General features: G+C 44.1%; 1 protein-coding gene across 1 annotated transcript; it reads right to left on the bottom strand.

Moving 5' to 3' along the window:
• Positions 1 to 12,896: 12,896 nt before the first annotated feature.
• Positions 12,897 to 55,524, bottom strand: LOC147620015 (GPI transamidase component Gpi16 subunit family protein). Its single transcript, XM_086772145.1, has 5 exons — positions 54,788 to 55,524; positions 52,979 to 54,472; positions 16,462 to 16,629; positions 13,738 to 13,918; positions 12,897 to 13,389 (listed from the first exon to the last, which is right to left on the bottom strand). Exons 1-5 carry the CDS (start codon positions 55,049 to 55,051, stop codon positions 13,238 to 13,240), a joined length of 2,259 nt encoding a protein of 752 aa, XP_086628271.1. The 5' UTR covers positions 55,052 to 55,524; the 3' UTR covers positions 12,897 to 13,237.
• Between the last annotated feature and the right edge of the window lie 5,424 nt (positions 55,525 to 60,948).

The following is a 60,948-nucleotide window of genomic DNA, read 5'->3' as shown; positions in this document are numbered from 1 at the left end:
AGTTTGGACCACAAGTAGAAGAGAAGGATAAGCTTGAGCTTAGTGAATAATTAGATGATTAATGAAGTAATTAGACTAGTGTGAGCTAAGGCTAAGCTAATGGAGAGCTTAAACCAAGCTTCGATACCATAATGAAATTCATGGATCAAGCTCCCTAATGACAATCAACTATCTAATTAGATCTTAATCCTAATCTAATCCTACACTAATGATAACACTAATCTAAAGTGAATAAAAATGAACAATACTCATGGTGATGAGTGTCTGCTAAGTAAGTTTAGACTCAAGTTCAGTCAGGTTACAAGATGGAAACTTGTACTCATAAAAAGACTTGAGATGTTGTGCTTGTATTCCAATGCTTCAAATGTCCTCCTTTTATATGAGAAAAGTACAACAAATCTATGATAGCTCATGTGGGATAACTTGGCTAGGTGACTTGGCACTCTAGCATCACTCATTTCAATACCCCCGCTTGATGCTAGATTGGGTACAATTTTTAGGCTTTCACTCTTCCTCTCTCTCCCCTTGTGCTAGGCTACTTTGGCCTTTATGCTGCTTTGGCATTATAGCTACTTTGGCTATGAATTTTAGCTTGAGTGCATCATATGGCCTAAGAGGCTAATTACATCACGCTTTTTGTAGAGACAAGAGGGGTGAAAAGTATAATGGTTCTTTCTCTAGAAGAGCATGTCTTAAGCTGGGACAGCTTTGGCCTCGATGATGTAGTTTGCCTGCTTCTTTTTTTTTTATAGCAATCTTCTTCTAGGTGACCAATTTTTCCACAATAGTCACAAACAAGCTTTGGTTTATCTTTATTGCGACATTCATTCTTGGTATGACCAAGTTATCCACAGTGATAGCATCTAGGAAGTTGAGATGTTGATTGATTTGTCCTTTGAAATCTGCCACCCTTTGTATACAGTGCTTGCTCACTTGAATGTGATTTGAATGACTCTTTATCTTTGAATTTGGATTCTTGTTCAAGTAGAGACGATTCTACATCTTTGAATTTGGATTCTTGTTCAAGTAGAGACGATTCTACAAGTGTTGGGCACACTTTTAAGTGTAGCAACAATTGATTCATAAGGTTCTTTGTCAACACATTTTAGCAATACAGCAATAGATTCATCTTCCTCAATGACTTTCTTTAATGCACTAAGTTGTTTGATACCTTTGAATTTACTGATGTGTTGTGCCCATGGTCTCTGTATCTTTCTTGTCGAGCTTGTAGAACTGCATGAGATCACATGTCGAAGGAACTAAGGTTCCAAAGAAGTTTCATACATTGATTTGTGGCCTAAAAGGATTTTCCATATAGACATTCACAAGTTGAAAGACATGCAGAGGGAATTGTCAAAAAATTTGCCTGAGTTCAATGATGATGGGTTATCACACACATGTTTAGCTTGCCATTTAAAAAAGCAAGCTAGCCTCTATCATTAAAAAGCAATGGTCGAGAAAGCAAAGGATTGCTTGATCTTGCACACATCGATGTACATGGACAAAAGAGGACATCTACTATGACTATACAGATACTTTATGACACTTGTTCATGACTACAACAAGAAGACATAGATTCACTTGTTAAAAGCCTTGGAGAAATTCCAAGAATGGAAAACATTTGTGGAAAACCAAACTCACAAATATGTGAGATGCTTGAGGTTTGACAATGGTATCAAGTAAGAGCTATGCTAAACGAAATAATGCTAGACAATCTTCGGGATGAAGCTATGCTTACAATAGTATATTTTCTCAATAAGAGTCCATAAGAGGTGTATATAGGTTTCAAACCATACCTATCTTTCTCGAAGGTATTTGGAAGTATTACCAATGTTCATGTATCAAACGGAGGCACAAGGTCAAAAGACAAAGAGGTGTATATTTATTGGATATGCAACAAATCGAAAAGTATATAGATGTTGGAGCCCACTCATAAAAGAAATTCATGTCATAAGAGAAGTAACATTTGATGAATCAAAAAGTTAGTACATTGGTACATCTCGAGAACATGAAAAATACTCAAAGAATTCAAAGTCTACATCGCTTGGAAAGGAAGACCTAGAGTTCTATCTACATCAAGCACATTCAAAAATGAAACAAGGGTTTAAAGATTGCCAAGAGAGACTAGATCACCAAAGGAGGCTACTACACACAAACATAAGGAGAAATTGGATTTTTCTCAATCATCAAATGATGGATCACAAAGTTTCGATGAAGAACTTAGTTCAAGAATGCTCAAGGTTAAAAGCAAGAAAAACTAAAGACAAAAGCAATGGAAAAGCCAAGAGTCAAAGTGACTCAATCTTCGACACCACAAAGGTGGTTGTTGTGATGACATAGAATTTCCAACAATGGAGTTCACCAATTGACATTGAAGACTTGAAGTGGAGATACCTTGAAGAGTAGCAATATAAGCTATCTGTTTTGAAGATCTTGAGCTTGAAGGGGAGTGTTGAAGAAATAACAAGCTCAAGATAAAGGAGTTCAAGGCGAGTCCCATGGATCAAATGGCATCAAAATTGAAGCACTCTAGCATGTTCTATTGACACGTGCATAAACAATCCTAATTTATTACGTGTGTAAAAGTGGGTCTTTTAGGCTATAGATTTTTCCCACCAAGGTGTTTTTAGCAAAGTGCTTTCTATTGTTTTTAGAGTTTCCGCTTTTCACAAGTTGTTTGGAGCTTCCCCGTGTCTCTTTTTTATAACAAAATTGAAACACTCTAGCATGTTCTATAGGCACGTGCATAAACAATCCTAATTTATTATGTGTGTAAAAGTGGGTTTTTTATGCTATAGATTTTTCCCACAAGGTGTTTTTAGCAAAGTGCTTTCCATTGTTTTTAGAATTTTTGCTTTTCATAACTTGTATATAAAGGTTTGAACCCCCTAATAATAAACATCAAGTTGTTCAGAGCTTCCCCATGTCTCTTTTTTATAACAAATAAGTGGCATAATCTTACCACCCCCACCACTGGGATTGGTGAGATTATGGGTGATATGCTGCTGCGAGTGATTTACAAGGCTATGTGGATAATCATTTTGGTTTACTAGAGCTATAACATAACATGCTCATGTAGTTGGGTTCACACTATGTGGACCAACCTTATATGTTTTAGTAGGAGATTACTTTCCCAAGTATAGTATGTACTCGTATCTTTATGTTATGGTTATAGTTATGGTTGTAAAGAAGAGAAGAGAAGAGAAGAGAAGAAAATTTAGCCATCCATCTACCTTATAGTATGTACTCTTATCTTTATATTATATTTGCTATTATGGTTGTAAAGAAAAGAAGAGAATAGAACAAAATTATGCCAACCATCTACCTTATGTGCTTGTCTGCTCTTATGTGTGTGTGTTTTCTTGCAAAGAGCTTAAGCTCCCCCTCTCCCTTGCATTCTTCTTAAAAATGGGGTTAACGTCTACCCTTGATTCAAATTTTATCTTTAGAATAATCTGGTTATGGCCTGAATGCCTGGTTATCCTCAAAATTTGGTTATAGCATGAATGCTGGTTCATCCTCAAAATTTGGTTATGGCCTGAATGCCAAGTTGTTTTCAAGCATGTAGTGGTAATGGTTTCAACATGATGACTGAGAGCCCTTAAGTGTAGGTCTAAAATATGGGTAAGGTATCTAGAAATGTTATGTCCCATTTTTTCCCTCTCCGAATCTTAACCATTCACAGAAAAAAACACACAAGTGCAACAACAGTCGTGGGGTACTTAACTTGCATCCAAGCTTGGGTCTCTTAAAGCGATCCAAGCCTAGTTGCTAGCTTCTCTCCTTTAAGCTCTCTCTTCACACACCTCTCACTATCTACTCTCTCTCTCTCACATAAAGAATCGATAGGAACATGAGCTAAACAATAACCCTCAACTCTCTCTCTCTCTCTCTCTCTCTCTCTCTCTCTCTCTCTCTCACCCCCCCACTAGCTCAGTACTTTCATAGTTTATTTCATGTTCATTTTGTCCTTTTTTTTCTGGACATCCAAAAGACATTGACAGTTGTACATTGATTTGTCTCATAGGTCGAGTTCGGCCTCTAGTAGACATTAATATAGCTTTCTTTCTTTCTTTCTTTCTTTATTTCTCTCTCTCTCTCTCTCTCTCTCTCTCTCTCTCTCACACACACACACACACACACACACACACATAGAAAAAAGCAAAGAGTAGGTAGAAAACTAGAGAACATATTTAGCATCAAGGGGGATTATGTCCATTCATTATGAGATAATGTAATATACAATTTGCCCTTATTACATTATGAGATAATTTTATATTTACAACTAGCCCTTATTCATACTCGGGCACCAAAACTCCTATTTTAACTAAATGAGATTAGGTGTTAGGTCAGATTTCTCATAAATGTTATAATTTTTATAGTGTCTTTGCATGACACTTATTCTTCACTATCATATAGGGTGGAGAGCGTTTAGTGAGGTTAACATCATCCCTCTCATATAGGGTGGAGAGTGTGTAATGGGGTTAACATCCCCCCTTACTTGATGTAAATTCAATCCTTAAAATCTAGTTTTGGCGTGAATGCCTGGTCACCAAGTTTATAGTGATAATGGTTTTGGTGTGACTGTAGTCCATGTTTGAAATGTGGGTTAACCAATGTCCACATATCTTCAAGTGTTTGGTGCATGTAAGATGGTAGTAGGAATCTAAATTGATGTTAATAATGCATGATGAATTCTTATGTTGGGCTTGTGTTCATGTCAAATCATAGTATTTAGGGATCATACTCTTTGCATCTTACTTTCCCCTTTGGTCGATGAGAACCACGACTAGCTTCATGAATCAACATGATGTTGCAACTACTAGATAAAATCATAGTATTTGGGGATCATACCCTTTTCATCTTACTTTCCCCTTTGGTCAATGAGAACCACAACTAGCTTTATGAATCGGCATCATGCTAGAACTACTAGATCAAGTATTCTCTACCAACTCAAGCTCTAATCCATAACAAAGGCTGCTACCTTTGTTTTTGCAAACTGTTACCTTTGTTTTTGCAAACTGTCAAATATGGTTGGCTGAAAAAAAGGGGAAGTTATAACAAATATATGAATATGTGCCTACTATCTTTGTTTTTGCAAACTATCAAATATGGTTGGCTGAAAAAAGGGGAAGTTAACAAATATATGAATCACGTGACTGGGCATCATGTAAGTGGCATTGTCTTTAGCACTGGTATCTTATGCACATAGATTCTAGCATATTTTTCTATACAAAGGAAATTTTTAGGCCATGTTGTGTGTAAAATATCTAAATTGGTGGAAGATTCACACCATCATAGTCTATGCTGACATACCCACCTCTTATATAGACATGATGTTTTACTTCCATCCCTTATAGCCATGCAAATGCACATATATGACCAAGCATATTTCCAATAAATCTTATAGTTGAGGGTTGGATAACCTTGTATGTTTGGGAACATTATCCCGTAAAGTACATTCTCATGCCCATTGGCATCACCTCCTCCCATTTTGGACATTAAGTTCTCATCAAGTATGGTGTGTGCATACTCATGTATATGACCAAGCATATTTCCAGTAAATCTTGTAATTGAGGGTTGGATAAGCTTATATGTTTGGGCACATTATCCCATAAATTACCTTCTCCTACCATGGACATCAGCTCCTCCCATTTTGGACATTAAGCTCTGATTGGGTATGGTATATCCATGGCTACCTTTTACGGATTATCTCTATAAGCCTCAAGGTATATTGTTGTTCTTGGTTTGAATGGAGTGATTTCCAATAATGATTTACACATCATATTTAGTACCATGGGGGAGGTGGGGGTAATGCATAGTGTTGGTACAACTTTAGAAGTTGATTCTACACACCACGAATGGTGGCACCGACTATGATTATGGACATACGTAATCATCTTTATGGCTATCCCGTATATAGAGACCTATGTAGATACATGACTAGCCCCTTATCCACATAGTTCATCTTTGAGTTTTTCCCTAGCTTCTACTATCACACAACCTCCATTCATCAGTACTAGATCAGGCATCTCAAAGAACCCTTCACAATAGCACACTTGTGTGGGGCTTTGCCATCTATTAAATCACATTAGTATTATTTTCTATCTCTGTTATTGTGTGTGTAATTTGATTTTATAAGCTTTTTATTGTGAAAGATCCTAATTTGTTATCTTCCATACACCACATGATATATCTTCTTGCTATAGCTTAGTACACAACTTCTTTTCTACTTAATATAGTCCTTAAGAGAAATGGCATCATCTGTATATATGGCACCAATTATGCTCCTCTTTGGAAGTTCAAGCTTGAGGCTATCCTATCCTTCTATGAGCTTTGGGACACCATCAATGGTGTTAATGTTTAAGCTTGTCTAAGCTTTAAAAGTAAGATATGTATATGCTCTCTACACCATCATCACTAGCATGGAAGATAGTGTGATGACCATGGTTCTCATCATGTCTCCACATTTATAGAAGCATGGGCCATGTTGTAGAGAGTATTGGAAGGAAAAAAAAGAGAGGCTCTTTAAGCCCCCTTTTTTTTCCAAAATGGCCATGGCTATGGCTACGATGGGGCATGAAGGTTTGAGGCCTCTTAAATGGGCTCAAGGCCATGAAGATGGAAGGGTTCAAGTGTGTTAGAGCCTCCATATAATATGAAACTATCCCTCACCATAGCCATAGACTTGGCCATTTTGGGAGGGGAAAAATGGGGCTTTGAGTCCCCCCCTTTTTTTTTCAAAATGGTCACGGCATGCGACGGCTATGCAAAGTGTATTTATGTGGAAAACAATTCTCAACATTGCCAAAGTGGCAATAAGAAAATGGATTGAAATTTTTAAAATTTACCCCGACTCGTAAAATGCTTGCAACCAGTCAAGGATTATGGATGTTTCTTACAAAGCTATAACAAGCTCAATCTCAAAAAATAGACATTGATGAATTGAGGAAAGACAAGTAATGATTGAATATTGTAAAAAGTATGCAAGGGGTCAAGATGTTATATGGTGGGATGAATTTTTGAAAATCTTCATATGATTCTACAAAATCGTGAAATGAAAGAATGGTCCTTAAGTGTGCCATTTCATTTCCCACCAAATAGGACAACAACCATCTCAAGTCACTATTATGGTACTATCCATCCCAGCTCATTTGGAGTCCATGATCCATATGTGCCAACAAGAGAAATGTATTCAGGGTCAAGAAGATCTCATCAACAAAGGGAATAATTGGTAGATATAAGGAATGCAAGTTTGCATGACATAAAGGCCAAAATGCTAGTTACAACGTTAGCTCTATAGAGAATAGTCTAGCCCATCCATTCGTATCAACACTACTAGAACTAATAAGAGAAAAGAGTGATGAGATTACATCTATTAAGATGCATAAGATGAGAACCACACATCCAAATCCATTGAAAGGTGAGTACTCATTGGAGATGGTGGCAAATGTGGCACATGGGAAAAGAAAGAGGTCAAGAAATGTCCCTAATACAAGTGTGCTTTACAAATTGTGAGGTGTTTTTTTTACCAACAAAATAAAATTAAAATGATTTCAAGAAAACAAGTGTTATTATATGGGCTCCAATTAAATAAGGGACCTTGAAAAAGATAAATAGTGAAAAACTTATGTCAAAAAAAGGAAGATTCCCTATAATCTCAAATGCAAAAAGTATTACCAACTTTACTCGTAATGGTGTTATTAGGTTTGGGATTCAGATGTTCCTAAGAGATAAGCATTATAATGCACAACAACCTCTTCGTTTGAGTAAATTCTTGAAATCAAAAAAGTTATCTCTACCTTCTATGTTGAGAAAGATGTGGGTAGTAGGCAATGCCCCTAGAATGGTTTCCCATTATTACCAGTGGTCCAATATGGTAGACTATCAATTGAGACTGTAATTGTTGTTGAAAGTATTCTTATCAGTATATAGTTGGAAGTATTCTTATCAATATACAATTGCCATGGCGGACCCATGTATCATCTCCACTTACTCTTACCATGCTAGAGGGTATGCTAAGCTCTTCATAGCAGTTATAATTCACTGTTTTGAGTTTCCTTTGAACCTTGTTGTCCATGCACATTTGTTGGAGCCAATACAAATGGAAGAACAAACTTGGAGGAAGATGCAATGTATGAGTCTGTTCATTTAGGAAGGTTGGCTCCATGGGTGGGGTAATCATGAGTTTCTTGACCTCATCATGGTACAAGATTAGAGGGAGAGGAGTTATGGTGGTCGAGACTAGAGGGAGAAGAGTGGTGCCAACCTCTCTCTCTCTCTCTCTCTCTCTCTCTCTCTCTCCCCCCCCCCTCCACCACCCCCATGCCTCTTTCCCTCACTTGCTTTGTCTATGGCCAGGTCTCCCCCTCTCTCTCTCTCTCTCTCTCCCCCCTTCACCCTTGACTAGCTACGTTTCTCTCTCTCTCTCTCTCTCTTTCTCTCTCTCTCTCTGTCTCTCCATCACCCACCCCACTTTTGGCTAGCCAAGTTTACTTCTTATTTGTTGCCTTGGTTTCTTTTAATTTTGCGTATGTAATTTTCTCTTTTATTGCTTGGGCTATCTCATAGGATTATTTGCCCCGAGGAGGTAGTGCTAAAAGATTTGTTTCAACTATCGGATGCTTTGCATAGAGGATAGGCTTGCTAGAAGAGTATGCGCTCATTCTTATCTAGCATTCCAAGACGGTCAATGGAGTAGTGGTGGGTGACCAGCTAGGTCGCCCTCACTCTGTCGTTCCTTGCTTCTGTTGGTGGCCACTGCCCAACACATGATTAACCGTCACCCCTATCTTCACACTAACTCCCCAGTCTCAACGGCCATTGCCTTCTCCATTCTCTCTGGCACCGCCATCTTGTATTCGCTAACACCACACTAGCATCATCTGATAGTCAATGCTCTCTCCAACTCCATCGACTCGCCCTCTGTCATTGTTGGTGCCTCTCCGACTTCACTGGCCTCCGTAACTATTAGTGCTCTCTCACTCCTATGCTTTCACGATGTGCATGGCCACCTTGGACTATAAGTGATATTAATGGCTTGCACTTCTCCCTTCCTCTCCTCTCCTGTAATGAGGGATCCCTTACACACGTAAATATAATAATCATAGGGTATGGGCCAAATAAAGAGGACAAGACCATGGGTAATGGGCTAAGGCCAAGGCCAAGTATGGGAGCCAAAGGCTTAAGTCAGTATGAACATGGGGCTTGGTATAAAGGATAACTTTTTAAGTTTACTAATCATCATTAATCATTATTAATCATAATTATAACTTCTCAAGCTTCCATGGCTTTCTTGGCCTCCCTTTGCTCAAGGATGGTGACACCCATGCCTACTCCATGCCCTGAGTAGCCCCTTTCTTACAGTGATATCAAAGCTTGCTCTTGATCCATTTTTTCCTAAATTTTACCCAAATTTTCTGCACATTTTCATGGAATTTTCAACCCTTCTTTTATGCTTGGAAACCCTAGAAATCTTGATCTTGTGGTTGGAATCTTTGCACATTGGCCACCATCTAGGGCTTTAGAACCATGACATTAGGCGTTGTAGGAATGCTTTGCACCTTTCAAAAACCCTAGAAATGGTCGGCGATTCCTCTATAGGCAAGCGATGGATGTAATCAATCCAATCTTGTGCACATCCGTGATGGCCGATAGTGAGCATGCCCACATTCTAGAAAGTGAATCTGTCACCACATTATTCTTTCCCTTCATATAAGTGATCTCAAAGTCATAGTTTTAGGTTGTGATAAGAAGTACTTGAGTATTCTATGATCACTTCTGACAAAGAACTTGCTTTCATAGAGATAGTGATGCCATTTCTTGATTGCATGTAAGATTGTAATTCTCTCTTGGTCATAAACACGCTTGCGCCCATACATAGATTTTGGAGAAATTTTGACAGCTTCTCCTTTGGAAAATTTTAAATATTTAAATGTATCGAATAAGTGTGTAACCAATGGCTAAACCTTGCCACAATGCTAGTGAACCAAATCACATCGAATAGCATCCATATTGATTGCATAATACCAATGTCATACCCTTGCATTTATCTTGGATTTGCCAATGGAATAGAATGCTAGGACCCCATTGCCTGAATACAACCAAATGAAATCAATGCTAGGACCCCATTGCCTGAATACAACCAAATGAAATCAATGCTGATTGAGTTGATTGCATCAATGATGCGCTTTGATGCTTGCCGATCTCCCGGCCAAGCCTTCCCACCCTCTTAGTGAGTTTCACTCCAAGGCAAGAGTTGGAGCCATTTCTTCATATTCCATGGCATGCAGATGGCTATGAATGGAAACTAAGACATCAAAATGATATGAAATCAATCATGTAGCATCTCCAATACCATGTATATAGCCATGGAAGCTATCAAATGCATTATATTGGTTAAAAATGATCAAAATCCCCCAATCTATGCAATTAGGGTTTGCTCAATGCCATGTATAAATGCATATGTAAGCATTATGCCAGCATTCAAGCATTGCATAGTATATAAGCATCGCCAATATCATGTGTAAATGATCAATTTTTAAAAATTAGGAATTTTTTAAGACGATCCCAAATTAAGTGATGCATGAAAACTATTAAAATCATAGATATCATGTGCATATGCGAAGCGATTATTACTAATTCTATATTATTTTGGTGATTAAATTAATCTAAGGTGGGTGACATCTAAGCATACTCATAATGATAAATTGCTATTAAGAAAGAGACTTAAGCACAATTAGGTTACAAGATTGAGACTTGTACTCATATAGAGGCTCAAGAGCTTGCTTCATATTTCATTCCGTGAAATGTCCCCTTTTTAAATGGGTGGGTACAACATTGGATTTGCTAGCTTATGTGGGATAATTTAGCTTTGATCAGGTGGCTTCTTACTGGACAATATCTTCTTTGGCTTACTCAACTCACTCCCTATCTCTTCCTTATGCTCAATGGCACCACATTTGTCAACAAAGGCTCCATCAAATCTTTCAAGAAATGGATGTAACAACTAAGAAGCAAGAGGGAAGCTTCAATGCTTGAAAATTGATGAAGAACAACTTCGTGAAAGCTAGATGATAGGCACCCTTCCCTCTTCAAGAATCCCATGTTTTTGCTTCTCTTGGCTTGTAGAAGGGAGGTAGATGCTCACCAATAGGTTGTTTTCACCTTAAGAAAGGCTAGGAAAGCCATAGAAAACAACAATGGTGGACATAGTTGCCATTTTACAACTTCCACACAAGAAGTATATGATTGATGAAGAGGCATCACGGATGTGCACAAGGATTGGATTGATTACATCCAAGAGAAGTATATGATTGATGAAGAGTCATCACAAATGGTACAAAAGTACTTGTGATGATTTACCTCATTTTCGGTTGCATAATGGTCTTTTATACCATTCTTTCACATCTTTCCATCAGCCCTTCCGATGAAAGCTCTTCCTTATAGCATCATAGGTTTTGAACGAACCCAAATGTCCCAACATGGGAACAGAATGCATCTCATCCATAACCTTTTGCTTGAAAGTCGAATGAGGCAAAAGAGTTGGTGTGAAGATAGAGGTGACGGTGGTGACGGTTGATCCGGTGGTGGGCAATGGTCCGCCATCAGAATCGAGGGACAACGGAGTGGGGGGAACTTAGCTGGTCACCAACCACTTCTCCATTCATCGTCTTGGTGAATGCTAGATAAGAATGAACGTGTACTCTTCTAGCACTATCTCCTCGACAGATCGTCATAGCAAAGAAGTATAACTGAAATAATAAAGCAATGAAGGTGGCCTCACTAGCCAATGCATGCTCCTTAGGAACCTTGTGTGTGGTCGAAGGAGAGCCTCACCCCCATGGGACACTGTGTGACTCAGCAAGACATTGAAACTCAACAAGATCATCCTCAGCTACTACTGAAGCCTGTTGTCGAAAGGGTGGCCAACTCTCTTGCGCATGATTGCAATGAATCTATACCAACTCTGTCACATGGGCGCAATGACAAAGCTCTTACATCTCTCTATGTTGTGCTCATGCCTAGCCTCTGCTACAACCTACACCTCATGCTCTCTCTAATGGCAGCCAAGGCATCATCGTCAACAATGGGGGGGAGCAAACCTCTAAGACAAAGGTCATGTCAAGTGCGTGGGCCAAGCCCACCGTCTAAAGATTGTGGAGAGAAAATAGAACATCCAAGAGGATGGGATGGGGCATTACACCTGTGTGAGTCGTGGTGCGCTCAAAGTGTTTGCAATGCTGATCCAACGCCCCCATGAGGTGTTGTAGCCATGGAGTAAGTGGAAGCAAATAGGCAAAGGGCCACCATGGATGCAACCATCAAGGATGTTAGCACTAATGGAGTGTAATCAGGAGAGACACTGCCAAGTGGGGGAAATCAGGATGCTAGCACTAATGGAGTGCAATCAAGATGCTTCCAACCTTTGGAAATAACTCTTTAATACCTTTCCTCCAACTAATTAATTGATTAACTCATGGTAGGCCCCTATATTCACCACTTATTCAAATAAAGAAAGGTGCAATCTAGCTAATGATATTATAGTTTAAAGCCTTAGCAAACATGTGACCCCTAACGACAATAATCAAAACCCTAAAATCTCATTTTCCACTCTAATTCAAGTTTATCATGTTACAATTGAATTCCTTGAATCGTTTAATATGCTTATATTGTTACCAGATTATTTTCTTCGTGGTAAAACCCTACACATCCGTGTAGCTTCTATACATGCTTCGATACTTTTACTAAATCTCTCCCCCCAAAAAATTTAATAAATAAATAAAGCAAAAAAAGAGCCCAAATACACACATACCCCACAAAGTAGATACATAGTGGACATTACTGCTACAATTGATGATAGATATTATACTTTCCTCTCTCTTGAACATATGCAATGGATAAACTCTCTTTCATCCTTTGATTTTGTTGGAATGGTAAGCCTTCATTAGTGATCCAACCAATGAATATGCACTAAATCACTCATGAAACCTGCAAAGCAACAAGTACAAGGGAGGGGGGGGGGGGGGGGGGGGGGGGAGTGTGTGTGTGTGTGTGCGCGCGCGCGCGGGTGCGTGTGATGGGTGTGTTTCTTTCTCTCATTTAACCAAAACTGCGTATAATGTATATCCAGCTGGTCCCTTCCGGAACCAAGTGTCACAAAATGTTGAAGTGCATTCGTGCCACTTTTGATGATACTAACCCATGTTTGGACTACATGAATTGGCATGTTTGTACACTAAGAGTTGGCGATGTAATAATTAACAACCACAGCAATGGCTGCAACAAGAACAAACTTAAGTAGTCGTGAAACTTTTGAAGGAGATGCTCCTCTGTTTCTTCCCATAAGCCTGGAGAGCAGGCGCTCCAACTTGCCCAAAGGTGACACTTCTGTAGTCCAAATACATGACAATGTACAAAATGTTTTAGGTTCTCCTAATGGCGTGTCAGTCAGCTTTTGGTCCCTTAATGTGTGTAGTAAACAAGGGCATCCAAAATAAGATGTTCAACATATCTTCAACAAATGTATGCATGTGCTTATGTACATGTCACAATAGCCGTGTATATGGGGACCTAAAACCTTTTACTAATAATAAAATAATCAGATTTTGTAGAATAAATTTAAAGCATGCCTATAAAGGGGGTTTCACTTTTGTAGCACTCTCCTGGGATATGGGTGCACAAATTACAATATAGGATAATGCCATGCACCTAGTAAAAAAAACATAAAATTCTTACCTCTGCTGTTTGCCAGTCTCTCTTCCTCCCCGATTCGGCGACGCAAAATATTCAGCAGTGACCCAAAATATAGTGCAAGGACCGTGCATGTCAAAGTAATGACATTATAGGGCATACTGAAGTCTGGAGTAGCCAGAGGTACCAAGAGAACTTCTGTATAAACTTGCACTGACTTCTCTCTCTGCAAAGGGAATGAAACATAAATGGGTTTTAGTATCTATATAGGATTTTACATACAAACACGTGCATAAATGCATGAGTGAGCGAGTGTGTGAGTGAGTGAGTGAGTGTGTGCGCGCACGTGCGCATGCGAGCACTTTTTTTTAGTGAAACCATTGTCTCATTAGAAAAAACAAATGTATATTCATAGCTGTCCCAAAGTGGGGCAGCTACTACTCAGTTTAGAAACACTGGGAAAACACTTCTAGTTGCTGGAAGGAAAGGCCTCCCACTTCATGAGAATCTTGGAGGGATTGTAAAAGGGCTCTCCAGAAGTAAGCAAAGAGCCGGACAGAATCTCTAGAAAAGTGCAACTAATTCCGAGCATGGTAGAGGTCCACAATGCCTAGAATCTAGTCCAATCAAGGAAGTTTGTATAATCTAGTAGCGAAGGAGAAAGGCAACAAAAAAGTCAGAACATTCGCCTGAAATGCCTCCCAGGAAAACAAGCCCGGAGATGTTCAGACAAATCATCAAGGAAATCCCCAAAGTGAGAGAAATACCAAAGAAGGTGAGGCCTCGTTTCTGTAGGATGGGAGCAGCACCTACAAGATGCCCTGGCAATATGCCTTCGTGCCAAAAGAAATCCCACTGAGAATACCCCAACCAGACATCTCCATAGAAACAGTCGTTGCTTGAGCAGCAATCCACTCTTCCAAATTCTTTTCAATGCAACTTTCCACCAAGCAAGAGATTTTGACATATGCCAGAGGCAATTTACATGATCCTTAAGCCATGGGAACGGTAAGAGTAACCTATATGCCTTGGCCGCAGACAATTGGGAAAAAGGTACAAGAGTACATCCTGTAAGCTGCCTATCAAAACACCAATCTTGAAGTCTTTGTCTCCTCCAGCATTGGAACTGCAGTAATTTCAGCAGGCCTTCTTTCCATGAGCATGGCAATTGTCCAACATTCCAACGTAAGTAAAATTGGCGATTTTAAAATATTCCAAAACATTTGAAAGAATTCCACAGTCAATCCATCCCCAATTGGAGACTTCCATTTGCCTAGACATTTTATAGCATCATCGAATTCTTCATCTGTGAAGAGCTCAGCCATATTGTTAGCCTCTTGCCATGTGATCGCAGGCATAACCTGTTGTAAGAAAAGTTCTCGCACATCAAGAGCCTCCCTCGAAAGTGGGAGAGGGACAGCGAAAATGCCAAAAAAGTATTCACGGAAAGCATCCGCAAACTAAGTTTTTGTGCATGTCCAAGTACCATATGTTCTTTGGACTCTTACAATGCATTGTTTTTGTCTAGAAGTATGCAAGCCTTTGGAAAAATATTTTGAAGAGCAGCCTTTGTCAAGTAATGGCTTTTGTCTCACCCTAGTTTGCCATTTACTAAGCTTACATTCATCATTACGGCGCAGACAATTTTCAGCTTGTATTAACAATTGTTGTTCATCATTATTCAGCTCTCTAAACTAGCTGATTTCATTGTACTCTTGTACTACAATTTTTGCTTGTTCTATTTGTCTTCTATCCTCTCCCATGTACCATCTTCCATAGTCTTGTATCACATCTTGCATTCGTTGTACAAAGCTGAACCAAGCAATATCTATACCCTCTTGCATGTGCATGTGAAGGGGATGAGCATGCGACAAATAACTGTTGTTAATTGTAAGTAGCCTTTTATGAGGAAACGGACAGTCATTGTCAGCCATGCCAAAGTATAGACCAAGCCATACCAACGAATGATCGGAGAGGCACAATGTGTGATCAATCCACATTTTACATGTGTATGCATCATACTGAGCAACATTTAGAAGATACCATCTGACCAAGCATGCCCAAGAATGCAAAATAGCATTATGATGAAAAGTATAACCCTTTGAGTTGTGTCCACAAATCACATGCATCTAAAGAAGTCATTATCTAAGTCCAATCTTGCTTTTTCAGAACACATCATGTGAGAGTGATGAGAGGTGTTATCATGAAGCCAGGCAAATGATTGAAATCCCCTGTAACAAAGACATTTGAAATCCATGGATGCATTGCACCACAAGCCAACAACCATTTGGATCATTGTAAGCTAGTATAGACTGTAACTCACGCGTAACCACTATAAGGGTGCCAGAAAAAGCCTGGATTCCTGCATAGAAAATATGATATCTAGAGAAGACTCCTTGTCTTTGAGCAAAACTGTGTAGGTTATGTTCTTGCAAACAAACCACATGGGGATGCATAGTATTTACATATGACCAAAACAGCCTCCATTTATTTACATCACAAAGACCTTGTATATTGTAAGTAAAGGTGCGTGCACACACACTCACTCACATACATACATACATACATGTGCATGTATGTATGTATATAGACATACATACATGCATGCATGTGTGTGTACACACACGCACGCACACGCACGCACACACATAATTAAATAACACACGCAAGCTGCATGTTGAAGCAAGCAGGATATGATTTAAAGGCACAACAATTCTCACCAATGATACCACAACAGAAAATAAAGCTCTTATGTCTTTCCTATGGTACCTGAAATTCTTGAAGCAAGGGTGAATCTTGAGCAGTGTCGGAACTGCGAGAGCTGGCAAGCTGGTGGTATTGCCTTTCACTGTGTTGATACGGGAAGCTTAACAGTGCAGATGGAAGATCGAATCCTTTATTTGCATCAGGAGGATGCTCATCGATGCGTAGAAATCCCTGCAAGTGCCGTTGGACTTTTAGAGCGCATTAAAATAGCTGTTGTCTCATTACCGCATACTGCATATAAATAGATGTCAGAAGAAATGTCCTGCTACTAGTCTGATTTTCAGGCTTTTACGCACACAAGCTTACATGCTAAAGGTGTACGATCTTATACATAATGGAAAGTTCAGTTCTTTTCCAAACTCAACAAAAAACAATGTACCATTTTGACTCCATGAAAGTCTACTCACAAAGCTTCAAATCATCAACTCCAGCATGCCATCAAAACAGTTGGGACTTGGATTGCAAGTTGCAACAACAAACTTTCGTATAGTTCAATAACCCATTGAAATTTCCATAGGTAATGGGATAAGCAAAACACCGTATTGTGGAATCTTTTACATGTTTAAGTGAGCCACCAACACAACTGCTAGTGAGCCCTAGCCTCCCCTTCTCAAACCATCGATGGATATCAAAGCACAAGACCACAGTATCTCTGGTCATGCCGAAGAGACACCACAATCTGGTATTACCATTTGGTACACAAGATTCTACAAGAAAGATCCCACATTGTTGGAGGATTATCCGATGGCATGACCCACTTTGTCATCAAGCTAAGGAAGAGGGGATGCCACATGCATCACCTTACCAATAAGAGCAAGGCCCTGAGGCCGGACGTCAGGCACATTCATTGTGAGCCCTTATCCAAGGACGAGTAACTGGTGTACCGCCAAGGGATAGTCAATGGCGTGCCCGTCCCGCACATGTCAGTGTGATGCCCGTCATGCACCACTTGTAACCCTCATGTATGGTGTAAACATGTCATGTCGTCCCAAGCACTTGTAAGACCACTTAGTGGGGTGCCCATCATCCTGTCAAAGTTATTTGGCAACACTCAGTGTGTGCAAATCTCAACTTTGAGTACTAGCAACACCACACGTTAGGGGACATGGATAATTCTATGAATGGAACCCTCGGCAGCCTTTTGGCCACCCAATTTGGGGGCCAAGGTACCCATGGCCCACAGAGGCAACCATCATGAGAAATGGTAAAAAGGGGTATTTTTTCCCCACGACTCACAAAGAGGACAAGTTGGGCTGCATAGTCCCTAGCCCACACCGAGGATGGTGTGGGCACTTATAAGTGGGACCAGTTTGTAGCCAACTTGAAAAAGTGATTCCTACTACCACACTACCTCTAGAGACTCGACACAGAGTTTTGAGGCCTGCGTCAGAGCCCATTATTGAGTTTGCCAAAATAAGGTCACTCCCTTGACCTTGCACAAAATGCAAAAATGAAGTACAATAATGGAAAGCCCAAGACCACCCACCCTCCCAAACATAGTTGCCAGGCATTTCATGAAACGCGTTTCATAAAATGTTTCATTCACATTTCATGTCTGGCCACTTTTACGAAACGCGTTTCATACAGGGTCGTACATGGAGGGGGTGCCAACTCCCAAAAAAATTTGTATACAATACCTATTTTACGCTAGAGTGTTGTACAAAACATAGAAACTACCCCAACAATTGTTGCCAAAGTTGAACCCATAGAGTCTCCCCACCTAAACTAGTTATTAGTTTTGTCATTTGCAAGACACTAGAGGGTCAGCCATCTCGTGAACCACTCCTGAGCTCAAAGCTCAAAAGGAGTGGTTCTCGATGCATTGGGGCATCCCGTCACGCAACGCTCCAAGAAGGCCACCTCTTCTAGTCTCAACCCTGGGAGTTGTTGCCACAGTTGAACCCATAGAATCTCCCCCACCCGAACCAGTTATTATTTTTGTAGTTTGCAAGACACTGGAGGGTCAATCATTGGGAACCACTCCTGAGCTCAAAGCTCAGCAGGAGGGGACTCCTGGCAAGAAAGAGAATCTCCTTAAGTGTCGTGACACTTTAGGACACCCCTATAAAGCCCTCATTTGACCACCTAGTACACAAGCTAACAAGCAAGGTTAGTGCATATACAAGGGTGTAGGGAAACTCACCTCCTAACCATAGATTCCATTAGGAATCACCCCACAGGCCAAGCCAGTTAGCCCTGGCGTCCCATACCACCAGAGCCTATCCCAAGGGACCTTCGGGAAGACCGCAGTGAATTGCCATGTCCATGGCAGGAGTCCAGTCCAGGCACAAACCAACAGCTGACTCCATGACTGCATGAATCACAACAACCCATAAGTCACATATATAGTGAGTATTGCTTCTATAAATAACAATCCACTTATAAATAGCAACAAGTTGAGAGGGAGGAAGGCACGGTGGGCAAAGCATATGCAGGACTTTGATATGGAGATTCAGTATCAGAAGGGTAGTTTGAACCAAGTTGCAGATGCTTTGAGTCGGATTGGAGAGGTGAATCTTTTGAGTTTCACCGAGATTAGTATTGACTTGTATGATTCCCTAGGAGGGCTATGTTGGACCAATGGGCATTTCAGTTGGTATTAGAGCAGCACTTTCAGGCAAGGAGATCCATAGTTTTAAACCAGGACTCAAGGGTCGTACCACCTCTTAAGGTGGCTAGTAGTTAGTACTTGATCCGGAACGGATTATTGTTCCAAGATGATTATTAGTCATCTAGGTCTCTGGTAACTAGATCAAGACTTAATAAGGGTATAAAGATTGATGTGGCTAGAGATTTCTTAGCAGATAAGCAGGAGATGCTAGTCAGTGCACGGGAATCTATCAGGAGTGCTCATGATAGAGCACGGTTTTATGCTGATAGGAAGTATTCACCGAGGGAGTTTTTCGAGGAAATGCTTGTTTATCTATGGATACCCAAGAGTTCTAAGACGTTACAAAAGGGGAAGGTTGGGAAGTTGTGCCCTAGGTACTTTGGACCTTATCGGATCCTGAAAAGGATTGGTGAGGTAGCTTATAATTAGAATTGTGAAAGTTCATCCAGTTTTTCATGTGAGTAGACTCAAGGAGAAACTAGGAGCTGAGGATAATGTGGTTACACTTCAGAAGTTGGTAGAAGTTGAGGACTCGTCCTTTGTTCCACATGAGCAAGAACTTATACTTGATTTCAAGGAGAGGAAGCTTAGAAATAAGATGATCCTTGAGTGTAAGATCAAGTGGAAAGACAAGGCAGTGGAAGACTAGACTTGAGAGACAGTTGCTAGTTTAGAGCAAAGATTCCTTGATTTTGTTTTCTAAAGAGGAAAGGTCTTAGGAGGGGAAGTATGTTATGTATCTAACACTAATTCTCGAGATTAGGATCTAATCTGGTCAAGGTTGGGGAACACAAGGATTAGGGGAGGCCATATGCACATTACGAGTGTTTATTAGTAGTGATAATCCATGGTTACGACTAATCCATGGTTACTGGCTATTTATAACTGGATTGTTATTTATGGCAACAGTAGTCACTATACAAGTGACTGATGGGTTATTGTGATTCATTCAATCATGGAGTTGGTTGTTGGTCTATGCCTAGACTGGACTCCTACCATGGACATGGTGATTCAAAGGCAGTCTTGCCGAAGGTCCCGTAAGACAAGCTCTGGTGATATGGGACGCTAGGGCTGAATGACTTGGCCTGTGAGGAGTGGAACCCTAGCCCCTGGATCGGGGGTGATTCCTAATGGAATCTATGGTTGGGAGGTGAGTTTGCCTCCACCCTTCTATATGTACTAACCTTGTTTGTTAGCTTGTGTACTAGGTGGTCCTATGAGGGCTTTACAACCCCGTCGTAGTCTTGTTTGGATGTAGCAATACCAAAGACATCATTTCTCGGCAGCTTACCCACCAAACACCAATGGACAGAACAGTCACTAGATTTTGCCATGGAATGAGTCTACAGGTTAAGTTCATTGCTCAAAAGACAACACCAATGGGCTTTACAACCTCGTTGTAGTCTTGTTTGGATGTAGCGATAGCAAAGACATCATTTCTCGGCAGCTTACCCACCAAACACCAATGAATAGAACAGTCACTAGATTTCGCCATGGAATGAGTCTACAGGTTAAGTTCATTGCTCAAAAGGCAACACTTTCCATCACATGAAGTTGATATGCAATTTCTTAGTCACTGGGATGATAACTTTTTGTGGATCACAAAGACTGTAACAAATTTGGTCATCATCAAGGCAAAACAAATAGAGCTTTACAACCTATCATTTCTAATCTACAATCCAGTAGTCCTAATAGTATAATCCTTCCCATTACCGTTGATGTAGTTGGGACTAGCGATGTGAATGAGATTTCTCACGAACATGCACAGGCAATACCACATACATGAGGCTTGCGCACATTCCGACACACTCACCCCCAATAACTTCGTCACTGACCTTAGCAACCAAAAGCCACACTTCCATGGATACCAAAGTGCAAGAACACAATACCGCTAGTCATTCCCAAGAGGTGTCACAATCCGACATCACCATTCCGTACACAAGACTCTCATGAAATTGATGCAAGATTCAGCAAGAAAGATCCCACATTCTCGGAGGATTATCTGATGACATTGCTTACGTTGTCATCAAGCTAAGCAAAAGGGGATGTCACGTGCATCACCGCACTTGGCTACCACCTGGACATGCTTTACCAATAAGTGCAAGGCCCTGAGGCCAAACACCAAAGCACATCCATTGTGAGCCCTTGTCCAAGGACAAGTCATCAGTGCACCACCAAGGGGTCGTCAATGTCTAGCACATGTCATTGTGATGTCTGACATGCACACACTAGTAACCATCATGTATGGTGTAAACATGTCATGTCATCCTTGCCAGTTATTAGGCCACTTGGTCGGGTGCCCGACGTTCTATCGAAGTGATTTAGCAGCACCCGGTGTGTGCAAATCTCAATTTTGAGCACTAGCAACACCACACTTTATGGGACAGATTCTATGTGAATGGGAACCTTGGGCAGCCTTTTGGCCATCCAATTTGGGAGCCATGGTGCCCATGGGCAGATGCACATGGCCCAAAGAGGCAAGCACCCATGAGAAATGGTAAAAAGGGGTATGTTTTCCCCGTGACTAGCAAAAAGGACGTCGCCCAGCTCCCTACACCCCTATATAAGTATGCGCATCATTCCATGTCCTCCATCTCTGAACCTTTCACACATATCAGATGGAGCCCCCAGCCATTTTGGCCTCATATGAAGGAGCATGAGCATCAGTATGTATTGTTTAACCAGATCTGTCAGAGATCAAAGCCAAACACTAGGAAAGCAGCCCGAAGGCTTCATGCATTGTTAGTTTCAGAGTTGCCATGAGAGAACATTTCCATGGACTTTGTAGTTGGATTGCCGAAGAGCCAGAGATTCCAGAATATTCATATTCTTACAAATGTTGATCGGTTGAGTACGCAGACCCACCTTATTCCTTGCAAGTCTGATGCAGATGCTCAGGAGGTGGCTAGGCTTTTCACCCAGAGATGTTCCGCTTACATGGACTTTCAAAGAGGATCATCTCGAACAGGGATACCAAGTTCACTGGAGGATTTTGAAAGGCCTTGTTTTATGATGTAGAGACAAAGTCACACTTCAGTAGTGCATTCCATGCCTAACTAGATAGACAGATGGCTGACAGAAAGCATGAATAGAACCATGATCACTATGATGAAGTGTTATTGTCAGTAGCATCAGACCCTTTGGGAGGAATTTTCGCCGTTGGTGGAGCATGCCATCAATAACATTGTGCAGGCATGACGAAGAAGATTTCCTTTGAGGCAGTATACAGTCGTCTGGCCGTCAATCCAATAACCTAGGCTCTCAAGACATCCATAGGAAATTATGGAGCATATCAGGAGGTTCAAGACCTGGACCAAATGTTGCGGCAAGTATGGGAAGAAATACAAAAGGCACAAACATAACAAGTCCAAGAGGCTCACAAGCATCGTCTCGAGATAGTACCTTCAATGAGGAAGGCTGGGTTTATCTCAAGATTCAAAAGCAAAGACTCAAGCAATTCAGGGAGGTTGCTTCCAAACTAGCTCGAAAGAAGAAAGGTCCATTCAAAATCATCAAGAAGCCAAAGACATAGTATTCCTCTTGGAGTTATCGAGCAATTGAATGATGCATCCAATGTTCCTTTGAGAAACCTTGTGATAAAAGTGCAAGCTTTTGTTTTTCATGCCTTTTCTTCTTGATTTTTTCTTTCCATGCACTTTTTTCCTTACCTTTTTGTTTTACATGCTTTTATTTTTGCAAGCTAAGGTCAATAATGTTAATAAGTGTAATGTCCAAGTTTCCCAGGGGCCCATACATTAATATGTGTAAATCCTTTTACTCACAAGAGACCCAAATAGTAAATAGTCCAGCCTTTTACAATAAACTTGTCCATGCATTATAATAATGAAGTAACACACAAAAATGTCATGTTTTTAGCTTCCAATCAATCCAATGACTTGTCATTACACGGGGACACATCCTGCGTAATCCATGAAGCCTAAAGTGATATGTCAAGCTTGATTTATGTCCCTCAACACCCACAAAGATGTCCAGCGTGCCAGAAACCAATCCTCAATGACCTCCCATTCCCAAAGGTTGTCCAAAAGTCCATAAATCCTCAAAAATCTGTAAAATACTGATAAATGCTAGTAAATCCCGTAAATCTCGAAAATGATGACATCACCCCCTCTTCTAAGCAGTTCTCGTCAACTGTAAGAGTCGTCGTATAATCCAAAAGTCCAAAACCATAACTTTCTGTAAAATCCCGAGGTCCAAGATCAAGTCCTCCATAATCCAAGGGTCCTCAACATCCACAAAACACTAGACAAGAGGATTGATCACGCTGAAAGTGACCAATGCAAAACCATATCTCCACAACACGGATTCATATTCCTAGAAAACAAATCCGGGAGTCCATTATGCCAAACAATAGACCTCTATTCCGTACTTCAAGAAGGAAGTCCATGTTGGGATTTGGAGTCGTATGTGTGTGTGTCCATCACCTGTGTCCACCAATGTGTAAGTGTATAGGTGTGAACACCCCTTATATGTGTAAGTGTGTGTGTGAACACTCACTTATGTGAGTGAGTTGGCACCTCTTGTAGCCGCCTAAGTGTTTGTGTGAGTAAGCAACGATGTCATCAGTTAGTCATGTGTCATTACCCCATGGTTTGTGTGTTCAAAAAGATAAGGCATTTTACGTATAAAAGCATTATACCTTGCAAGCTTCAAATCAATGAATACAAGCATCACATTGTACATGCAAATGCAGTCTCTTGAGCTTTGTTCTCGGCGTGAAAAACCAATTTTTTTCTTGGTGTCGAAGTTACGCTTATTTGGGCTTCTTGGCACATATGATGAAGGGCTTTTCAAAAGTTTGGTGAAAATCATCGAATAAGAACCCATGCATTCACAAAAGTTTGGGGCTTTTCAAAATCAAGCCTCTACATCAAATTAAAGCCACTGCATCAACAGAAATTTGGGAACTTTCTTATAGGTTCTCAGCCTTCTCTTCTCAAGCCTAAAATGATTGAAGATTACTTGGCATAAGTGTCAATAGCATGGCAACGATGCCTAAAGAGGATCTTCACCAACATCTTATCAAAGGGAGGCATTTCTCCCAATTAATCTTTTATCTCTTCCTGTTTGTGTGTTGAGTCAAGAATGGGTTCTCTGCCCACGTAGTCCCCCGAATTTTTATTGTATCTCTTGTGTGTTGTTCTCATGTCTGTTATATGTTTGTATCCCCTTATGTTATAAAAGACTCCACTATCCCAGTCAATCCTTGTTTAGATCCAGGGGGGATTGATCTTTGAGTAGACTGATGTAAGTTAAAGTCATGTGTCATGACCCTGTGAAAGTGGAACAGCATGAGTGCCAGCATGGTGGTTGGTGAGCAAGATAAATATTTAATGATTCATATTTGGGTGCCCGGACAAATAGAAATATATGTGGACATCCCCAAGTGTGAAGGGGGACCAAGGGATTTATTATTTTTAATGTTTTAACCTTGGGTGGCCCCTAGGCATAAGTGGCCCTTAGAAAGTTTGATAAACTTTAGAAAGGGGCCACTAGGATATTATTGGAAGGGGGCAACTCCACTTTTAGAGGTACACGCCTCTCTTTTCTCTCTCTCTCTCTTGCTTTTGGAGAGAGGTCGTGCAAGTTGGCTGAGTGGAGGAGGGGAACACAACTGTGTGGAGAGTAGCCGTACAGAATAGGTGGCTGCAGGCCGTACAGAACAGGTGGCTGCAAGCCGTACAGAGCAGGCGGCTGCAGGTTTACTGGCGGCTGGTACAGGCAGTGCTGGCGACCAAGGTACGAACAGCAAGTACAGTCAGGTACGATGCAGTTCCGTACAGCTGGTACAGGCGGCGGCTGCTGTACGACAGCTGACACAGGCGACAGCTGCTCACCATTTGGTACAGGCGGCTGCACGTTCAGGCGACTACTGTGCAGGTGCATACCTGTACGGTACAGGGGCTGTAGGTGGGTACTGTACGTACAGAACAGTACAGTCGCTGCAGGTCATCTGACACAGACTGGTACAGGCTGGTACAGCTGCTACAGACTTTCTAACGCAGGCGGCTGCAGGTCCACTGACGCATGCAGGTACACTCCTGTACGGACAAGTACAGGCGGGTACAGTCCGGTTCAGTTCAATAGTTCAGGCGGTGCATCAGTCAGGTGACTGCAGGGAGGGAAGGTACAGACAGGTACACACGTGTTGCAAGTATAGACTCATACAAACAACTACACACGTGTGATGCAGAGTTGCTGATGTAGGCAGATGCAAGTACAGACTGGTACGGTCAATCCCTCCGATGCAGAACTGCGCATAAAAATTGGTAAGCTCTGAACATATCAATCTTTCTTTCTTTCCACTGGCTTATGTCTGCTGCAGAGTTGTTTCATCTGGCCCTTTGTGAGAGGAAGGGTATAGCAGTTTGAAGGGTGGAAACAAAGACTGGACAATGGATTGGTTTTTGGGCTGAGTTTGAAGCCATGAACATGGAACAGCCAGATGTGTGCTCAAGGCTGCCCTGTTGAATTGTCTTGGTTGATTAGACGGAAACACAGTGTGTTGCTTTTGTGGGACACAGATCTGTATGTGAATCCTCTATGCTAAGAGGTCTTGAGGGCTGCCAGATTGAACATGCACGTTTACTTTCCTTGACTGGCTTTGTTGTACTCAGTTATACATTCCATTGAATTTGAATAAAGAAATACCGAAAGAGGCGCCAAGCTTTGGGGCCAACAGGTGTCGATTTCCTTTCAGTTTTGGAGCATTCTAGCTCCTGTTAATTTGTTATTTATTTGGACTACAATTGGAAGGGTGACTGCTAGTCTACCGCACTTTGGTTTCTACCAGAGGCCGGTTTCAAGGTTCTGTTGCCGGGACCCATCATCAACTTTCTTAAGGGGGTGAGCTCGTGGTTGTCTCGAGGAACGTCATTGCTGAAAAATTCAGCAACATGTCAGACACAAAAGATGAATATTTTTATGATGAAGAGGAAGAGCAAGAGGCCTCTCTTGAGAGAAATGAATCTGAGGATATTCTTGCAGGAGAACAGGCTGCAGATGATGCACAATATGAGGATGTAACACAGCCAGAAGATATGCCTAGTAAAAAGGAAGATGATGCTCAGTTTAAAAATCGTTTGGCATGTGTAATGGATGTGTTTATGCAGCTCACTCAAAGTGAGAAGTTTGTTGAATTTATGAGATCCCGTTCTGAGCCTAAAAAGAAGAAGAAGAAAGTGCGTTCTAAGAACCCACCTCAGGGCAATAGTGGTGCCTTCCCACAGGATCCATCTTTTGGACAGTTTCCGAACATACAGCATGCTTTTGGTGCCAACTCACAGAGTTCCTGGGGGTTATCCTCAGGGAGGCATGGGTATTCCAGGGAATTTTGGAGCTAGTTTTCAGCCTGGTATGCAAGGGAATATGTATGGTGGTATGCAGTCCGGAATGCAAGGAAACATGTTTGGGGGCATGCAGCCTGGAATGCAAGGAAACATGTATGGGGGCATGCAGCCCGGTATGCATAGTGGTATGTTTGGAAACATGGCTGGAATGTATGGAATGCCAGGTGTGGGAACTGGCAATATTGACCCTATGATGGGCATGAATGCCGGGGGTAGCAATCTTGTGAAGCCACTTCCTTACGATAATCTAACGCCTATGGGTAAGGCGAAGGATTATAAGGAAGGGGGAGCTGTTGTGAAATTTGATACATTCAGTGGGACCAAAGATAAGCTAAAGGCACTTACCTTTTTACAACAGTTTGATGCTGCTTTTTTTGGTGGTAATTACACGGAATCCTCTAAGGTGAGAAAAGCTGCGACTTTTCTCAAGGGTAATGCATTGCAGTGGTGGTCCACTCTTCTTTTACAGGGCATAGCACCATCTACTTGGATACAGTTTAAGCAGGTGTTCTCTTCCGTATGGCTCACATCTACTTTTGAGGTGGATGTAATGACAGCATGGCACAAGTTGGATGCATCAAAGTGTGAAAATCTTGAAGATTATAATAAGAAGTTTTGGGAAGCTTTACTCCCAGTTACTTCTTATCGTGCAGTGCCTTTGTCTGAGCAGGTGGAGAAGTATTGTTATGGGTTGCCCAAGGAAGTGCGTGACTATTGCATAAAGACTCCAGTAACAAATATGTCACAGATGATAGAGAATGCTATGACAGCAAATGCGTTACTCACTAGGGTCTCATCTGGATTTAAAGGAAGTAAAAGCGGTCTCATCTGGATTTAAAGGAAGTAAAAGCTCAAGCAAGAGATCTGAAAAGTCACGGCATGCTTCGCGTGATGCAAAAGGGTCTACAGAGAAGCATAAGAAGTTACCAATGCCCAAGAGAACTCCTGAGGAGAGACAGGCTTTGATGGATGCTCGGAAATGTTTTTACTGTACAGAGGAGGGACATATGTCTTTTAATTGTCCAGAGGAGGGACATATGTCTTTTAATTGTCCCAAGCGTAAGTCCCAAAAGGACTCTGACACTAAAGGGGAGCCCAAGTCTAAGAAACCAAAACCTTCTGCAGGGTTAGTTCCTGATCTTGTTGGGGAACAGCCAGGTGGTGAAGAGACTGAGTTGTGCAGGGCATGAGGCAAAGTGAGAGATCAAAATGTCTTGATTTTCTTTGACACAGGTGCTAGAGCCAACTTTATTTCACCGGATTTGGTTGGCCGATTGGGAATCCGTGCAGAGGAGATGGGGCCTTTGTATGAGGCTAATATGGCTTGTCCTGGGTATGCAGAACCCGTTACTCCTATTATTGGGAAGCTCAGGCTTCATGTGCAGCATTATGTGGACAGCGAGGAGTTTTTCATCATGCCACTTGATGGATGTGATGTTTTGTTGGGTATACCATGGTGCCATAGAGTACATGCGGTGGTGGATACATACAACAGGAAGATTACTTTGACTCATAGAGGGAAAGAGCATATTTTGGATGTAAAACTTAAAGGAGAATCCGTTCCTATTGTATCAGCTTCGACAATTTCATCAGTAATGAAAAAGCATCTTTCCGCGTACTTGATTTTTGTAAAGGATGCAAAAGATGATGAGTCTAAATCTAATTTGTCTATATTAGATAAAGACAGGACTGATTTCTTATGTGAGTTCCAAGATTGTTTTTCCGAGTCATTGCCAGGAGAACTTCCTCCGGAAAGGCCTGAAGATCATGCTATTGATCTAATTCCGGGGAGTACTCCACCAAATAGACCGCTGTACCGTGTTAGTGCAGCCCAACAAAAAGAAATTATGAGTCAGGTACAGGAGTTGTTGAATAAAGGGTTGATCCAGCCTAGCTCATCACCCTTTTGCTCACCTGTGCTCTTAGTGCAAAAGAAAGATGGTTCTTGGCGCATGTGTATTGATAACAGGGCGCTAAACAAGAATACCATCAAGAATCGATTCCCTATTCTGAGGATCGATGACATATTGGACCGCTTACATGGCTCAACAGTCTTTAGTCGGAAAGACTTGAAAAGCGGGTATCATCAGATACGTATTAGACCCGAGGATGTGCATAAGACAGCATTTCGAACCACTTTTGGGTTATATGAGTTCTTGGTTATGCCCTTTGGTTTGACAAATGCACCTGCCACATTTAACAGAATGATGGACAGGATTTTCCGGCCTCACAGAGCGTTTGTGGACACATTCTTTGATGATATGATTGTGCATTCCCACACTGAGGAGGAGCATAGAAAGCATTTGGCCATTGTGTTTGAAAAACTCCGGAAGCATAGGCTGGTCATTAATGGCAAGAAGAGTGAGTTCTTCTTGGAAGAGATACACTTCTTGGGGCATATTGTGTCTAAGCATGGAGTCCGTATGGATCCTTCGAAAGTGGAAGCAATTCTTAATTGGCCAGATTTGAGGACCGTGCATGATGTACGCAGCTTTTTGGGATTGTGTTCCTATTATAGGCGGTACATACGGTATTTTGCTGAGATTGCTTCGCCTCTTCATGCCTTAACAAAGAAGGCAACTCCGTTTAGATGGGCTGATCAGGAAATTACAGTCTTTAAAAAGCTTAAAGAAAAGCTTACTTCGGATCCCGTATTGGTATTACCGGATCTCCGAAAGGCATTTGTTGTCCAATGTGATGCATGTGGAAACAGCATTGGGGCAGTTCTCATGCAGGAAGGACATGTGATAGCCTATGAGAGTCGAATATTACAGAATGCCGAGAAGCATTTGCAAGTTTATGAGAAAGAGATGTTGGCTGTAATTCATGCTCTTTCTACATGGAAACATGGGGCTGATTTCACTGTGTAGACAGATCATCAGACCTTGCGTTATTTCCTCACGCAAACTAAACTTTCTGAGAAGCATATGCGATGGGCCAATTTTTTGTCTATGTTCCACTTCCAGATTGTGCATGTGGAAGGCAAAAAGAATGTTGTGGCAGATGCTTTGTCACGCAAGCCACAGGTCTCAGCAGTTTCACTCGCTTATCATCATGAGCTTGATGAGATGAAAGAGCGGTATGCCCATGATGAGGATTTTGGAAGGCTCTATGATCAGATGTCTCAGGGTCAGCGGCATGATGGTTTTTTGTTGATGCATGGTAGACTGTGTTACCAGGCAATTATGACTCAAGGTTATGATTGAAAGTCATGCTTCACCGTATGCAGGTCATAGAGGTATTGCCGCCACGATAAAAGCACTTGAGACTTTCTTTTATTGGCCAACCTTGAGAAGAGATGTTGATGCTTTTGTTAGGCAATGCATCGTATGTCAGAAGGTGAAGTTTGACCGTCAAAAGACACCAGGTTACTTCAGCCTTTACCTATTCCAGATAGACCATGGGAGAGCATTGCCATGGATTTTATATTTGATCTTCCACGGACACAAACGGGGAACGATGGCATTTGGACTATCATATGCAGGTTCAGTAAGCAGGCTCATTTCATTCCCGTGCGTAAGACGATCAAAGTTGATCATATGGTGAAGTTGTTCATGGCGAACATCTTCAAGTATCATGGCTTGCCTTCGTCTATCATCAATGACCGTGATCCACGGATGACGAGTTTATTCTGGAGAGGGTTGTTTGACAACATGGGTACAACTCTCAAGTTTTCATCTTCGTTTCATCCACAAACAGATGGTCAATCGGAAGAGGCTAATTCTACAGTGTTAGATCTTCTTAAGTGTTATGTGTCAGAGCACAAGCAACAATGGGAAAAGTATCTTCCTTTGGTGGAGTTTGCTTATAACAACACAGTCCATACCTCGACGGACAAGGCGCCTTTTGAGATTGTGGAAGGAGGGAAGAAGGTACCACCCATTTTGCACACAAAGGATAAAATCTTTGAGGCTGATCAGTATGTGAAGAATATGGACGAAGCTTATCGGAGAGTTAAGTTGGCACTCCAGAAAACTCAGCAAAAGCAAAAGAAAGCAGCAGACCGTCACAGACGTGCATTAGAGTTTGCATTGGGTGATTGGGTTCTTTTGCGATTTGAAAAAGCTAGGCTCAAGAAGATGAAGGGTAAAGAGCGCTTATTCCCTAAGTTGAGCATGCGCTATTATGGACCTTTTCAGGTATTGGAAAAGATTGGTGAGGTGGCCTATCGCTTGAAGCTACCAGATCACTGGAGGATTCACAATGCATTTCATGTGAGTCTACTTAGACCTTTCCATGGGAATGTGCCTGAGGATGTATCAGATGAGGCTCAGCCGGAAGTTGAGGAACTTGATGAGGTTCTTATTCCAGAGCAGATACTGGCACATAAGGAAAGAAAGGTACGAGGTAAAGTTTCCCGTCGCTATCTTGTGAAGTTCAAGAACTATTCACCGATGGATGCGAAGTGGATGGAGGAAGGTGACTTAACAGATTCACCTCAGGTTTTGCAGCTTGGACAACCAGATGGGCGCAACCAGATCGGGATTCCCCTCTCTATGGTGCAAGTAGGCAACCAAGAAAGCAAGCCGAGTTGCTTTCTTAGGCAGCCAGTTTTATTTTTTATTTTTTAAAAACAAACAAACAAAGTTAAAAACTGACTTGGCCATTAAGAAAAAGGATAAAAAAAAAGCAGGGTTTTTACTTGAGCAGTCTAGCAGCAAGTGGGTTCCCACGAACCCTTTCTTCTCTCAAACTTTTTCTTTCCTTTTTCTCACAAAAGTTTGGACTGTTCTTCATAGATTTGGGGGTAAGTTTTGACTCTCATCTCAAGGTGAAGTAGGACAAGGTCGTGTACAGAATCAAAGGTGTACTTGCACGACTCCATGCATGTGGTTCGTCGTATCCCTGATTTGAACCTACATGTTAAGAGGTATGCGTTCGTACCAGCCACATGCTATATATGGAACGATAGTAGAAGCATAGTATTGTATCTTGTTTTGCTCGTATATGAAGTTGTTCTTGGTACACAGGAGTTTCTACTCCAAGAATTTTGTGGACATACACACAAGAGTTAGTCATGGGCTTGTACCATGCAAGACATAAACCTAATGCCCTATAGATGTTGGAATGACCATTGTTTTCGTTGTTGGACTTTGATAGGCAAGACTTATCTACATATGTAAGATTAAGGAATAGTTGAGCACACATTACCACTATGGCTACACGGATATTTGATAGAGGGCATCTAGATTAAGTTTACATGTTGGGATTCATTGTCAGATTGCATGACAAGACGGTTATGCGACAATACCCAATATGTACCTTTTCAGCCTTACAGTCCTTAAGGTTTTGTTGGTCCTCTAGTTTTATGTCCATAGCAAGAGTGTGTAGATATTCGCGCTATTCTAAGTATACCCGCCTATTCTTATACCAATACTATTGAATCGTGGTTATTCAAGAACTTGCGCTATGCGCATAAGTTTTTGGAAGCAAGTTTTGATTTCCAAGATTTTCTGGGTTTAGACAGATGCTTTGACTAGGACACTTGTCAAGGTTGTTCTTCTTTGTGTACACAGATGTTGTCTAATCCTTGGACCAAGTTATGATCACTAGTCTCGTTTGGAGTTCTTCCTTTCGAGAACTTGTTTCAGTTTGTGGCACATGGTCAGCAATTGGCATTTATTGTTTCTAATAGATTGCGACAGATCCACAAGCTGGTGTTTTGTAGTAATCGTAGCACGGGTATGGGGTGTATCATGGTGGTATGGGATGCCATGATCCATCGCATGTTACGGGGCTACGCCAGATTATCAAGACTTCATTCAGACTCTACGCCTACAAACACAAGGCTATCTTAACATTTTTTAGGGATAAATACTTTACTTTTGATACAGACAGTTATGATAGATGCTCGCTTACGTCGTAACCAGGTGTGTTGGAACAATTGTTCCTTTCATGTCCAAGACTTTCTGAGGTCTGTTTGGGAAGTTAGACTTCCGAGGTGACGAAGTACAGATTGATGATCTTTTCTAGAAGATCGGTTCTCCTCTTGTTTGGGAAGAGACTACTATTGTGTTCCACTTGGTTCAGGCTTCAGTAGTAGGTTTTGGGTTTTCCCCGTTTTGTGGTTTTTTCCAGACCAAATTTATAGAGGAAATCAAGATGAAAGCATGGTAGTCAAATGGAAGATACTTTTGGTTTCGGGATAACTCTTTAGGACAATGATTGCTTACCTCTGGTACTGGTAGCATTGTCACCTTCGAGTTACCAAGATGATCCATTTGCTCCAAATTCGGCTTTTGTGACTAGGAATTGACACCGTGACAACTTCTCCTTGAGTTCTTTTTCTTGAGCTCAAGAGTGAACTCTTTTGAGGAAGGGGAGTATGTCATGTGCACGCTAGGGGCAAGCTGATTGGCGAGCTAGAGTGTAATATGTTGTGGGCGGACATGTGCTTTTTGGTCCGCTATTGATAGCGTGTGCTTTTTGGGCGTTCCTTCCCTATTTATTGGGGGGAGGGGTACCAATTGGGCACACACCGACAGATGGAGCACAGGAGTGCAGAGCACGTGGAGTAGGTGTTATATGCAAATTCTAACATAGGAAGATAATCCTCCCATGAACTCTGTCTTTTGGATACATATGCTCGAAGCATATCCTCCAAAATCTGATTCACTCTTTCAGTCTGGCCATCAGATTGAGGATGATCTGAGGAACTTAAATTCAAAGTTGTTTCCAACTTCTCAAAAACAAGTTTCCAAAAATCACTCGTAAACTCCCTATCACTAACTATGTCTTGCGGTAACCCGTACAGTCTAAACAATTGCTCGATAAACTGCCGTGCTAATTGCGTAGTTGTAATAGTCTTCCGGATCAGTAAAAATCTAGCCATTTTTGTCAAGCGATCTACCACAACCCAAATAGAATCGTAGCCTTGATGTGTTCTTGGCAATCCGGTAATAAAATCCATGGAAATACTTTTCCATTTATTACCTGGGATTTGCAAAGGATGCAACAACCCAGCCTGTCTAAAGCGTTCAGCTTTATTTGCCCGACAAATCCGACACTTGAGAATATAATCTTCTACATACCCTTTCATCTTCGGCCAATAAAAAGTGTGTTTCACTAATGATAGTGTCCTGTGTACCCCAGGGTGTCCAGCAGAAGGGGCATCGTGACACTCCTTAAGAATCTTGGACCTAATGTCCGGGATCTGTGGTACACAAATTTTGTCATTACGGAATAGTAAACCATTCCGAATCATCCACTGGCCTCCTGTAGCCTGAATGGTAGACTGCTCAGTCATCGAGTCTTGGTCAATCAATGAGCTCTCGTCCTGGATCTTCCGCCAAAATGGACCAAAATAACTATCAGTTCTGCAAAGCCCTCTCAATGACTGAAATAAGTCGGTAGAAATCTCGGTGAACGACAAAGTATTCACCTCTCGAATCCGACTAAGCGCATCTGCAATACTATTCATGGACCCTTTCCGATAACGGATCTCAAAATCAAAATCTTGCATTAACTCTGCCCAACGAGCTTTCCTGCCTCTCAAATCATCCGCATCACACACATACTTGATTGACTGATGATCAATCAATACCACAAACTTGGAGCCATATAAATAAAGTCTCCAAACCTTGAGAGCATGAATCACAGCATAAAGCTCCTTCTCAAGGGTTGCCCAACGAGATTGAGTGTCGTCTAGCTTTTTACTTTCAAAAGCAACCGGGCTACCATCTTGAAATAGAGCAGCCCCGATAGCATAGTCACTGGCATCAGTTTCAAGAACATAAGGCCGACTAGGATCAGGTAATGCTAAGATAGGTGCTTCCTTGACTTTATCTTTCAAAAGTCTGAAGGCCATATCCAAATCGTTATTCCAAGTGATAGGCTGATTTGACTTACGTCCACGACCTTTCAATAAGTCGGTCATCGGTAGTGTGAGCTGAGAGTACTCCCGTACAGATTTCCGAAGAAAAACTACAAAACCGAGAAAAGAACGAAGTTGTTTCACTGTTCATGGTATAGGCCAGTCCAGAACCTTCTGAACTCGGTCATAGTCAATGCTCAATCCATCTCTAGTGATCTTGTGTCCCAAGTAAATGATGTCGATCATAAAGAACTCACATTTACTTAACTTAGCATATAGTCGATTCTGTCTTAAAATAGATAAGACAATCGTGAGGTGTCTGACATGATCCTCAAGAGTACGACTATAAATCAAAATATCATCCAGGAACACCACCACAAATTTTCCCAAATGTTTACAAAAAAGATCGTTCATCATTTGTTGGAAAGTGGCTGGAGCATTCGTTAACCCAAAAGGTAATACGAGAAACTCGTAATGGCCATACCTAGTCCGAAAGGCGGTTCTTTCGACATGCCTTTCATGAATACGTATCTGGTGATAGCCAGTACGTAAATCTATCTTCGTGAAATATTTCGCTCCTGCTAACCGGTCGATCAGGTCATCTGATCTAGGGAGAGGATAACGGTTCTTAATGGTCAGCTTGTTCAATCTCTTGTAATCTATACACATTCTCCAAGTATTGTCCTTCTTTCTCCTAAGCAACACAGGTGCACCCCAAGGTGATTTACTTGGACGGATCTGGCCCATCCTCAAATAATCTTCGAGTTGTTTAGCCAACTCATCTTCCTCAGCTTGGCTCATCCTATAAGGTGGATGCTGACAGAATGAGCACCAGGGATCAAGTCAATACGATGATCTACTGCCCGTTCAGGTGGTAAACCCGATGGCAGTTCCTTAGGAAATACATCTTGAAACGAATCAAGTATCTTCTGTAATTCTTTGCTTTCAAGCACACTTAATTCATTTACATCCAAGGAAGGGATGAGAAAGGAAGAAAGTGGAATCAATACACAATGGAAAGCGATATACAAAGAAGAATCCATTATATTTCCAAAATCAATTGTATTTACAAGAGGTCCCTGAGAGGATGAATACAATCACCTAAAATACTATACTTGGTGTCCCTATGCTAAAAAGAAAAAATATGACTAGACCAATCTATCTGGACTTCAAAAGTCTTAAACCACTCAATCCCTAATAACAAGTCTACATTTTCTAGATGCATTACATAGCATTCCAGAGTGTCTTTGTAGTCCTGAATCTGGATTGGAAGCATCTCCACCTTGCGATCCCAAACTTGCCTTCCCGCAGGTAGACGTACCTCATAGGTATGGTCGCTGAGTGTCGTATCAAGACTCAATTTCTGCACAAGTTTGTAGTTAATAAAGTTGTGTGAACTCCCAGGGTCTAAAAGAATGTGAATTTTATGGCCATTCACTTCTCCATAAACTCGGAGAAGATCATGCAAGCCAAATACTTTAGAATTGAACAGACAATCAGAACAAGTACTAGGGCGAGAAAGTACAGTAATTGACGTACCTGTCAAAGACAACTGGGTAGCTGCCTTTGGCTTGGGTCCTGCGTTTGTCTTGGTATCCTTTTGTCACATGCACTCTGCACTCAGTGCATGGTGACAAGATGACTCATCATCAGAAGTGCAGCAGTTGTACAGTTTTAGAACCCAATAGGATGATAATTGTCGTACGCCGTGACCCCATTGTACATCCTCAGTCCAGGATAAGTCAGGCACGAGCTACGTAGGTCATTCCTCAGCCTTAGCGGGTCAGTCAGTCAGTCAAGTCCCTTAACCCACTTGGAGAGAATCATTCATGCATGTAGAGTCAGTAGAAGCCTTAGGGTTTGCATCAGAAAGCACTCTGCATCTTGCATAATATGCATGCATATGCCTGTGCATCATTTAGAACATCCCAGAAGCCTTAGGAAATTTACTAGGATTTATCTGGTATTTTTTCCATATTTAATAGTATTTATTTAGCATTATTTGCATTATTGGGCATTTATAAATATAAACTTTATTAAATGACCAACCTCCAGTTAGTATAAATAGGCTTGCATAGAGCTTAGTTTCTCATTCAGTCTTCATTGTGCTAAGATCTCTCCTCCTCAGCCCTAGGAGTATCCTTGCCTTCAGCCCTAGACTAATCTAGCCCTTGGAGCTCATAAGCTTGCTTCTCGAGCCCCTTGAGAACCCCTTGCTTCAGTCAGCCCTAGGCACCTGCTATCAGCATCCAATCAGCCTGCATTCAGCATCACTTCAGGCCTTGATTCAGCATATAGATCAGCCCCAGTTCAACGCCAGGTTTCAGCCAGTGTTTTCTGCATCTGTCCAGCATCAGATCACCTGCGTTTCTGTCCAGCAGCATCAGATCCTCTGTGTTTCTGTCCAGCAGCCTCAGAACACCTGCGTTTTCAGTTCAGCAGCTTCCCTACAGGTCTGCGTTTCTGTCCACGGCAGTTTCCAGCCCTGAATCAACAGTTTGCAGCAGTGTCCAGCCTTCTGTGCATCATCCATGCATGCAGCAGTCATCTGGTGAGGTAACACAGCATTCATAAGTGTTTTCAGCATTCTAACATAGTGTAGAAACAGTCCACCTTCTTCTTCTCTCAGCCTCAGGTGTGCAGCCCTTCCTCGTGCCCTTGGGAAGAGTGCATAGGCTCGAGATCAGGTCATCGAGGTGTTTCAACAGCAGTGTACAGATCAGCCACTCTCCGATCCTCTGGGATCTTGCGTTTGGCTTATCTACAGTCCACAGTCATTCTCTGTAAAGAAATAAAGCAAATACTATCTCGTTATCGGGATAGGGGGCCCTTCAGTGGGTAATTCGGGACCCAATCTGGTGTACAGTTCTCATATATCTCTCTCTCTCATCTCTTTAAAGTTTGAAGTATTGAAATGGATTGCTAAACTCACGAAACTCAGGATACAGAAGACGGTGTGAGCATTTGTGTGACAGGATCATCCAATACAAAGACTTCCGCTGCATATCACACCTTTTGCTTTGGGCACTCGTTACGCATGTGTCCTTTTTCTTCGCAGATAAAACAACGTCCTTCCTTCTTGAGCTTTAAAGCCCTAAGGAGTCGTTTCTTCTTCGCTAGTGTCGAACTGGAACTCTTCGAAGGTTGGTCCGAATACTTTCCTTCTGTCGTGTTAGCCATAGGTGCAGAGAACTTTCTTTTATGCTTGTTCCCCTGCTCAGTAACGGGTTTCGACTTGGAAGAGACCATCGTATCATCATAGATACGAGCTGAATGAATGGCCTTGTCCAAAGTTTTACATTTGTTATTTTTAACCTGTAATCGGTATGAGTCTGGTAAACCTACGAAAAACCCCAAATGGTCAAAGCTGAAAACCGGGCAACAACATCATAATCATCCTCTTTCTTGAGGAATTCTTTCTTGAAGACGTCTTCGAATTGTGCCCAAGTCGTTGGCTTAGGGTTGAGTTCCTTCCACCAAAGCAAAGCTTTGCCGGACAGGAAACCTGCTGCTAACTGTATCTTCTTTCCATCATCATAAGAATGAAACTGAAAGTGAACTTGCCACTTGTGTAGCCACGTGTCCACGATCTCCTTGGTGCGCTGCTTTTGCTCGCCCGCGAACGGTTCCAGAGTAATATTGGGGCCTAAAGCTGAAGCCAAGGTATCCATACCTGAGAAAGTAGAGAGGGTAGTGGTCAATAGAGCAATGGAGTTCTGCAAAGCTTGCATCTGGGCTGCGATTTGTGCCTGACGTTCCGTCGAAGAAGCTTCGAGAGCTACTTTGAACTCTTGGAAATCTGATTTTGACACAAAATCGTCAAAAAGATCAGCATCGGTACCTTCCGTAGCCGGCAAGTCTTCGCGTTCCACAAGGGGCTCCAACTCCGATTCTTGGGTCGACATCGTGAAGAGGGTACGCGGAGAGAAAATTCGATCTTTGCACAAGAAAAGTGCAAGGGAACTTGAGAGCTTGAGAGCTTGAAAACTTGAGAGAGGTGTGGCAAAAAGCCCACTTAAGGGGGTTTATAAAGGTTTCCAGAAAAAACTAAAAGCCCCCCAAAAGCTATCTTTAGCTTTTGCTTTTGTGTTTTATATATATATATATATATATATATATATATATATATATATATATATATATATATATATATATATATTCTTGGGTCGACATCGTGAAGAGGGTACGCGGAGAGAAAATTCGATCTTTGCACAAGAAAAGTGCAAGGGAACTTGAGAGCTTGAGAGCTTGAAAACTTGAGAGAGGTGTGGCAAAAAGCCCACTTAAGGGGGTTTATAAAGGTTTCCAGAAAAAACTAAAAGCCCCCCAAAAGCTATCTTTAGCTTTTGCTTTTGTGTTTTATATATATATATATATATATATATATATATATATATATATATATATATATATATATATATATATATATATATTCTAAACTCTTTAAAAAAAATAAACACTTTTAAACCTTGGAAGGGGGGTTTTTTTTAACCTTTAAAAAATAAAAAAAAACGAGTGCTTTCCTTGTTTTTTTTTTTTTTCTCATCCCTCCTGGATTAGCCGCCGGCGCTGCTGGCTGCCGTCGCCAACTGCTGACGTCCACCTGCGCTGCCATCATCGACTGCTACCGGTGCCTTCACGACAGGTTTGCACTTGCGCCAGCCTGTGTAAACGTGGCCATAAGGCCACGTAGGCCTGGGCACCTGCCGTGCGTGGCCTGGGTGCTCGCTTGGCTTGGCCTGGGCGCTGCCTGGGCTGGCTGCGCAGGCCTGGCCGCCTGTAGCTGCTAGTAGCCCAACGCCTACGACACACACGGCCAGTACAGCAGTACTCGGCCAGCAGACACAGCAACAACGACGCTCTCTCTCTCCCGCCAAAAGCAACGAACATTCTTTTTTTTTTCTGTTTTCTCTCTACGGTCATGCGACTGTCTTTCCTCTTCTTTGCAAAGCAAACGACCCTACCATCTACCATCCCCATCAGCATGGGTCTCTTTGATGAAAAAAAAACACATACTATTCTGAAAACAGCAGTATGCACAGAAAAAACAGCAAGCTTTTTAACACATACCTTTCTTCGACCTCATCTTCTCTACCTACCGACTTGCTCGTTCACGAGGTATGCTCTGATACCGCTATCAAATCCCCATGGATCCTCTCGTGATCGTTCTTGGTTCGAGACTCGAATCCTGCAAACAAAGCAAACAAACAAACAAGGGGGTGCAGGCCTGACTCACCTCCCAACCATGATAGCCGTGGGCGAGCCCACAGTCTTGGCTGTCCCCACCGAGCCACGAGCTGAGCTAACTAGGTTGACGTACCGACCAATCTCCTCCTCGCGACGTCCCATACCGCCACGAAGCTGCCCTCGCGGGCCTCGAGACTACTGCCGGCCTCGGCTGCGTAAAGCAGGTGCACGTCTGCACTAGATCCAGGCTCCAAGACCATAGAGCTCTCACAAACTCGCGAGACTATATATATCCCAATAACTAACCTTGGCCACCCTTTTATAGGCTCTTGGCCGGTCATCGGGCGTCGACACTTGGGCGCTCGCCCGTCCATACTTGGGTGCCCGCCCGTTAGTATATCCCTAACGCTCGTCAATCAGCCCTGCCTAGTTCCAAGCTTCCCCAAGCCTCGAAACTAGTCTTGCGTGCGTGTAGCACACGGTAGATACACACTGTGCACGACACTGTGTACCATCTTTGTGTGTGTGTGTGTCTTTGTTTCTCTGAAACCCTAATCCCCAGCTTGTGTGTGCGCTCTATTTCTCTAAAACCCTAACCCCCAACTCTAAGCCACCCAATAAGTTTCGATATCGTCTTTCCAAGGCGTTGGAAGCTGAGTTGGAGACGCAACTAGCATAGTTGCTTAGGTCCGGTTTCATCAAGCCTTAATCCTCTCCATTTGCTACACCGATTCTGTTTGTGCAGAAGAAAGATAAGACCGCGCGTCTCTGTGTGGATTACCGAGCTTTGAACAAGTTGACAATCAAGAATAAGTTCCCCATGCCAAAAATAGAGTACATCCTTGAAAGGCTCAACGGTGCTCAATACTTCACCAAGATTGACCTCAAAAGTGGCTATCATCAAGTCAGTTCACGTCGTGAAGAGTTCTGAAATAATTCGTCGTAAATAATTTTTTGCACGTTCACGATTCTTAATTTTGTCAGACCTCATGGCATCAGAGATGTCAAGATAATCGCAAGGTAATCCCGTAAAGGAGTTTGAGATGACCGATTTAGGCTTACTCCAAATCTTCTTGGGATTGGAGATCTGGCAGACCCAGAGGGGTTTTTTGGTCTCTCAACAGCGATATGTTCATGAGTTGCTTGAGGCCTTTGGGATGGAGAACTACAAGCCTATCACGTCGCCGATGGACCCGAACACAAAGCTTACAACGAATGATCCTTGTGAGCCAGTTGATGCCTCTTTGTACCGGAAGCTAGTTGGTTCATTGATCTGGTTGCTGAACACCAAATTGGACTTGAGCTTTCCTGTGGGGCTGTTGGGCTCATTCATGCAGACGCCGTTGAAGTCTCATTGGGACGCAGGATTGCGGATCTTGCTGTATCCGCAGGGTACGAAGGAACTTGGACTCTTCTACACCGCTGGAGGTGACACGAAGGAACGAGTTCGACTCCAAGGTTGGAGTGACTCAGATTGGGGAGGAGATTGGGCTTATTCATGCAGACGCCGTTGAAGTCTCATTGGGACACAGGATTGCGGATCTTGCTGTATCCGCGGGGTACGAAGGATCTTGGACTCTTCTACACCGCTGGAGGTGACACGAAGGAACGAGTTCGACTCCAAGGTTGGAGTGACTCGGATTGGGGAGGAGATCCAGATACAAGGAGATCCACATCAGGCTACAGTTTTTCCCTCGGCTTAGGAGCGGTTTCATGGACTAGCAAGGGGCAGCCAACTATTGCCTTGTCGTTGACAGAGGCAAAGTACCAAGCTGCTTGTGGTGCTGCTTGCGAGGTTGTGTGGCTGCGGAGGTTGCTTGGCGAGATTGGGTTTCCACAAAAGGAGCCCACGGTCATCCAGTGCGATTGTATCGCTATTGCTCGGAACCCGATCTTCCATGCCTGGACCAAGCACATAGAGATACAATCACTTTGTTCACGAGAAGATCTTGGCTGGTGACATCTTGCTTCTTTATTGTTCGACGGAGGACAATGAGCCGGACCTCTTCACAAAGTCTCTACCTCGGGCTATGCTCCGGCGGCACTCCAGCTCACTGGGGTTGGTTCCACATCCAAGAGCTAAGAGGGGGTGTTAACAGTCATCTCCTGTCTGTACACTATGTCAGGGCCTCTGTTGTGGGTGTGCCCGCTCAGTTTTGGTGTTTCCCATTTTCGCTCACTTCCCTGTATTTTCTCCATTTTTTGCTACGTGTGGGAGACTGTCCTCTTCCTGTCAGCTGTTCCATTTGCTGGCCGACTGGATCCTGGGCATCAACCTGCTGCCCAGCCCTGGCCGATTGCCCTTGTGCTGGTCGACTGCACTTTGCTGCTATCGGCTGTTTTAGTGCTGACCGACCAACAGCCTGGGGCCATATAAAATGGGCCCTTGCCCCCACACTTGTCATTTAGCACTCCGGGATTGATTGGTGTATATATAGCAGAGTTACACTATCTTCTCTCTCTTGCATCGGTATTGCTCTCTACAGCAGTTGTCTTCATTTCCGCTGTGCATTCTGACAAATTCGGGACCCCATCTGGTGTCGTCTCTACTACATCTCTTTTAGATTCATGTATGTTGTTTTAAAGGATTGCTAAAGACTCACTAAACTCAGGTTGAAAGAAAGGCTTCGTTGTTTCACACAGTCCTAGCTCGGCGCATGCTACAAGCAGCCGCCGTCTAAAGGGGTAGCCTTCTAGCTCTTGGCTCCTTGGTATCCCCTTTTTGTGTGGCCAATGGTGGCCCACACGGTAAAGGCTCATAGGCTTCCCCCCAAGGGTTTGCCTAGAGCCTTAATCCCTTTGCTAAGTGTGTTCTTAAATGCTTCTAAATGCATGCTATGCTAGGCTGACTTTAACGCTCGTTCTCCAAGCGGGTTAAGTGAAACTCTGAAACCTACAACTTGGAATGACCTATGTAGCTTGTGCCTGATGTGTCCCTAGACTAGGGCTCACAATAAGGTCATGGCGTACGACGACTATTCCTTAAAAAAAGGTACTACTTCTGTACAAGTGTAGAATTGATGATGAGCCAGTGTGTCACACTGCACCTCAGTGCATGGGTGCATGTGACAAAAGCTATATGGACTACTCTACACCGGTTTTATAGCTACCCGAGTTTGTATTTCACCGATGTTTTGGATTTATGGTATATGTGGAAGTATTATTTGCTTCAGCTGAGTTTTTCTATCACATATGGCATCTTGAAGACCCATGGTGATGGGAAAGATCAGTACCCTCATAAGATGATGTGCTTACACACATTCATGGTGATTTGGGGCTTCTTTGACAAAGGATGGTTGCTTATGGATAATTTGGCATCTCCCACAGAGAGAGTAAGGCAATCAAAGCTTGTACATGATATTTTTCTCCTTGGTAATAAAATAGGAGGGGTCAGCCCATTCCGGCCTCTATGTGGTGTTAGGAGTGTACATCTCTCTATTACAATTTTGTGGAATTAAGTGGCATATGTTTAAGGTTGTGGCCAATTTAAGTGTTTAATTGCATTAATGGCCAAGTGTTATGTGACACCCATACCTCACACCAAGTTACAACCTCTTCTTCATACTCAAGGGCAAGGAAAAAATTTTTTTTCCAAGAAAAGATCCTTTCATTAGTTATATAAAAACGCCCGTAGGGCTACAAAAGATCTCTCCTGCTCCTGAGAGAGAGAAGAGCAGTGAATACATCATGGCAGCCCGGGAGACTCTCCCTAGGTGCTGCAAAATACAAGCATCAGTATAAAGAACTGAGCGGCTAAATCATACAATAGGGGGGGGGAAGAGCCAAACAGGTGGCCTGTAGTGCCAACGGGGGGATCCCGTGTGTAGGGTGTAGAACGGGCCGCAGCGCCAAGTGGTGTGAAAGGCCTGGCGCCGTAAGATCGCCTCATCCGAGTCTCCCCGGAGGCGGTCGTACTGTCCTCGCAGGGTGTGGATCAACTCCTGCCAAATCCCCCGAACAGTCTCTGCTGGTGGCTCTAATCTCCCCTCGAAGGCCGTAAAGCACCGGGCCCTCCAAGTGAACCAGATGGTGAGGCTGCTGAGGAGCTCCCATCGTAAATCCCTCTCCTGTGTCCAGCTGGCGGACGAGAAATCCGGTGCCGGAACCAGGCGAGGCTGGCCCCTAATAAATCTGATGGCCTGACTGCCCTGCTCCATCTCATAGCCCATAGCAGGCCCTGAAGAAGTCGACCAAGCAGCGGCACCCCACGTAAACATACCCTCTGGAGAGAGGGGGGCCAGAATACGCAGCATCCGCAGCCAAATCTGCTGTGCCTGAGGGCAGTCCCAAAGGCAATGTCTCTGTGTCTCCATAGGGTGGCCGCATCGGACGCAGGCCGCCGGAAGACCGCTGTAAACAAGCCAAGTGCCAACTGTTGAGCCCCTGTGGGCGACCAGCCACTGAAAAGCCGAGATCCTGCGGGCCTGTCGACTAGCCCAGAGCCGAGCCCAGAAATCCTCCAGGAACTCCTGTGAGAGTCCCTGCAATCGCCAGTGCCCCGCTGCCGCTGGAGAAACCGTCCTCCTCGCCGTCGAAATATGCCGTCCCAGCCGAACAGTGTACTGGAAAAAGGTGATCTCTGTGGCTTCAAGGGATGCATAAGGATCATGCCACTTGTACTCCCCGGGGTCCCACTGTAGCCGGGCCAAGGGGCGCGCTGCATATGCCCATATGCGCCAATCCGGGAGCACATCAGCAGGGTCGGGGTCAATATGCCACTTCCGAGAAGCGGCAGCCACTACCCTGATCCTCTGAAAGGTGCACTCTGCAACCAAAGGCGACTCCACCTCCACTCTCTGGAGTCTGCCCTCATCCTGAATCTCATAGTAGAGGCATCTGCCATCCTCAGTGCTAGCTCTGACAGCAATCAGGATCTCCAACTGTGTAAAGGCTCCCATCCACCGTGGGGCCACTGGCTCGAGAGGCGTGAACCACTCCTCTGTAAGTGCCTCCTGAATATCATCCCTCATAATCAGCCCCCCTCTGAAGTGACTCAGCCTCTCCACCTGGATCTCCTCTGGTAGACTGCAGAAAGCCTGCCAGTCTCCAAAACTACGAGCTGGGCCTGCCGCTAACGGTCCCCAGGCTAGACGAGGCCAAGAACCCAGCATATGACCCTGCTCCGTACGAACCGCTGGGCTCCAGATGAGCGGCTGCCTGGCCCGCTCCTCAACACAAGAAGGAGGCCGCTGAGAGAGCCCCGGTCTCAGCAGCTCCCAAGCTCTCAGGATACTCAAAGCAAATCTGTCCTCCCATCCTCTACTGAGGCCTGTCCTCCTCATCTCTATGAAGATCCAGCGAATCTCTGGTGCCCAAGTACCCCCTGCAGGGGGCGCTCGAGCCTGCAGTCGCTGCAAGAGGAGCTCTTTCCAAGGCTCAGCGCCTGGAAGCAACCCCCGAACAATAAGCTTCCCCAATAAGGCTCTACTCTGATCAGCTGGATCTATAATGCCCAAACCGCCCTGAGCCAGCGGAAGTGTAATAACTGCCCATGCAACCTTTGCCCGAGCTGGCTGACCGTCCCGCCCAGACCACAGAAAGTTCCTGATCAGCCTCTGTACCTGGCTGATGCAAGAGCTCGAGAAAATCCAGCACGACGTAATGTACCACATGGTCGCTAACAGCACCTGATTTGCCACCACCACCCTCCCAGCCAAGGATAGTCGAGCTGTACTCCAATACAATAGCTTCTTCCGAATGCTCAGAAGAAGCGGGGCAATCTGCTGCTCAGGTGACAAATCGAGGCCAATCTGGCATCCCAAATACCGCACTGCTGTGCCTGGAGGAATCCATCTAAAACCGGGGTCCGGGCTCCATGCCGGAGTGGGAGCACTACTGATCCAAAAGGCCACTGTCTTGCGCCAATTGATCAATGCTCCCGAAGCTGCACTAAAAACCTGGAGCGACTGCTCAGCCCGAATAAGATTGGCCTCTTGGCCATGCAAAAATAAGCCCGTGTCGTCTGCAAACTCAGCATCAAGCAAATCCTCCCCCCGGACTGGGAGCTGAAGTCCTCTCAAACCAACCTCCTCTGCCGTCAAATACATACTCATAGCCTCCGCAAAGAAGAGAAAAAGGAAAGGGGCGAGAGGACACCCCTGACGGACTGATCTGGTCAACTCAAAACTCGGCCCCCGACCTCCTGCAATCAGCATCTGGCTGCGAGCTGTGGAATACAGAGCTGCCACCCCTCTGATCCATCCTGGCTCAAAGCCCAGGCGAAGCATAGTGCCCTCTAAGAATCCCCAATCAACTCTATCGTATGCCTTCTCAAAATCGAGAAGCATCACGACCAAGTCCTCGCCAAGAAACCTAGCTCGGGCCGTCGCCTCCCAGAAAGTAAAGATGTTGTCAAGGATACTGCGCTCCTTGACAAATCCTGTCTGAGTAGCATGAATCAACTCCCCCAGGAAGGGCTGGATCCTCAAACTCAAGGCCTTTGCTAAGACCTTGTAGACAGTATTGAGGATCGTAATAGGCCTCCAATGCCGAATGTCATCTGATACTCCCTCCCCCTTGGGGATAAGATAGATCAAGCCCTCTGAAAAGCTCTGCGGCAAGTGTCCAAAACATGCTGAAAGCCCCTGCGGAGGCCTGGTCCCAAAAGGTCCCAATAGCGCATAAAAAAGGCCGGCGTCAGTCCGTCCTCCCCTGGGCAACTATGTCGCGGTAGGACCCTCAAGGCCTCGGCAAGCTCAATCTCTGACAGAGGCGCACCTAGAACTGTACGCATATGGTCTGTGACCCTCCTCTGCACATGGGCCCACACAGTCTGTCTGCAAACATCTCGATCCTCAGTGGCTGGCTCTGCTGAAAGCAGGTCACTATAAAAAGCAGTGGCAATGGCTCTAATCTCCCCGAGCTCAGTAGCTACCGATCCATCCGGTCTACCAAGCTGACGGACTCCTGCTCGCGCATGACGGGGTCCAGTGATCTCAAAAAACTCCCCAGTCACTCTATCACCAAGCTGCGTCCACTGTGAGGCCTGACGACGATAGTAAAACTCATGTCTCTGCTCCTCTACCTCTCTAACCTCCTGGCGTGCCTGGCTCAGCTGGGACGCCACCCACTCACATGCAGGCTGCTGCTCCTGAAGGCGCTGTAGCGAAGCAAGGCTACGTCTCAGCCATTGCTCCCGCTCGCGAATCTCTCCCAGTCGAGTCAAAGTTGCAGCGTGTAGAAAAGAGCTAAGATCAATGAGTCCCTGGGCACACTGGCCCGCTGCATCCTGGTCAGAGCACTGACTATCATGCCAGATCCTCTCAATGTCCTCAGCGAGACTGGGATCTGCAAGTACCCTCTCTGGGATCCTCAACTGCAAGCTGGGCTCCCGTGTCGCCTCCTCCAATGTCAATATAACTGGCGCATGATCTGAAAATGAGGTGCCAGCGAGAATGCCGACGGAGCCCCCTCGCTCCCCTAACCAATCGCCCACATAAAAGCGATCAATCCGTGATAGATTAGTCCCTCCCTGCCGGCGATCCGACCGAGAGAAACTAAGACTGTCCTGAGACCGGGAGAAAGCCCCATGCTGCCATGCATCAGTGATCCTCAGTGACATGCAAAACCGGTCCCAAGCTGCAAGCTCCGTGCCGTGCACTGTAACATGACTGCCTCCCACCCTATCTGCCGGGTCCTCAAGCATGTTGACGTCTCCCCCAACACACCAATGTGCGGCCTCTGGCAATGCATCTGTAACCTGAGTCCAGAACTCTGCTCTGGCACTAGCATGATTGGGCGCATAGATGTTGAGCACACCCAATAGCTCATCATGCATCCTCAGAATGACATACTGTGCTCTACCTGGCACAATGATCCCTCGATCCACAATGGCCTGCCGCCATACATCTGCAATAACCATGCATACTCCTCCCTGTCCACCCAAAGGACCAAACCCTGCAGACCAAAAAGTGTCCCATCTACCAGGCATCACCGAACCATATCTCCGGATCCTGCTCTCACCCAAGTGGTGCTCCTGCATCATCAAAATGTCAATGCTGCCACCAACCAGGCATCTCTGAAGCTCCTGCCTCAAGCAACCTCAATAGCGTATAAAGTGTGCTCCACCAAGGCCCTGTACATTCCATGAGATGATCCTCATGGATGCCCTGCTGAGGTGGATGCTGTCTCAGCTGTACGGCGGGCCTTCGCAAGCGGCTTGGATGGGGAGTAGTCCCCATCCGAACGGCTGCGAATCTGCCCACCCGGTGTACTGCAAGAATCCCGGATCAGGCGCCAGTGGCTGTGGCCCATGGCGACTGCCTCCTGCTCTGACAGAGAAACCTCGTGTATACTCACATATCCAGGGTCGCGTGCCAAGTCTGCCACTATGCGCACGACCAAATGCCGAATCCCTGAGGTATCCACACTCCCGGGATCCAAGAAAAAATGAGCCAACTCCCAAAGTCGGCCTATCACATCAGACACCTCCAGATCGCTCATGTGGTGAGAAAACTCAACTGCTTGAGTCTTCAAAGTGCTGAGAGCGAGCTCTAGAGTCCACTCCTGATCACAGGGTCCACAAAGAGGGAACGAGAAGGCCACCGCTGAGTCTAGTGCCTCCTCCCCGCGGGCCGGAGGTATCACTACATGAACTCGAATGGGTGCTGGCTCATGGGGGCCCTCTGCTCCAAAAAGCCGTGTAAAGGTATAATCAAAGGCCTCCGAGCGCTGTCTAATGCCAAGGCGACTCAGCCGACTGCGAATAGATGAAATCCGTGAGGCCCTAATCGGCATAGGTCTCCTCTGTGATGCTCGAGCGAGGTCAGTGCTCAGCGCTCTCCGGACTGCAGGTGAGCGCCAGGGAACTGCCAGGGTCTCCCGGGAAGGTGAGGCGGGCGGAGGGGGAGGAGGGGGAGGCGAGGGAGGTGGAGAGGGAGCCGCTGCCGAAACCGGAGCGGGGGCGGGCGGAGGCGAAGGTGGAAGCGAGGCGGTGGGAGGGGACGGGGGTGGGGGAGGTGAAGGAGGGGGAGCTGGCATCTCCTGGTCCTCGGTCGCTGCAGGGGTCTCCTCCTGAAGGGGAGCAAAGCTGTTCCTCACAGGAACCCAGTGAGGCTGAGACTGTGGCTGCTGCTGCAGCGATCTCTGTGCGTGCTACTGTGGCTGTCTCCCTCGGCGGCGCCCCTGTCCAGGCTGCCACTCCGAGGTCTCTGTGGCCTGAGCAGGTGTCTCTGAGGCAGCCTGCCGAGCCGAATCTGTGGGCGGGCCATCAGTAGCCTGCTGCTGTGGTGCGGGTCGAGGTCTCCTGCGAGGGCAGGCCTTGGCCAGATGACCGACCTGCCTGCAAATGAAGCACTGGTTCGGGAGCCCCGAAAACTCCACTCTCTGATCTATCCACCCCCCCCCCCTATCCTAGGTAGCTGAATGACCTTAGGAAGGGAGGAGATGTCAGACACCAACACTCTGACCGAAGGTAGCCCAGCTGCTCTGGCCACCACTGAAGCAGCTGAGGGGCCCGTCTCTAGTACCGAGCCCACCAATGCTCCGAGCCTGGAGAGGAGCGAAAGATACTCCCGGCGGAGACCAGGGAAACAAACTGTAATATGGAAGAGGCGCTCTCCCTGCTCCGCCGCTGCTGGGTCAAATCCATGCTGCCAAGGTCTGAAGAAAGCCCGAGCACCCCTGATGTCCAGAGGACTCATGGCAAGGATCTTGGCAACGCTCTGGGCGGCCTCGAATTCGATCTGATAATGGCCCCGGCCCAGGAGCTGTACATCCAGGATCTTGCCCACATCTGCAAGAAGGCGAGCCTGAAGAAGATCCCTGATCTCCCCTCTGCTGGGGCGAGTGCCGACTATACGGCAGATGGTGGAATAAGCCTGGAGGCGTTCCACCTCTGCGGTGAGGCTCGCTTCCTCTTCCGGCGAAAGAGAAAGCCTGATGGGGATGTCCTCGAAGGCGGGCGAGGGGGCTGCGGATGAGTCCCTCTGAGGCGAGGCGGGAGGAGTCTCCATCAGAGTCTGAAGCTCAGGCGAAGGCGAGGCAAATGCGGGAAACCTGCAAGAAACGGGCTGCACACGAAGAGGCGGAAGACCAGAAGAAAATGAAGAAAAACAAAAACCCCCTGGGGGTGAAACACAGCACGAACGAGGAGGGAGGGGGGGAAAAACGAAGGAGAGGCCCTGGGGGGGGGGGGGGGGGGCGGCAACGAAAAAAAGGCGAAAGGGAGGGGAGGCGGGGCGCTGCAGAGGGGAGGCGGGTGCGAACAGGCGGAGAGGTGGGAGGCGGCGAACAGGCGAAGAGGGGGTTGGGGGCGAAAATGCGAAGAGGCGGCTAGGAGGGGGGGACGAAATGGCGATGAGGGGGGAGGCGCAGCAGCGAGGCAGGAGGGGGGGGGGGCGCAACGGCGAGAAGGAGGCAGGCGGGGGGTGGAGGGGCGAACAGGCGGAGAGGTGGGAGGGCGAACAGGCGACAGAGAGAGGGGGGACAGGAGGGCGGGCGCGCGCAGAGCAGGGTGGAGGCGGGAGCTTCAGCGAGCTACGCAATCACCAACTAAGGGCAAGGAAAATTTGACTCCAACAAACATAAAAAGCTGAGTATATTTTGAGTTTTGCAAGATTGCAGAGTTTGCTAATTTTCTTCTGTAGTTTTTGCAAGATTGTTGCATTAATTATGTGGATACCTTACTCTTGTAATTTTGCAAGGAGAACGTGGAATGTTTTCTTGAGTGAGTTTCAAGAAAGCAACATTCAGTCACTTGGAGCAAAACCATATACCTGAAGGCCCATTTAAATACAGAGAAGGCTCAAATGGGATTATTCCTAGAGCCTTATCTTTTGGCACTAGGCTCAAGTGGCACTATTTCGGGAGCCTATCAAGTTGTGATACTATTCCAGATCCATGCCAAGTAGAGGTTCAAGTGGTACAATTCCCGTATCCTAGGGTCAAGTGGTACAATTCCCAAACAAGTGCGATTCCCCAGACCATGTTGGACAAGCTTATTGAACAAACTCTTGGAGAGATCACATGAATGTGATACAAAGTAGGACCTTAGACTAGTTGACCATTGCGATCCGAGACAAGACAAGGGTGCAGCTTGGTACTAAGGAGCTCCTCCAAGATGGAACATAGTTGTGGGTAGTAGCATAGTCACACTCGACTTTGCTCTTCACTTAGAACTAAAGCTGTAATTTGATACCTATGTAGCCCAATCGGAGGTTTTCACATATGGCTATTAATACAATTAAACACTTAAATTAAAGGCACTCAACTTATCCACTTAAAACCACAAGCACACTTAAGAGTTTGACACCACACTGGGACCAAAATGGAATTCATGTCATATTACCAAGGAGTATTTATCTCTAACAAGCTTTGGGGGCCTCTTCAATTCCCACACGTAGGATAGGCCAAGTTATCCAGTTTGCATCATCAATGTCCCAAAAGATGTCCACATATCCACGGATTTCTATGAGCTTCAACGAATCCATAAAGCATAGAATGCATGTCTTCAATGTCCTAATCTCTCACGAGATCCAGCAGGCAAGAATGATCTCCAAAACTCTCATGGCGTTTTGTCGAAGCTCAGGCAATGGCTAAGAGATCGGCAGCCAATAAGATCTCCAAAACTCAACCAAAATCAAGGTACAAGCAGTATAACACATACCGTCAGCAGTATGGTAGGGTACGGCGATCCACATACTGTCTGAAAATATGCCCAAACATGGTATTTTACCCAGCCCAAAAGGGGTTCTGGCCGACAGCTTCCCTGGGCCGACCAGCAGCCCCACAGCATATATATACAAACGCTTCATAATTTAGCAATGCACCGCATATAATCAACATACATCTATTGCTGCTGCTGGCGCTTCCTCTGCATCAGGCTGAAATATCATCAGCAGCACCCGTCGGCTTCTTCATCTTCAGGGTGTAGCACTATGGTCCCTCCATCACCCAGCCTGATCCTTACAGCAGCGCGTAGGTCTGTGCACCTGCAGCACTGTGACCTGATCTGCAGCACCGAGATCTTCTGTACCTTCAGACCTATACCTGTCAGCCTCATACCTCAGGACAGCAGCGCTCAGTCTGACAGCCACCTATTCAGGACAGCAGCCCACTCCCTGCTCATCACTCTGATGACATCTACCATTCGGGACAGCAGCTCATCTCTGCTTACCTCATCTGACAGCTACCTTACGTCGTGACGGAAGCACACCATCTGCCCAGGACAGCAGCCCTCTCTGCTCTGTAGATCTGTGTTTGTCTGCACCTTACGGAGTGCCTTCGCCTCACATCGACCTGAGCCTTCGTCACCGACCGTGCTTCAGCTCCGACCTCATCTTTGCTTCTTCGGCGGTCTACTACTCAGTAGTCACCTCACATCAGAGGGCCTCTTGTACTAGATTACATTCATCATTATACATACACTCATTCATCCATTTCATGCTACGTTGATTTGCTCTGATCTCTCGTACATCTGGTCCTTTTGTCCTTTTGCCCTCACACATACAGCAGTACAATAAGGTATAGTACGTACAGCAGCACGACAGGGTACAGTTACACATGGTACTGTTCAGACAGTACGGAGCAGCAGGGGCATTGTACAACCAGGTACGATACGTCAGGTACCTGCAGACAGCAGGTACGGAAGTGGAAGAGAGAAGCAGCCAGCGAATATATACATAATTATGCACAAGATTTTGTTTTCACGCTTTTTCTCCTTGTGTTTTTCTTTCCAATGCGCTTTTCCCCTTATGTTTTTGTTTTACATGCTTTTATTTTCCCCAATTGCAAGCTAAGGCCAATAACCTTAATGAGTAAAATGTCCAAGTTCCCCGGGTGTCCACACATTAATATGTGAATCCTTTTACTCATGAGGGGCCCAATCAGTAAATAGTCCAGCCTTAACTTGTCCACCTAAGTGAACACGTGAAAATGTCATGTATTTAGCTTGTTTTCCACACAACTGGCCTTCCAATCAATCCAATGACAACCTATCAGCCACACATCCCACGTAATCCATGAAGCCTGAGGTGATATATCAAGCTTGACTTCTATTCCTGGGGCATTCACAAAGATTTCCAAGGTGCCCCAGAACAGGCTAATGCCATTTGGTGGCACTAAAGATGGACTAATAACAGTAATTATGTGTTAAGAAGTTATAACGTAATAAGCCTTTGGAGAATGAATTTAAGGGCACCTCAATTAAGAAGATATAAAAGTGAGTAAAAGGTTCATTAAAGGAAACTTCCATAAATGGGGAGAACCCATGAGAAATTGGGAACAAGCCATTGCCATGCTCAAGCCTAGCACCTGGAGGTGGATTTTGGTGGTATGGCTTGTGCCTGGATGATAAGGGTCATAACTAGACCTTACGCATTTTCTACTTAAGCTAAACAAGAAATTGAAGAGACCTAGACTGCACCCAAGGACCAAGATACAACTATTGCACAAACAGGCCATGTGCATCCAAAGTAGGGTAGATCAAATATTCACATCCACACATTTACTACCCATCAACTACCACCTTAGGTTTTATATACATTTGTGTGTGTGTGTGTGTGTGTGTGTGTGTGTGTGTGTGAGAGAGAGAGAGAGAGAGACCTTATCAAATTCTATAATGAGAGTGATGACAGTCGCGTTGCAAGGAACCATGAGTTCCATCTCCATGACTCCCGGCGATCTCCTATCCTCGGAAGGAACAACTTGCATCCATCTTACAACTTCCCAAAATGACTTCGGTTGCTCATCAATCAAAACTTTCAAGGTATGAAGATAAAGACGGATATACCATGGGACAACTTGAAATAGCATCACATTCGTCATATCTGCTGGTGCAGATTCACCTGTACTTGAAACTTGCCTTGGAAAGCCCATTGGACTCTTTGCTTGCAGCTGATTGGACTTTAAAACTAATGCAATGGCACCCCTTGCATTGCCACTTCCAACTAAGAAGCGAGTCGCTCGAAAAGGGCCTCGAACAGGTGTCCATGTGAAGGGGATCATCCAGGTCAATCCTACATCTAGAGAGTGGATATTCACATGCTTGGGAATAGCAAAAGCAAGTAACACGCCAGGAGATGTTTTCCCTTCATTTCTTGTTTCTAATGAAATATTTAGAGGCACTCCATTCATAATAAATACCTCATTTTTCTTGAACTTTGAGAGAATCTGGTAACCATGTTCTTTGTGTACATCTGTTAAGCAATCTGCTTGCTCTGAATCACTATTTAAGCCATCTCTGCCTTTTGCCATGCATGTAGCACTCCTTTCGTTCCATCCGCTACCAATGCCAAACTGCTCAAGCTTCTCAACTAGAGGTCCTTCGAACTCCATGTAAACAGCATTGAACTTAGCAAGAGGACACCCCCCGGATAGATCTCGGCCAAAAAGTGATGAAAGAGACCAACTGGGTTGCAGCCGCTGACCAGTTTCTGCTCTTGAGGATGGATTCTCAGATGGCTGGATGACAAGGCTCAATGTTTGCTGTAGAAGAGTTCCTCTATGCTCACCCTTTGTTTGCCGCTCAAATTCATCAGAGCTAACATACAGGCGTAGTGAGTGATACCAGCCCTTGTAAATCACAGGTCTGTCGAGAAGTGTGGCCAGACCAGCCTTGTCCCTACACGGCAGCAATTTTAGCCATGGTGTAAGGTTCTCTGTGCAGACCGCTTCTCGGGGCAATGCCCCGTACCTCACTCGCCCTCGAGATTCCAACTTGCCACCCCTGGCATTTGTGTTTGCCCTTGATACTTGATCAGGAATGCAATCGGAGCTCAGTGATTTTTTGCCCCCTAGACTGCAATCATTAAAGATAACTTTGCTACGATCAGGCATGAATGCACGGACTGGATTAGCAATCATCACAGGCGACTCCAAGAAATTGAGAGAGGCGCAAAAGAGCCCAGACAAGGCGTGGGTCAGATTTCCCCAGGTTGCATCGATCTGATCATCTGGCACTGCAAAGACTGCCCACAGTTCGACACCGGAGGGTTTTGCATTTAGTCTTGTTACAGGATCCACACCTCCCCACCTATTGTAGTTCCACCTTCCTTGAGTAAAGGATATCTCCATTTCTTGAATCCGAAATTTTTGAACCTGCAAAGAAGGCAAACAAAAAGATGAGTGCCTCAAGACTTGGCCCGGTCGGGTTCAAATCCCAATGACATCGAGAAAATAATGAATCAAGATCTATTAAGCCTATCCAAGCCTTAATCTCCCAATTAGAGCAACTAAACAGCTAACAAAATCACTTCAAACAAATGATATGAACTTAAAGATTGATTATAGTGACTGAAAAAAATTGTTACCCAATTATAGAGTTGATCCGTTGGTTAAAAACTATTAGCATATTAACATTGGTTAAAAACATGCATATTAACTTAGAATAAGATAAGGTTCAGTATCATGCACCAGCTGATAAATGGCTTTTGGAAAGAGATGATGATGATGTCCGTAGCGCTTGATCGGCGGTAGCTGATGGGTGAACTGGAAGTGGGTAAGCACCTTGCCATCAGGCAGGGGTCTTAGAAGCAGCTCTTCTGAAAACTCTTCTGCATTCTGGGCCAGTGAGAGGGCCAGGGTCCCAAAGCAAGTGAGCAAGAAGAGAACCACATAGAGATGCACATGCATGATGCCCCTTCTTCTTAGTAAATAAAGATGCAAGAAAAAGCCCATATCAGAGTAATGTATAGGGGAAGCGGAGCCACCGCAATGTGTTGCCTTCCAGTGTAAGGTTTTAAAAACACTTTTGAAGGAAAAAAAAAATGGCTTCGATTTTGCTGCAGGCTTTCGAAATGGACTCTGCTACTGCCTGCTACTGTGCGATGACTGGAGCTGCCAAAAATCTCTGAGATGGGTTTTCTCCATAGACCCAAGACTTGCAGGCGATGGGCGATTTTTTGAGCTGGATTTAACGGGCTTAACAAGCCTAATAACCTTGTTAATATTTATATAGAAAATATCTTCGAAACATATGTTTCTGCAGGAAACAGCATAGTTCTCCTTGCGAGGAACCAAGAAGGGTTTGCAACGAAGCGCCGGTTGATAGAGCGCCGGTTGCCATGCTGCAAATCTGCAGAGAAGCCATGCCATGTGTTGCTTTGATTTTTATTTTTTATTCTTTATTTTTTTCGAGGGAGTACAGCACCCGCACACTTTTCTTTTATTTTTTATTTTTTTCGAGGGAGACGGTATTTTTTTCGGGGAGCATAGAGGGAAAAAAAAATGAATGCAAGCTTGTGTTTGTGCCACGTGGCTCCCACTAAAGCTAGATCCAAAAAGCAATCAATTATAAAAGCAGTAGCTCTCAATTGAGTAAAACAGCAGAGGAATCAAAGAATGTATTGTCGTGGCACACGCACAAGTTTTGAAGGACTCCGACTCCTCGGGAGAGAACGTTGCATCAAACAACTCCTCCACTAAAAGAAGCTCCTCGTTTCTTACTCCTACTATTCTAGCAGGCATGCTGATCAACAAGTGTCACATACAAACGTGGTCAGGTTGTCGAGTGGAGAAGAGTGTCACTTGTCGAGTGGAGAAGAGTGTCACTGCGCAAGTGGTTGAGTGAGAGACCACCATACTAACATTGGTAAGTGTGGCAACGGACCACGTTACTCTGAAGCTATGGTACAACAAAGAACACGAGACTTCAATAACATGTCACGCAGGCCATCTCTTCAATGTTTCCATTACAAGCACGGGCCTGCACCGTGTTGTTGAGTGTCCTCATAGAGCTGTTGCACCAAGTACTTCAACTCCACCCCTGAATCCAGTGCCAAACCCTAGTGTCCTTCCATACAGAGGCACGTGTTACAAGTGTGGATTCGAACATGCCTTCAAGGATTGTCCCAACGTAGTGACACTCACCCCAGCAGTGGCCAGACCATCAGCCACTTCAACAAGCCCTATTTTTTAAAGCATAAAAAGGCAAACTTATTCATACAACCCGTCTTAATGCCATCACAAGGCTCCAAACCAAGTAGAGGGTAAACATTCCAAGGTAGCGTAGAAGTAGAAAGCTCAGGCTTCAACCTCAAAGCCAACAGCCAAAGATCCTCAGACAGGTTGTAATAGCCCCTAAAAACGGTAAAGGATCAGAAGCTGAGGTCCAAGAGAAGAAAACATCGAAGAGAGCACATGAAAATCCAATGCACAAACAGTTGTCTTATTGTGACAAATGACAATGGTTCGAATGAGAGTTTCAAGCTGCCTCCCTTGCCGAGACAAGAAGGAATCTCTCGCTTAAACTAGCTCTTCCCAAAGACAAGGAACCCATTAAATATGCAAACCTTCCAAAGAAACTCAAGGATTATCCCAACCCCGTGTTAGAGAAAGAGAGAATGAAACAAGAAGCCCAAGAGCTTGTTGTGAGGAAGGTGATGCAATTTAAACTAGAACCAATACTTAAGCAAGTGGTCGAGTACAAACCATTAGCCCCACCTAAGCATATCCCAAACCCTTTTTTAGAGCCAATTATAGAACTACTAAGGGAACTTCAAAGCATGGGAAACCCGTGACCATTTTTAAGAAGCCACAAAAAGAGCTAGTACTACTAGAGCCTCTGCCTCTAGAACCAATCCAATCGGATTCCACATTACCAGATACAGTGAAGAAGCACTCAGTGGGAGGTAAAAGTTGGTCTCTCATGGGTCATCATAGTCACTAAAATATTTTCTTAAAGATGATTGGTGATTGGTGTTTTGACCCCATCAGAGGCACCACCTCCTAGGGAAGCGCATCCCTTACATGTTGGCAGGTCCAAGCCCACCTTTGAGTAAGTACGAACCAAGTAAGTGTGAATAATACCTAAGGGACATTGCATGCCTCACACCTTCTTGTCCTTGAAAATCTAAGTCCTACTAAGTTCTCTCTTTTATAAGAGAGAATTCTCAACTTCGGAGAGACTTATTCGTGCCAAAATCACATCCATGTTTGTGCTAAACGCATTTGAAATAGAACCAGCAGTGGAACCTGCTTGCCTTGAGCTCGAGCTCCCCCAAAAAGACCACCTAGTTGCATGGCCCGCCTTAGTTGACACTAGGGCTAGCCATAATGCTTTATCTTGGGATATGTGGATCTCATTAGGCCACCCACCTTGCACTACCAATGTGCGGTGAACAATTCCCAATCCATGACCCCCCCCAAGTACAATGAAAGAAAGAATCGTCCTTGGGAGGGGATGGATTGTAGCCACTGGTTGTGTAGTTAATGTTGGTGGAAAAGAATCGTAACACTCGAGCTTCCCCATGGAATGGTTACCTGGTGAACGAGGGCACCCAGAACCTATCAACACCCCAAGTCTCGTCCTCCACTTACTATAGGCCACCGTCACCTCAGGTAACCCATAACATCCAACACTCCTCTTGCCTCACCACGTCGACCACCCCCTCATCCCATTATAGAGATCCAAAACCTTACCGGTGAAGACAAAGACCACCCCTACATGACAATGCCAAAAACCTTCAGGAAGGTCACCAAAAAGGAGTGGGTACCCAAGAGCACCCTAACAGATCCCCAAGCAATAGAGTTTTTCTCACACCCCAAGCCCCATTGGATCCCTATCAAGATGTTAGAACAAGGCTTCTACGATGGAAACCCTTCCATTTGGTCAAAACTCATGTTCCCACACCACCTTTAGTGAAGTTGAAAAAGTTCATGGACACAGAGCAATAAGAGGCAACACCTTACCCGTGTTCAATGGCCCCATCTAACCCTACTCCCATCCAAGAAGAGCCACCAATGGTGTCAGACCCTAAAGAAAGCCACCCATGGTGCCAAACCCCAAAGAGAGCCATGCACATGCTTCCGTGGCACCGTCAAGTAACACCAAGGCTCAAACGGATCACCATGACGCCAAAACACACGTGTGTACCATGTCGCAACACCAACACGCCAATGAGAACTAGAACGACAAAGCTCAATCAAGCACACTAGCAAAGCTAGCGACAGTGACATCAAGGTTTTTATCATGGATGGGCAAGTGATTCTCCACCTTTGCTCATCATTGACGCCACATGGTAAGCCAAATCATCAAAACCCCATTGTGCATATGCAATGTAGCACCTCTTATTAATTGTACATACACATATTCCCCAGAATGATTAAAATCTTGAAAATTAAAACAAAACTCAAACCATCAAAAAACTAAAAAACTTAACATGCTCACACTTCTACACACAAATTTGCACACGTGTACACACATGTAACACACATACATGTGTATACACACAAATCCGTGGATGTGCGTATGCATACATATACACACACACACATGCACTCAAAATGTGTGTGTGTGTGTGTGTGTGTGTGTGTGTGTGTGTGTGTGTGTATGAGAGAGAGAGAGAGAGAGAGAGGCATGCACACCACATCCCAGAAACCAAAACTAGTGTTTTACTAAATACTATTGTAGTGTGTAGATCATCCTTCCACAAAGAGAACTAAATAGAAAAATTTTGGCAAAGTGTATCAAATTAAAACTTCATGGAAAACTAGCACCTTGCTCTAGTCATAAAGTAATTTTGATTGGTGTGCTTCAAAAGCTAAATTATTTGATTCATGCATTAGTGTGTCATGCTATTCACACTTTCTTAGTCTTCATGAGGTTTTTGTACTAATTTCGCTCATGATATTTTTGTTAAAAGCAACAGCTATCTTGACAATTTTATTGGGTAAAAAAAGTCAAAAGTTACTTCATAAGGTTAATGCACTAAGTTGTTGTTTGATACCTTTGAATTTACTGCTGTGTTGTGCCATGGTCTCTGTCTCCTCCTTGTCGAGCTTGTACAACTGCATGAGAAGGTTGATCTTTGAGCTCTTTTGAGTCGGTGCCAAAAATCTTGTTAAGTTCCTGCCATGCCAACTTAACATCCTTGATGCCAGCAATGTGACTAATCACATCATCACCAAGATTTTGAGCGATGAGGCCCAATGCTTTGTTGTTTTGAAGTGGCTCAACCTCCACTTCTTCGTCCTTAATAAGGTGCCAAAGCTCCTTACAAAAGTGCATGGTCTTGCTTTGCCATGTGAAAAAACCATCACTATTAAATCTAGAGACAACTTCTACATGCTCCATGATTGGAAGGGGGTCTTACCTTGAGCCTTGATTTTAAAACTCAGGCAAGGTCTAACCCTTTTACAAGTGATTGCAATTTATATGCTAGAGATAAGCTCAATGCGGTGAAAAAATCACTTAAGTTGAGCAATGCAAGTGGTTAAGATGGATTTTGATACAACAGAGAGTTTTCCACAATGGAATATCACTCTAATTTTCCAATTTTGAATTTTGGTTGGCCCAATTTATGCTAGTATTGCACTAATGATAGTGATTAGTGCTTAATCATAATGATTAAGAGAGCTAAAATTTGGAGCCTTCAATTGAGCACGAGGGAGCAAGCATTGAAGAGGCCTTTTGCTTTAGCTCCTTGCCCTTGATGAGAAGATACGAACCACAAAGAAAATCCAGCTCAAAAACTCGAAAAACGACTGTACTCTACAGATTTAAGGTGACTGGTTTTTTGGTCCTAGCAGCCAATGTACTTAACCATTTGGCATTAAATTTGATTTGTAGATGCCTTAGGGTATGTGAAAGACACACCTAGTAGGGCTTGGCCTATTATGAAGCGTACGTGGAGAATGATCAAAAAGACCAATTCGTGAAAATGCGCCGGTTTCGGTCAAGGATTAGAGTGAAATTAATGAAACCCTCCTGGCTGTGGTTTTAGTCTAGGGTTGAGCAACACTCTCCTAAGAGGACTTGGCTAATGATTGAGAGATTGAGGAGAACAAGCTTGAGCAAGTTTGGAGCACAAGTAGAAGAGAAGGATAAGCTTGAGCTTAGTGAATAATTAGGTGATTAATGAAGTAATTAGACTAGTGTGAGCTAAGGCTAAGCTAATGGAGAACTTAAACCAAGCTTTGATACCATAATGAAACTCATGGATCAAGCTCCCTAATAACAATCAACTATCTAATTAGATCCTAATCGTAATCTAATCCTACACTAATGACAACACTAATCGAAGGTGGATAAAAATAAATAATTTTCATGGTGATGAGTGTGTGCTAATTAAGTTTAGACTCAAGTTCAGTTAGGTTACAAGATAGAAACTTGTACTCATAAAAAGACTTGAGATGCTGTGCTTGTATTCCAATGCTTCAAATGTCCTCCTTTTATATGAGAAAAGTACAACAAAGCTATGATAGCTCATGTGGGATAACTTGGCTAGGCGACTTGACACTCCAGCATCACTCATTTCAACACCCCCTCTTGATGCTAGATTGGGTACAATTTTTAGGCTTTCACTCTTCCTCTCTCTTCCCTTGTGCTAGGCTACTTTGGCCTTTATGATGCTGCTTGGGCATTATAGCTACTTTGGCTAAGAATTTTAGCTTGAGTGCATCATATGGCCTCAGTTACATCACACTTTTTGTAGAGACAAGAGGGGTGAAATGTACAATGGTTCTTTCTCTAGAAGACAATGTCTTCAGCTAGAACAGCTTTGGCCTCAATGTAGTTTGCCTGCTTCTTTTTTTTATCGCAATCTTCTTCTAGGTGACCAATTTTTCCACAATAG

Source organism: Cibotium barometz, chromosome 32 (genome assembly GCF_041138505.1).
Source record: "Cibotium barometz isolate CiBa-2024 chromosome 32, ASM4113850v1, whole genome shotgun sequence".
NCBI lineage: Eukaryota > Viridiplantae > Streptophyta > Polypodiopsida > Cyatheales > Cibotiaceae > Cibotium > Cibotium barometz.
Note: the sequence above shows the minus strand (reverse complement) of the source record. Positions and strands in the feature narration are given on the sequence as shown.

Coding starts and splice junctions, on each gene's coding strand:
- LOC147620015 (XM_086772145.1), bottom strand. CDS start 55,051: ATGGGCTTTTTCTTGCATCTTTATTTACTAAGAAGAAGGGGCATCATG. Junction 54,473..54,787: donor CAAAAGCCATTTATCAGCTG/GTGCATGATACT, acceptor CCTTCTTTGCAG/GTTCAAAAATTTCGGATTCA. Junction 16,630..52,978: donor TCATTATAGAATTTGATAAG/GTCTCTCTCTCT, acceptor CGGCACTTGCAG/GGATTTCTACGCATCGATGA.